General features: G+C 32.6%; 5 protein-coding genes and 1 non-coding gene across 12 annotated transcripts in view; 4 read left to right on the forward strand and 2 right to left on the reverse strand.

Annotated features, from left to right (window-relative positions):
* The first annotated feature begins 17241 nt into the window (after nt 1–17241).
* Nucleotides 17242–17313, forward strand: TRNAQ-UUG (transfer RNA glutamine (anticodon UUG)). The gene has a single exon. It is a non-coding gene; the product is annotated as a tRNA-Gln (tRNA).
* Nucleotides 17314–33169: 15856 nt separating this feature from the next.
* Nucleotides 33170–38708, forward strand: LOC110822986 (putative protein S-acyltransferase 7). Its single transcript, XM_022053232.2, has 5 exons — nt 33170–33388; nt 34209–34391; nt 35058–35354; nt 37396–37629; nt 37830–38708. The coding sequence occupies exons 1-5, from the start codon at nt 33281–33283 to the stop codon at nt 38346–38348; spliced, it is 1341 nt and encodes a 446-aa protein (XP_021908924.1). The 5' UTR covers nt 33170–33280; the 3' UTR covers nt 38349–38708.
* Nucleotides 38709–39968: 1260 nt separating this feature from the next.
* TIM8 (translocase inner membrane subunit 8) lies at nt 39969–42310 on the reverse strand. The gene is made up of 2 exons (XM_022053333.2): nt 42151–42310; nt 39969–40469 (listed from the first exon to the last, which is right to left on the reverse strand). The coding sequence occupies exons 1-2, from the start codon at nt 42196–42198 to the stop codon at nt 40281–40283; spliced, it is 237 nt and encodes a 78-aa protein (XP_021909025.1). The 5' UTR covers nt 42199–42310; the 3' UTR covers nt 39969–40280.
* A 1327-nt stretch (nt 42311–43637) lies between these two features.
* Nucleotides 43638–49509, forward strand: LOC110822981 (NAC domain-containing protein 83). 2 transcript variants are annotated; one of them, XM_022053226.2, is made up of 4 exons: nt 43661–44239; nt 48155–48376; nt 48628–48899; nt 49082–49509. In XM_022053226.2, the coding sequence occupies exons 2-4, from the start codon at nt 48196–48198 to the stop codon at nt 49370–49372; spliced, it is 744 nt and encodes a 247-aa protein (XP_021908918.1). In that variant the 5' UTR covers nt 43661–44239; nt 48155–48195; the 3' UTR covers nt 49373–49509. The 2 variants fall into 2 exon arrangements, 1 of the variants encoding a protein (XP_021908918.1); XR_002541312.2 differs by lacking the exons at nt 48155–48376; nt 48628–48899; nt 49082–49509 and adding an exon at nt 44906–45232 and having other exon boundaries at nt 43638–44239.
* A 12349-nt stretch (nt 49510–61858) lies between these two features.
* Nucleotides 61859–63406, forward strand: LOC110822980 (nuclear polyadenylated RNA-binding protein). Its single transcript, XM_022053225.2, has 3 exons — nt 61859–62476; nt 62587–62666; nt 62849–63406. Exons 1-3 carry the CDS (start codon nt 62038–62040, stop codon nt 63014–63016), a joined length of 687 nt encoding a protein of 228 aa, XP_021908917.1. The 5' UTR covers nt 61859–62037; the 3' UTR covers nt 63017–63406.
* Nucleotides 63407–63678: 272 nt separating this feature from the next.
* The window catches only part of LOC110822979 (ATP/DNA binding protein), an 8877-nt gene continuing 466 nt past the window's right edge, over nt 63679–72089 (reverse strand). Inside the window, exons 2-6 of one of the 6 annotated variants that reach the window (XM_022053223.2) lie at nt 71279–71489; nt 65731–70496; nt 64905–64942; nt 64580–64649; nt 63679–64120 (exon numbers count right to left, since the gene is read on the reverse strand). In XM_022053223.2, coding sequence (XP_021908915.1) covers nt 65731–70496; nt 71279–71489 — 4977 coding nt within the window. In that variant the 3' untranslated portion in view covers nt 63679–64120; nt 64580–64649; nt 64905–64942. Of the gene's footprint in view, nt 64414–64579; nt 64650–64904; nt 64943–65730; nt 70497–71278; nt 71490–72089 lie in introns of all 6 variants that reach the window. The other 5 variants (XM_022053224.2, XM_022053222.2, XM_022053220.2 and 2 more) reach the window with 5 other exon arrangements.

Raw genomic sequence — 72089 nt, forward strand, 5'->3', positions numbered from 1 at the left:
ATTTTTTTTTGTTTCTCCCAATATATTCCATAAAAATCTTCTAAACATACCCTCCAACTTCTTTGCCATTGAAATAAAAATTTTCATTATCTTGTTTATAACACCTTTTTGTCTCTTCACCAAAACTTTATAAGAATATTATATGAGCAACCCACTAACAAAATTGGCTTAAAATCATGAAGATCTATTATTCTATCAAACTTTTGGATTTGTGAAATTAGTGAGTTATTAAGTAGTTTGATAAAAACCTCAAACTCATGAAGTTCCCTCAAAAAATTCATAAACTCCTTTTTTTATAGTCAACTAGATGTTTCTACTAAATTCGTATTAAATTCATCTGATTCTGGAGTTTTATCCCAATCACAATCACAAATTGCTTACCACACCTCTTACTAAAAAAAAAAAGAGCTTATAATAATACAGCTTAAGCCTCATAAATGTGATAGAAGTCTAAAACCTCTAGCCAACATGAGATTATCAATCTTTTCCTAAAGTGGATTTCTAAAGAATCTCTCTATCTTTACCTTAATCTCTTGAGGATCCACAAAGCCATCATTTCCCTCCTTAAGAAAGTTATCGCATTTTTGCTCTTTCTTTTTAATGGCCTGATGGAAATTTTTCATATTCTTGTTATATTCTTTGAGCCACTAGAGTCTTGATTTTGTCTCCATACACTTTCTTGTTAACTTAACAATCTCTGTAATTCTATTTTCTCGGCTCTAATGTTTCTTTGGTCTACCAAAGCATCGATGTAATCTGCAATTGAATCATTAAATAATCAGAGCTTAAAGAAGCCTCATTTATCCTCTCACTCATGTTCTTAACCTTACCTTTTGCTACCTCTTTTTTTTTTTCAATTTTTTCATCTTTTACACTAACATAAAACTTGTATGCCTATGGGGATTGAAATTATCCCAATTATCTTTGACAACCATCGATAATCATTTCTCCTCTAAGGGAAGAACTTGGAGTTAATCATCCTTTCTCAACTAGCTAGTTCTTGATTTCTATCTAATCATCCTCTCTTTAACTCTGTCAAGATTATAGGTACTCGTCATTAAATAATAAAATGAATCAATTATCTAAAAAATTTACAATGATAAGGAAGAGCTCGATTAATTATTTATATTCAAAACACACTTCCTCACTCATAGATCCACCAAGCTAAAAGTGTGAATCATGTATAAGCCTCATAAACTTTATATAAAGTTAACTTTTGACAAAAATTTAGTTAGTAGGATTTGAACACTAAACCTTTATCTTTAATACGATATAAAATAATAGATTGAACTAACCAAATATAAAGTTGTCTAATCAATTATTTATATTCTCACACTCACTCCCTCTTGATTGTTACCAAGTTAGTAGTATATCTTCTTATGAAGAGAATTAATCCTCACCATGATAAGACTAGTGTTATCCTCTTACCAAAATTCCTAGCTCTCCTAAATCTATTTGTTAGATAAAAGTTGACATAGCATTCCCTTTTATGGATAATCCATGTCAACTTGATCAAGTCAACCGCACCATTCACTTAAAATAATATTAAATACCATAAATGGATTGGGTCCCAAATGTTCTTAAAAAATGGTAGCTAGACTAATGTATGTTCAGAAGTGCATCAGGTATAGTCAACTTTTTGGTATTGAGAAATCTATTAACTGCTCGAGGATCGAGAAAAAATCTATTTAACTTAATGTAAATAGGATTCTCTCTTCCATTACGCCTAATAAACCTACAACCTAATATTGGGGTTAGAGAATACCTTCCAAATATAATTAAATTAAGTTAGTTGAAAAGTAATGAACAAAAGCTTTTGGAACCCACTAATTCTATTTTGAGAATTTTCAGTTATATTGGCACTTTGAAGTTCCATAAAAGAAGAGAACCTCTAGTACAAGAAACTTATATAGGAATAGGTAAGTAAAATACAGTAGGACATAAATTTGCTATAGTCATTCCAACCACCAAGAGAGAATATCATACCCAAAGACGCATGCATGCACAAATTCAAGTTCCAATAGAAAAAAGATATTCTAAAATATTAAACTACTAAAACAAGGACTCCAACTTCCATCTCTTATACACGCATAGTCTTTGGGGTTTATATCCTCTATCCACACCAAAACTATTGAGATAGATCCTACTACTCCACTGAACAATTATTGGCTATACAGCTTTCCTCTAATTATTTATACTCTCAATTCCATTTCCTTGCCTTAGAATCTCTTTCTCTCTCTCACTTCCTTTTATTTGTTCCCAATTAATTTTTGTTTTAATTTTCGTAGTAGCTTTTACTTTTATGTTCGAGGTCATCACCATCTTAATTCAGGTTGAATTTCCAAATTGCAGTTTTCAAGGACAAAATTGTTGGAATCTAATCAAGCATAAAAATCATCTAGTACAAAGTATTGAAATTAGCTAGAAATTTCTATAATTGAGGTGCCAAATGTAAATAATAAAAAAAGATATAATAAAGTTTTAATTTTATATTTGGTAACTATCATATAAGTATAAAATTATTCTCTTTTTTTGCAAAGAAATAAATACAAATCATTATTTATTTTTACTTATTATATATAAATATTATACAAACTATATATAAATATTATATTATGTTCCTTACGATTTACTTTTACTTATTTATTTAATTTTATTATATACATATTAGGATATTTTTATATAAAAAAATTTATTATTTTAAAAGATAAATTATTTTTCAAATTTTCCACCTATAGTAATTAAATAAACATTATTTTAAGATTTTAAAATTTATATGCATAGGGAAAGGAGACGGAGGGGAGAGCATACCGCTTTGTGGTTCATTCCTCCCTCTTTCATTTCTTGGATGTGATAATATGCATATCAGGATAGCTGAAAATTAAATTAACCAATTATTTAGTTAACTGTTTTTACATAGTATTGCAAATATCAATGCATAGGTTTTTAATTTTAGGAAAACCAAGTTGGTAGTGGGTGATGCATGCATATGGGACAGGCTTACATAAGTTGATATACAAAGGCAGCTCCCCTGAAATACATCTGTTCTTCATATATTGAAGATAATATACTGACTCACCAAGCAAATATGTAAATTATTGGTTTTTATGATCCAAACTTTTTTTTCAATCATCCATATCACCAGAAAAAGAACCAAATTGCTTTTTTGGTTGTCAATTGCCTCATCTCTAAGACCCACAAATTCATCAGAATAAACTTTATAAATCTAACATTATGTATGAAGATAAGAAGCAATACGTTGTACTAATTAACTGTTACCTTGAGGAGATATATATGGCGATTAATCAATGTTTAAGACATTATCTTGGTTACCCTAGGTATATATATATATATATATATCTCTCTCTCTCTCTATATATATATATATATATATATATGTAAATAATGCGGCATCTTGGCCTATATAATTACAGCTAGAGGGATGACATAACTGGATAATCCAAACGTATATATGGGTTACTCAACAATATGATTATGTTGAAGTCCTGAGAACTTTATAATAGTTAATTAATTGCATACGCTAAATTTAACTATAGCTATTGATGTTTTACAATATTAAAATCATGTATCACGATTCTTCGAGTTACTTTCTTATTTTAAATTTATATTGGTAAAACATAAAAGCCTGAAAATTATTAATAAAACTGAGATAACCAACTATTATATCAGTTCAATGCATATGACAAAGAAAAATAACTCAAGCATATAATAATTCCAATAACAGAGAATCCAACTCTATAAAGAGAGTTCAAAACACAATTCAGTCAAATTGAATCTATAAATCTACTCCACTGCTCATATATGTGAAAAAGAAAAAGTGAAATGGTTGTTTCTGATTACCTCTTTCTTTATAGTGCAGATGATGTTATATTTTTCAGTTTTCGCTCATGTTTTTAATCCAACTGGAATCGAGATTGGTGGATTGGACTTTGTAGTTTTTTAATTGCTTTATCATTATCAGGCATCTAACTTTTATGCATGGAGTCTTAGCATGTATACAACCTTTCTTAGCACTTCTTCGAACCACTTAACAAAGTTTTTGATGGAAAAATTTATAAGTGCACGAAATCGTTGTGATAATTCAGTTATAAGTAGAATATCATTTTACAGGGATTGTGTATCAAGTACCAAAATTATAAGAAATTCTATTATTATCTAGAAATTAAAATTAAATTTTTATAAAAAATTAAAATAATTTAATCAAAACAAAATAATTAAAATTAGAAAAATTATCAGTAGAGAAGCACCAGAAAAATTAATTCCACCTGAATCTTGGATTTATTTGAGTTTTAATTTTGTAATCGATTTAATATAGTCTGCAATGGTCGAAGTATCCTAATGTATTTTAGGTTTTTTTCTCAGTATTCTATAGTTCTATCAATTAATAACTATTAATTTTTTATAGCAAATATGAATTTAATTCAATTAGATTTATGATAATTTATTTAATCCAGTTAATTCGACTACATTACTCTCATTCAAGTCTCTGTTAACATTTAACAGTATATGTCTAATTAATAAAATTTTACTTCTGCTATAACGACCTCGAAAATATCCAAAGAAAATAAAAGATAATTAAAGTACGGAAGTGTAATAAATGTTCAGGATTTACATTCCTTACATAAATAACTCAAAATATTAAAGAACATTACGGAATTAACTCTTTTGAAAGAAACATAAAAACAAGAAAATAAACAAAAAATAAAAAATCTAGCATCTACTCTCAATCTTCTTGCGGATCGGGCTCTGAAACCTGATCATTTTGATTTGAAATGGTGAAATAAGGGATGAGTTATACTAGTCCAGTAAGGATATCACACTATATCACCGATACAGAAGTAAAGATTGGTATAAAATCAAAACAGTAATGGAACACTTAATTTAAATAAATTCGTTTATCATAAATAAAATCATTTACCGTTCACTTACGGTAGTGAGATTCATAAAAATAACCTATGCAGACAATAATATCATACAAATCATAGTTTCATGCAAAATCAGCAATATAGTACAAATCACAAATCTATATATACATTGTCAATAAATCAAATAATAATTGCCACTTTTTCACCATCCTACTAGTATCCATAGGGGTTTATAGGGATGTTTCTGCTATAGGTGAACCCTTTCCTTTAACAATTTTAATTACAGGTTGTTCCTTTACCCCGTGTGGTATGAGTGTCAAATTATTAAATTTCAATATTTCATCCGGTATGAGAGTGAAGCGGGCCGTCTCCATACCCCGTTCGGTATGAACGCCAAATTATCATATCTCCATATCCCATTCGGTATGAGACAGTGTTCACGATAGGATTTTCTATGTACCCGGTCTGTCCACCATCTCTCAGAATATCCAGTAAGGTTGTTGTCTTCACCTATTCATCTTTCCACACAATTTTCTCATTTTTCATTAGTCTCCATTTTCCAAATCAACCATAATAATACAAACAAATAAATATGCATCAAGAAATACAAGCATATCTCAATTTTTTAACTAAACGATGATCACATAAGGCAGCAATACATGCATTCAAATTATACAATTGATAAATTAGATACTATCATGTCTTTAAACTGTACAATAAATCAACAGAAATCAATAGAGGATAATTTTCGATTTTGGCTCCATTAGCAATCCGTAATTAATTATACACATTTATTAAATTTGTATAAAATGCTATATTATTATTTATTTAAACTTCAATTCTATAATAAGAAATAGAGTGAGGGATCTTTATTCGATTTGATGTCCGAAAAGCTAAGCTGTTCGACTGCGCCTACGGGCGATTCTCGAATTTCTTGAATTTTTCTTCGGAAATTAAAACATGCTAATAATACCTACAAATGTCCAAAACAAACCCAAAATCAGTCCCAGAGCTCACTTGGTCAATTTTAAAATTCTGACACAGCGGCTTCGCCGTGCTCCGGCAACGGTGTCACCGCCTGCAGCGGCAATACGCCTTGGGTCGTTTGTTTCAGTCGATTCTGCATCAATCCCTACGAGAAAACATGTTAAAGGGTCTCGATTGGCCAAAAAAATACAAAAAACTGAAACTCACCAGCGGTGGGGCTCTCCAATGTGGCAGCTCCTCTAGCTCACGTTGTGGTCGGGTATTTTGCTCCAATCAACCTGTAGAGAAGGACATGGTGATCACAACGGTAAAAAAATTATACATAATGGGAACTGGGAATGGCCTCATCGGAGGCGTTTTGTGAAATTTTCTGCGGCTGTGCCGTCGGGCTTTGCTGGCATTTTTCGGCCAATTGGCCGATTTTTTTGCTCTGATTTGGCTATGAGTGTGCTTAAAATTAAATTTCGAGCAAAAAAAAATTTATCGTTTTTGACAGTCGAAAAAAAACTCTGGTGCGGCGGCGGGTGGCGGTGGTCTCCTTCTGGCTGCCTAGTCTTCTTCTCCGGCGAGGGGGTCTGGCAGTTAGGGTTAGGGTTTGGTATGGATGGAGGTTATTTATATCCCTCTATTTTTTATCTGGGCTTTCCATTGCGTTTGATCCGAACCGTTCGATCGTGATTAAATAAAGAGTGAATCTGAACCGTTCATCACGATCCAATCTGAACCGTCCATCACAATCCACTATAGGTCGTCTTATCGTGTTCAAATCTGACTGTCTAATCGCGTTTGGGGAGAAAACGCATCTGAACCGTCCGTGCACGCGAGAACGGATCTATGTCGTTCGATCGCGGGCACCCAGATCGCCCACGTGGCTTCCCGCGTGGCACCGCATCAGTGTCCACTGCCACGCAGCGCGTCCTGATTCACCAGGTCTGCTGACCGAGTGTTTGACATGGTGAAACTTCTTAAAATTGTATTTTGGTCCCTATTTTCTTATTTTCTTTTAAAAACACGCCCAGAACCCAAATTTTCATCCATTTTTTCTAAAATTATTTTCAATTTAATCCTTAATCAATTTTACTTCATTTTTACTCTAAATTAAATGAAAAATAAATTATAAAAATTATATTTATAAATTTTAAATTATATACAATTTATTTTGGGGTGTTGCAACTCTCCCTCTCTTAAAGAAAATTTGTTTTCTCAAATTTATCTCTCACTCTCAATCAAACAGTTGGGGATATTGGACTCTAAAATCTGATTCTAGCCCCCACGTAGCCTCCCTCGGTGTGTGGTTTTGCCATATGACCTTTACAAAGGACATTTCTCGATTGCGAAGTAATCTGCTCTTTCGATCCACAATGCCAACCAGTACTTTCTCATATGACAGATCCTCCTAGAGTGGAAGAGGATTGTGGGCCAAGACATGAGAGGAGTCTGATTTTTACTTGCGTAGCATAGACACATGAAACATATTATGGACCTTGGATCTAGAGGCAGTGCTAGTTTATAGGCGGCGGTACTAATTCTGTCTAAAATTTCAAATGGTCTAATAAATCGGGGGTTTAGTTTCCCCCTCTTGTCGAACCTACTGATTCTTTTGAAATGAGTGACCTTAAAGAACACCTAATTACCTTTCTCAAATTCTAAATCCCTCCTTTGGGTATCCGCATAACTCTTCTGCCAACTTTGAGTCATCTGGATGTTCTTCCTGATCTTAACTATTTTGGATGTAGTCTCCTCTACCAAATCTGGGCAGAACAGTTTTCTATCACCCACTTCTTCCCAACAGATCGGCAATTTGCATGGACACCCATATAACGCCTCATACGGAGCCATGCTAATACTCGCTTGGTAGCTATTGTTGTAGGCGAACTCTTTCAATGGTAGATGGTCATCCCAATGGCCCCTGAAGTCAAGGGCATAAAGTCAGAGCATATCCTCAAGTGTACAGATTGTACTTTCTGACTGTTCATCGCTCTGATGGTGGAATGCAGTACTAAGGGGTAGTTTCGTTTCTATGACTTGCTGAAAGCTATACCAAAACCGAGAAGTGAACCTGAGGTCCCTGTCGGACACTACTATCACTAGCACTCCATTTAATCTGACTAATTTTCGGATATACATTCTTACTAATTTGTCAAAGGGATTGATCATCCTGATGGCTAAGAAGTGGGAAGACTTGAAAACTGCTATTCTAAAACTATTAATCACAAATAAAGTTGTGAGTTAATAAATTTTCACAATCTAATTAAGATCAATACTGCTAATTGCATCTAGAAAAAAGCTAAAAATTAAACAACAAACTTACCTTCGATTCATGCTGCATCAATTACTCAAGCAAAGAAAAATTAACTAGACATGGTGAATTGAGCAACAAAAATTGTAATCAAGAAAAAGATAATCAGGTAATAACTTATATAAATTTTTGAAAAATTTCCAAACAACATTGGAATTTTTAACTAGAAAATCATAAAAAATTCTACTAAAAAATATGTAATTCCAAAATTAAATAAACGTTACGCAATTTCTCCTATCTACTTGTTATTCCTCTGTTTTTTTAGTTTTGCTCATCAACTTGTAAGTGCACTATTGTTTCATGCCTGTTCTCCTTCGTTTCTGTTAGCGCTTCAGCTCTCTACCAGTCCGTCTCTACTACCGCTCTACAATCAGACCTGCTTCAACTTTCTTTCTCTCTACATATCTAATTTTCTCCTCCAGTTCTATCACTCTACAAATCTCCTTTTCTCCTATTTTCTTCTGTCTAATCTCCCCTTCTTCTGTAATTAGATCTCCTTTTTATAGGTGGCAAGAGGTAGGGTTTATCCCACGTCTCCCCTGCTTTCCTTTTCCTGTGTGCTTTTTCATGTTCTGTGATTTTTTTTTTCAAAAAAATGTCATTTTAGTGTCGGGTTCCATACTCAAAATGACATCGTTTTGAGTATTGTTGGAATTGATTGTTGTTTCAGGTCTGGACTAGACTTCACGGTCTGTTGGACTTCTTTCTTTTTTCTTCTTCAGAATCACCTACATCAATTTACTTATTAATTTATTTTTAGCTCAAAATGATTTAAAAAAATTATTCTAAATTTAAGTAAAAAAGATATTAAAAATATTATTGAAATACAATATATTAGTCTTACTTTACCTTTTTTGAATTTTGATTAAAATACACTTATTGTACTTTACTTAAAATAAGTAATTGTAATCTAATAGTATTATATTATTAACCCTCGTATTTGCAATATTTGATAACCATGAAATAAATTGACATTCTTTAAATCATTATATTCAAAATATATAGATTATTTTAGCATAGTACCAAGCACCATTATAAAAATCAACGCCCCAACCTCCTATTTGTTATCGTCCTTAGTAAAATCTTCCATGTCCAACAAAATTAATTTATCTGCATAGGTTAATAAGAGTTATTTGAGTTTAGATTAAAAAAAATTAAATTGGGTCCAAGAAGAGAAAACTTTTAGAAGTTGTTTTTAATAGGCTTGTTTTAGCCTATATAATGAAGGACTTAGTCAATACAACCAATTTTCCCTTAAGTTGACAAAATCAAGTAAGAGTTTTATGTATATCTATTCATAAAGGTCACCATGAAGAACATTATATGTATCTAGCTTATTAAACTCCTAATTTTTAGTAACGGTAATGATTATCAAATAATGGATGGTAACGAGTTTGGCAAGTGATGCAAAAGTTTTATAAGATTTAGACTAAAGGTCACCATGAAGAACATTATATGTATCTAGCTTATTAAACTCCTAATTTTTAGTAACGGTAATGATTATCAAATAATGGATGGTAACGAGTTTGGCAAGTGGTGCAAAAGTTTTATAAGATTTAGACATTTGACATAATTTATAATCCTTCACTATGATCGGACATTATAGACTAAAATAGTTCCTTTAGTATTACACTTGATTTTAACCATCCATATTGACCTAATTGTTTGTTTTCTAAGGTGTAACTTTTTTATTGTTTAATCTCTATTGGACTTTAGGACAACAAGCTCATATTACAATACATTGACCTATTTAGAATTGTTCAAAACCTATAAATAAATGTGGATTCATCTTTGGAAGATATGGCTATTAAAAAGGCTTTATGAGAATGAGAAAAAAGCTCAAAGCACAAATCACAAAAAAGCGAGATAAGTGTTTACTTGGAATAATAAAAGACTTAAGATATAACCATGAAATCGCACCCTAACAAAGCTTTAAATGAGTCAGTGCTAGAAGGTTTAACTGAATAATCATCTATAAAATGATTTATTTATAACAGTTAGAGTGTTCATCATTAGTCTATGTAAGACAGTTAAATGGTATCGTTGACTAAATAAGAGACAAAAATGTTACATAAATTGTCATGAGTTAAGGTAATGAAGGAAAAATTTTCATCAAAAGAGAAAATAATATTAGCAAAAGAAGACATATAAGCTATCATTGATTTCTTTTACATACTTTAGTATCATAAAGAATTGGAATCAAGTTCTTGATTATTTCAATCAACGTGTGTGTATATACACATAAGAAAGACAAACACATGATGTTGCCTAGATAAACATAAGCATCAAAGATATAAATGAGACAATAGTTGCAAAACTAAATCATTTGAAGACTTTTTAGTATAGCTTTTGAGATTATTCACAATATGAAGAAAATGATCAAAGTATGGGGGCAATGTTGAAGTTCTATATGAGTAATATTCATGCTTAAATAGTGTAACGATAATTAAAATATTCTCATGGAATATGGATCTTGAAGAAGGTGTAAATGAATATGACAATAGTATGTATTTCATATATCAATTTCATATGCAGTATTAGTACTCAAGAGAAAACCAACAAAAGGATTTAGAGTATGTTTAGTAAAACAAAGAAAAGTGGAATAAAATGGAACATTTAGGGAGAGAAACATTTTCCTTGTATTGGAGACTTTTCATTAACATAATGAAATAGAAAAAAAGATGAATTATTTGCTCGATCCTTTTTTAAAGAATCAAAATTTTGATCTAAAAATATGAGAAAAATGGATAGATGTATAAATTTTCTTGTTACGTTATGAATATATCAGAGTCAAGATTTTGTTACTTGGCTACAAAAGAAAAAGAATACCTATAAAATCTTAGGATCGGGCCTATTTTATGAGCAATTTGTTGACACTTCTAAGGAAAAAATGTGTGATATGGAAAAAAGTTTCAAATCTTTTTTTTGGGTGTTTTCAATTAATCTTTTTTTTTTTATAATTGATTTGTTAGACTATCAAGAGGTGAAAGATTTATTTACCTATATTTTTGATAATTTTTGCTAATATATTTTTGGAGCCTTTATACTCAGGGTTTCTTCAATAAGGTGCTCATGTAATTGTAAGTGGAGCTGGTATCATGATCAATCGACCTACCATTCGTGCTTGATGGACCTGTAAATTATTTAAGTTTGTTCTATTTGTAGACTTTGGTCAATTTTGTTTCCTTTATGTTTAGAAATATTGATTGTTTCACCGGATTTCTATTTTTCTTTGTTGGTGTTCCTATTATCAATGACTTCTACTAAAGTTTTGATTTTTTCTATAATTCAATCTTCCTTAGTGTTTTATATTTTTGTTGAGGTACCATGATCAATTCGAAATTACTATTTTTTTAGTTATATTTTAGTTCAATTTCTTTTTTAATGTTAGTGAAGCTGACATTAGCTCTTTTTGCTTTATGTAGTTTCAGAATCTTATTATGTTACTAGATTTCGAGCTATTTTGCATTACTCTTTCTTGAGTCTCTTGAGGTATAGAAAGTGGATTTGCTAGTGTTTGTATGTATACCTTATAAAATAAATGGAATATATTTAATTCAATTCCTAAATTTCGATTAATGTTATAATTTAGTCATAAAAAGTATTTTCAAAAATTTGTCATTAAAAGTGTTGATGCTGTTAATTTCAGTTATGAAGGGAGGAAAAAATTTGAATCTTGGTTGAGAACAAAAAAGAATTTATAGCTTATGCCTTAAAGGTAAGATAATAAAATCCTTAATTATTCATCTTCTTCGATCCCTTTGACAATTCATCTTCTTCAATCTCTTTCACCATGCCAGCAGGGGAAAAAACAAAAACAAATAGATAAAAAGATCACCAAAATAATTAAAATTAGAATTAAGATAAATTAAAAAAAAAAAAACGAACAAACAAACAGACAAACCTGCACTAAAATTCTTAATTGCTAAAGAAAACAAGACAAAATAATAAATTACTTTACTTCAAAAAACATACCTGATCTTTTATTATTTTTGGAGATAATAGTCTTAATTTTTTACCCTTCTCAACTCTTATACAAACAAAAACATTAATATGTTTTATACATAATTCTCATTTACTATTTTATCCAAACAAAAGAATACATTTTTTAGTCTATACAATTTCATTAACTTTGATTCTACTTCATTCAATTCGATCGTTAGCCTTCTTAGAGAATAAAACAAGCTGAGACACTGTGAACTTATTTGTCCCTAAGTGACTTCCACCACCGATGTTCCCACGATAAAACAATAAGATTTATTCTTTGCTTCTTGTCACCAGAAATTTTTTTTGTTTGTACATAATAAAATTTATATATGTGTGTGTATATATATACACACAAGTTGAATGTCCTAATCATTAAATGGGGTACATATATATTTAACAATTCCCTACTTGTCTATTGTAATCATTGGCTAAGTAGTCAAAAAGAGGTGACCGGATCTCTATAACATACATTTTTCTCTCTTTAAAATTGAAGTTCACAGCATATGATTCACATGTATACTTCTTTTCTGACCTCTTTCATGGAGATGTATGAATGTAACTTTCCGTTGCAAAAAAAAAAAAAAAAAAAACCATTATTTATTTGTTTTTTGCTTTTCTTTTTCTTTCCTTTTGTCCTTTTCAAATGGGCTGAAAAATTATGATGAAACAAGTTTTTATGAACAATTAAAAGAAATATAAATGATGATTAAATATTAAATTTTTATATATATGTAAAGAACGGGATGGAGACTTTGCATGTAATGTAAGTTGAGTGAATGTTAGGAAGAGAAGAAACACATGAGACAGAGCACCCATGTAATGGAAGCTTGACATCTATACGTTTACTATTTATTGAACTTGTAGATTTTGACAGCTGCCTTTTCAACTTCCTGGTATTAATTTATTAATTTGTTTATGCTAGATTTTAATAATAGCCTAAATTTTGAAATAATATTTAACCAACTTCAATTTTAATATCATAATTTATGATCTTATTTATATAAAAAAAAAAAAAATGGAGAGACCCTGTTTTTATATCTTTAATCACAAGTAGGGCTAGAATTTTGGATATTATGTTGTTTGAAATTTTATTTTGTTGAAATGTTGTTGAAGTGTGACATCTTCGTGGAAAAAAAAAGATTTTTTTTACTTCAATTTTTTGTACATAAAAAGTACCATCATCTAGAAGTACGATAATTTTTCAAATTAAAATATATGTATATATATGTTCTGAATTTCCCCAAAAAAAATCAAGCCATCACGAGATTTTTAGGTGAAGAATGAGTTAGATCAAGAACCAAACATCACAACATTGCATTATAGCCACATAAACCATTTGCTGAAAAGATACTTAGTGCATCCCAACAATTATGTGCCCACCATATAATTTGCGCCTTGAGGGAAATTGATGATATATATATCTTGATAATTTCAAAGTATCTTTGTGACGTTCAGATTGCTATGACTTTAATAGAGTGCTGATCAAAGCCAATATGAAAGTTTATATATATATATATATATATATAAGCACCGTATCAAACCATGACCTTTGATATATATCCAAGTTTAGGAGCTTCTGCCATTGATTTTTAGCTTCATTATAAAGTCGTGTTGTCTACTTTATTATAATAAATTACTCTTATCCATAGATATACGTAAATTGGTGTTTATGTGGGGTGTGTGTATATATATATATATATAGTAATAATAAAAAAAGATTAATTATACGTTTTAGTGGTAGCATTTGTATATTCATGCACAATGGTTAGTGCGTTAGACGAAAAGACTGACAGCATTTATGGGTTATTGAGGAACAGATTGTGGATATATGTACTCCTCTCAAGCATTTTCAAAAAAATTTCAGTCATCCATAACTCGATAGATTAATTTACGTCTCTTTAAACCGTATATACATATACAGATACCTTATTCACATGCACATATACATACATATATGTGTGTGTGTGTGTGTATTTTCTTATATTTTTCTTGGGTGTGTAAATAGAACCCTTGTTTTTCACCCGTACTCTTACGTGCTGACAGAGATAGATGACACAAGGAGAAGTTATATACGCATGGCCTCCTGGCTGTAAAAATGACATGAATATATTATATCAATTCCTATAACACCAAATAATTAATTGATCTATGATTGATCTCCCAACTAGGAAAAGAAAATAATTATCATTACATAGTTGCTTTCAATAATTAAGCAATTGTTAATTATGTATTAATGATGATTATATGAAAGGATAAGGAAGAGGCATGATTGAAGAAAGGCCTTATCCCAGGTTACCAACATCTTGTAGTGCCATGATATCAGCTATATGTCTGGATAAAAAGCTACGTTCAACTCCGTCTCCTTCTTTCCATCTCCCCTAAATGTTGGTGAGGAAGGTATAGATCCAACGGTTGCGATCACTAGCTTCTATAAAGTTGTTGACTTTATAAAGATCAATATTAAACCAAATTTAGAGAAATATTATTTATTTAGATTTATTAGTTAGGGTTCCAGCTAGAGGAGCTCTTAATTATTTTATGAGGGAGAATGTTCATCTGGGCCAAAATAATTTTTGACAAAAAAAGTTTTCTTTTTGCAGATATACCAATTATTATTCTTCTTCTTTTTTTTTTTTTTTTTGTTTTAATTTGAAAAGTGCAGATATACTAATTATTGCTTGTTTGTGGTTGATTATGGATCTACTATCTTCAAAAAGATATGGATAAAATCAACTTGGAGGATCTAGTTTTCTGACTCATGCACACTTTGCCATGTCCATGCAATATTCTTGAGGTTTTATTTATTCATACAATTATATATATTTTTCCTTTTCATTGGCATATCCACTTCGGATTACATATATATATATATATATATACAGATCGATATTTGCACATATTCTTTTCAATTATTTTTATTTTTTTCTATTGGCTTTCTACACACCCTAACTAACCCATTTTGGAGAATTGAAATATATGTATAATTAATGGAGTACCAGTACTGTGTCCTTTATATACATCCATTAATTCATGCAACATTTTTGGAAATATTCTCATTGATTGCTGAAGAAAATACATATATATATATACATATTTCAATTTTTACAGAAGCTAAATCGCAAATGCAATAAAAGCACAAAAAAGAAAAAGTGATGGATCACTCAAGCAATACATCATCATAATAAAGAATTACATATTTTATATGTCTATATGTACATACGTAATCAACTCAATAACTCAAAAACAGGAGTAAACACTCGTTAAAAAAGCCTGAAAAAGCACACATAATAAGGACAGTGTTTTCTCAACTTTATGGCTCCACTGCTCTTAATTTCAATTATTTTTCATTGCTCCGTCAAAAAAAAAATTAAAAAAAAGAAAATTAATGTTGATCAATGTGGGTTTCATCATCCAAAATATCTTCATTTTTTAATTTATTATGTCATGTTATGTGTCATGCATGTAAGAAATTACTGGCTTATAAGTTAAAAAAGTAATCACCTAAGTAGAATATCCAAAATTCTAATAGCATTAATATACGATGAGATTTTAAACTAATCATGAATATCAAGTAAGATCGTAAATATATATATATATTCTTTTTTTTTTGTTACTAATTTTAATAACATTAATATCAACTAGAATAGATAGTGAAAAGATTGTATATATCAAAAAATTTATTTGTATTTATATGATCATTATCTGTAACAAAATATTTTGGTTGATCTTGTCAATTAATTAGGTATAGTACAATCTTATCAACCCAAAAATGATCCATATAATTGATAGAAGTTGTGAATTTGTTTACTTAGACAAAATAGGAGAGAGATTATGTTATTAAAAGAGAAAAAATATCTATTTACATATCAATATTTTTATTTTTTAATAAAAATTTATACAATTTAATAATTAAGTGACATTTATACACCAGTAATAATATGTCACACTCGAATATAAACACACACATGATACACAATTCAATCTGAATTTATAACTTTATAGTGAGGTGTAAAAGTATTAATCATGTAACTAATAAATGAATATTATTATATGTTCATTTATATTCTAAATACAAATGTAACTGTTAAATTTGGAGAAACTGGTAGTCAAATCATAAACTAACTATTTAATCGTCTAATTTAGTAAATAAAATAAACTATAAGAATAAATAGGTCCATTTTAAGTACCACATGAATAGTCGTGAACATGTTATTTAGGAGCTTTTTGCCCAGAAAAAGTTATCGCTCCATTCTTGTTTGTGCATTTATTCCTGGTATTTATATATGTTTTTTTATTTTTTTGACATGAAATTTTAATAATGAATATTGTATAAACATATGATTTAGGTATTTTATCTTTATGCAATCTATGTTTCTTGATGCTTGATTTGTTGATACATGAGATACGTGGTTAAGGTATAGTAATATATTTGAGAAAAAATCGAATAGTAACTAATCGTTAGATCAGGCACGTTATGGTATCTAATATCTTCATTAGACTTTATAAAATTGTAAATCTACCGTTAGAATATTTAATTGAATCCTTTATAAATATTTAAAATTACATAATTTGATTAATTTAAAACTTTATTTGAATGATGACTTTCTTATAAATTTTTGTGCTAATTTACTGCAGATTAACTAGATACTGTATAGAAATTCTAATTAAATAATTTTATGATTAGTAAAAGATACTTATAAGTAGTGACTCTACTAATGATGAAGACTTGATTTCAAATATGACCAATTTTTGCATCTTCTTTTAGTTATTCTTTAAGTGCTTTTTTATCCACCAAAATATGCAAATATTTATAGAAAACAAATATTAAGGATATGTCATATTTATATATCAAAATGGATAATTAAATCGACATACATTTTACTCTTTATCTAACTTAATTGATACATATACGGATGGCCACCCTTGGGATCAATGGGACAACCACCTGCTTTTTCTTTATGATTTCAAAAGCAGAAGAACCGCCCATTAGTTTCTCTTTTTTGTCTCTCTAATTTTTGGTCATCATTCTGGCTGGTGTTTGCAAACAAAATCATAAGTTGATATATACAAAACACATTAACAGGTTCTATGGTGTAGTGGTTAGCACTCTGGACTTTGAATCCAGCGACCTGGGTTCGACTCCCGGTAGGACCTTTCTTTTTTTTTTAAAGTCATTTTTTTCCTTCTTCATTTGGGCCGCAATGTAATGTCTTCTTCCTATCAAGGCCATCGCATGAAAATTAACCACTGCTTGGGCCTGCCAGCCTTATGTTCTTTCATCTAAAACATAATACTTCAATTAACATAAACCTTTAAGCTCATGTTTACCACTTTTATCCTGTTTGGGTTAAATTTATGTTCTACTTTCTTAAATTTTTTTGAAGTTAAAGGTTGAGAATTAGGATTTCTTCATAATTTTTTTTTAATATCAAAATACTAATTTGGTTATGTACTATTTTAAAATATTTAAATTGATGCATATACTATTTTATTTACTATTTTGGTTTTTGTACTTCAAAAACATTTCATCTCAATCCCTCTTTGTTAGTTTCCTATAAATGACGTTATGTACTACACACATGTCATCAAGTTGACACATGTGCACACTTCATTTGCTAGTTGGCTTCCTACAAAGCAAATTATATGAAAACAAAAATTTAGAGTTAAATAAACGTCGTTATTTACTTCTATACTTAATTTTGGTCCCTATACTTCAAAAATATTTCATCTCAATCCCTCTTCGTTAGTTTCCTGTAAACAGTGTTATATACTACATGCATGTCATCAAGTTGACACTTGCGCACACTTCGTTTGCTAGTTGGCTTCCTACAAAGTAAATTACATGAAAATAAAAACTCAGAGATAAATAAACGTCGTTATTTACTTCTATACTTCAAAAATATTTCATCTCAATCCCTTTTTGTTAGTTTCCTAAAAACGACATTATATACTACACACATGTCATCAAGTTGACATGTGCACACACTTCATTTGATAGTTGGTTTCTTACATAATGAATTACATGGAAACAAAAATCCAGAGCTAAATAGGCCTTCACAGTCTGAGTGAAATAAATCATTTTAGTTCATCATCTCTTTTCTCTCTTTCTCTCTCTTCATTTTCTTCTTTCTCCTTATAACCTCAAACCAAGATATTATATCTATAAGGACTCTTGTCTATGTTTGTGTAAATCTCTTGAAGAATATGTAGTATCTCCTTTATAGCTCTCACCCCAAAGTCATATAGATCTTCTCATGATACTTAGTTGGGCTCTACCTTTAGAGGTTCTAAACCAGTTGCTACTTTTTGGACCAGATCCTAATAAAAAAAAACTCAAATAAGGAAAAAAAAAATAGTGAGCCACCCACCATCGTGAATCGGAAAAATGCTACCATAACCCTTTTCTTCCCTAGATAAAGATTGTAGAGTGTTAAAAAATTCCCCAAGGTCCCTCTGCCACTCCATCCTTTTTTAGTTATGTTGTTTTCTAGGTTAGCATCTGATGATCTTATAGTTGGGTGATCAACCCTATTATGCCTTTTTAAGTCACCGTCTGAATTGTATGTCTTAAGGTACAGCTTCTTAACTACTATGAAATTGCATTATCATTGCATCTTCGTTAAGAGACTCCATAAATATATACAAGATCCCCATAGATTTAGTGTTCTAGTTTTGCAGTAATTATTTTGGTGAGTAATCACGAAGTAAATTTGGGTAGTTTTAGAGAACAATCACTCAATCAATTTAGAAGATTTGGGAATTTACAATTTTAATCGGTGGAAGTGTTTGTTATCTTTTTACTTTATCATCGTTTATGTTTCAAGAATTCAAAAAGACCATGTCAAATTCACGTTATTAGACACTTGGCATTTTATGCAGACTATTAACTCAACTTGAATGTGCCACATGGTCAACCCGCATCCACATGGCATCTCCACTAACACAATTAACAGTCGAGACTTAAGTAAAATTTTTATGAAAGTACATGGACCAAAATAAAAAAAAAAAATGTATTATGATCAATTTGAATATTTTAAAATAGTGTAATGACTTTGTTTCTTTCTTTTATAATGAAAATGGGGAATAACATTTGGACTCGAGTCTTAATAAAATCGTTATCATGTATGATTTTGTTCATATTTTTTATATTTAGTCAAACTGAATAAAATTTATGTAATATCTACCTAAAAGAAAAGAAATGTAAATAAAATTTGGAATTGGGTGTAAATGAAAGAAATTTTCAAAAATTGGGGCTTTTAATTAATTCAGAGACTTAAATGAAAGTAAGTAAGAAAAAAAAGAGTAAAAACATAAATAAGTAGAAGTGGAAGGAGGCAAAGAAAATTAAGAAAATGGACAACCCAGATCAGACTGCTTGAGAAAATCAGATGGTTGAGATTTAAAAAGGGAATGGACGATCCAGATCGAGTCATGAAGATCCAACGGTTGAGGAAACATGTATAAAAGGGGAAGAGATTAGGGTTTCCTTCATTTGGGAGAGAAGTCGAAAAAAAGAAAGGGAGAAAGGGAGAGAGCGGCGATCGGGGAGAGGAGGAGAAGACGATTGCGCAAGGAAGTTGAGAGAGAAAAAAAATAAAGAAAAGAAAAGAGAGGCTGGAAAGAAAGAGAGGAAGGAAAAAAGAAAGGAGAGAAAAGGGAAGAGAAAGTGGGTGGCCGAGCAGGAAGAAGGGAAGCCGAGAACGGCCGCGCAAGGGGAGAGGAGAGAGAGAGAGAGAGAATCGCGAAGGAGGAAGAAGAAGAAAGGGAATCGCAGCTGAGGAGCACCATATGATGGTGAAATCCAAAGCCGAGCTATAAACGACGTTGGTGTCCGAAAAATTGATAAGTTTCATTCCTTTTCTTATTCGTTAGATTCTTTTATTTCCTTTACTAATCGGTTTGTAGATTTGAAAAATCATATCCAAGTCTCAACCGAGCTAGGGAGCCGCGAGGTGGCCAAAAGGAGACCACCAAGATCAAAACCAAGGCCGATTCGCTCCATGCTAGAAAGGTAAAGCATTTCTGTGTGTTTTAGATGGTTGTTGAGTGTCAAGGAATGGGGCCGGTGTCAAGCTGGCCGCGCGAGCTCAGCCGAGCCACCCACCCGTACGGGAACCGAGGAGGCTTCCTCGGGAATACAGAAACTCGACCCATTTGGGAAGCTAAAGGGTCTCCCCGAGCATGGGAACTCGATCCGCCATTTTGGGTTCCGATTCAGCATTCGAGAAGCTGAAAAGTCTTCATCGAAAAACGAAAATCTGATTTGTCGTCTGAGAAATTGAAAAATCTTTTTCGAAAAACGTGAATATGATTCGCCAAACGGGGAGCCGAAAGATTTTTCGGATACGGATTCTGATAATTTCTGGTATTCTGTTGGATGGCCGTTGGAACCTGTAATTTGATTAAATTAATTTTTAATATTTCAAAGTATTTTAATTAATTATGTCGTGTGTATAGAAAAATTTAGACATTCAAGTTGATTCAGGAAGACATGTAAGAGAGTAAGTATTTCTAAATCTCAACCGGGTGCAAATTTTGAAAAGTGCATTCATTTTATTAAATTATGAATTTTGAAATATGAACAGACATTGACCCAATTTTTCGTGAAAAATAGAATTCAAATTATGATCAGTAAATCTAAGCAATTGGAACCTTATGAAGAGACGAAACCATAAAATAGATCCAATGGACTGAGTGTTATTTGAACTGAATTATCTGGACTGATGAAATATAAATTGAAAAGGAAAATTTCCAATTAAGGAAAATTTGAAAATAAAATAAATATATAAAAATAAAAAGGAAAAGAAATAATCATTTAAACAAATTGAGAATTTTGGAATGAGAGGGTAGGAGTGAATAGGGTAGGGAACTTAAATACATTCTCGTTTAGTCTGAATCGAGGAGATGAATGTGTGTGTGTGGCTGAAGTTCAGCGGGCATGGTGAATCTGTACATGAATAGAGTCTGAAACACAATCCAGACATGGATAGACATTCGTGTGAGTGTGGGCCACCTAACAAACGTACCTGTTGTGCCCATTGTGTGATTTGTGTGTGTGTTATCCATGCGATGGGGGGATCCATTTCGCTTTTCCTCGATGATTAAATTGAGTAGACAGCAGCAGGTCCTACCCCAGACACATTAGCCTTAAGTAAAGCTAAGGGTCGCGCACAACAGCTGACTTAAATAAAATGTATGTTTTTTAAATATGAAAATTATCTCATTCCAGTCAAGATATGGGGGCGAAAATCAAGGAGAGATTATTTTAGAAAGTTAAGAATAAGCCAAAAACCAATAAAAATGATCTTAATCAATAAAAGAAAAAAAAATCCTAGCCTCCTTGGGTTATAAAATAATAGGTACCAAGTAGTTTTCATCATTTTCCTTCTTTCGGAGGCCCCACACAACAATAATTGTAGATCCCACATCCTCTTTTCATCCTCCTCATCTCTTTAATCTTCAAGAAGCTCTTTTGTATTTAAGTCCAGAATGAGTAGCTAACTTGCTTTTTTTTCTTAGTTGAGTTTTGGTGAACTCTAGTGATGCATTTGTGAGACCAAATTGATTTAATTTATGTTTTATTTAAGTTTGTATATTTATTTACTTTCTGCACTTATACATATTTGTGGTTTTGAATATGTTTAAACAAGACTCGTTGAACGTTGGAGAAACAGCAAATAGCTAGCCAAACCCTTCAAATCCATAATAATTTAGGTGGTTCCAGCACCCAACAGCGATCAGTGTTGCACTGAGGAGGTAAGTAATCTGGTTGACCGGTTCATGCGGAGTAACCCATCAACTTGAATTAGGTTCTTCTAGTTCTCAAGGTCGTTGACAAGTTAACTCCTGTGGACATTCCCATAACTGTTTGGCAGCAAAGAACCAACTAATGAATGTTTCTTGGTTGGTTTAGAAATAAGGAATAATTAGTTATTAGAACATTTCTGACAACTATAACTAGTTTATTATAGTTTAAATAAAATAAATCTTTGCATCCATGATTAATTGCGTTACTGGAGCTAGCTATTTTATCAATTATGAATTCTTCTTATAATTCTTTTAGTTCTAACTTGTAACCAAGAGTTTGTTTAATATTATTTCGCTTATTGTTTATTTTATATTTTGTGTATTAGATTCTACAAAACCCCTCTCCTTTTGTTTACTGTTCATTCATTGATCAAGAAAGAAAATTAGTTATCAGTTCTATGTGGATTTGACCATTCTTACTACTACTACAATCTTATTTTATTGGTTAAATAGAAATTTATTTTTGGTGGATTTGAATCCCATTAAATTTTGGCAGTGTTGCCGGAGAATTGAGATTAACTGATTGTTTTTCTTTTTTATGACTAGGATCGATTCTGGATGACCATTTCCTTATGATCCAGAGATTGAGAAGACCGCCAAAAGTCTAAGAAAACATAATAGAGAAAGAAAGCAAACACATTAAGACAACACTTCATCTGCTGCATCCGAAATAAAAAACATGGAACAAGAACGCACATTGAGGAAGCTGGCAGCCCCACTCACAAACCAGCAGTTCCTCTGCATCACTTGACCAGACTTAGACATTCTTTTTAAGCTAAAATCTAGTTTGATCCATCTATTACCAAGTTTTAAGTTATGGAAAATAAGAACCCACACAAACATCTCAAGGAATTCTATGTGGTCTGCTCCAAAATGAAACCTCAAAGCGTATGAAGAACAAATATAGTTGCAAGCATTCTCATTCTCCTCAGATGAAGCAGCCAAAGAGTGGCTATTTTATCTATTTCCCAAATCAATCACAACTTGGGTAGATATGGTAAAAGTCTTTCTAGATCGCTTCTTCTCTACTTCTACTGTTGTCGGGATAAGGAGGGAGATATGTGGGATTAAACAAAGATATTCAGAAAGTCTCTATGATTATTGGGAAAGATTGAAGCAGTTGTGCGTAAGTTACCCACAACATGATATCTTAGAATAATCTCTCATTCACTATCTTTATGAATGATTACTGCCTACAGAAAGAAGAATGTTAGATGTAGCAAGTGGTGGTGCCATAGTGAACAAAATACCTCGAGAAGCTAAAAAATTAATAGCGATTATGGCCGCCATTTTGCAGCAGTTTGGGAACACACGAAACACCTCGAGAAAGGTGAACGAGGTAAATATTTCTTCTTGAATCTCAAATTTCACAACTAACTATTTTGGTGCCAAATATGATTGCATGTAATACACAACAGGTTAGAGTTTGTGGAATTTGTGTGCAATCTGGACATCCTACGAACATGTATCTTAGACTTCAAGAAGACAACCAACAGTATGCCTATACCATAAGAGAATTTTTCAGTCAAACACAAAGGAGATATGACTAATTTTTCAACACTTATAACCCGATTTAGAGGGATCATCCTAACTTTAGTTATGAAGTAAGATACCAATATTTTTAATAATATCAGCCAAGACCACCTCCACGACAACAACCAGTACCTCCACAATAAGGTATGTCTCTTGAAGAAATTGTTAAATTACTTACTACTAATACCCAATAATTTCAACAGAAAAAAAGAGCTAGCATTTGAAATTTTGATATTTAAGTAAGCCAATTAGCAACATCTATGAGTAGGCTGGAATCCCAAGGAAAATTATCATCCCAAACTGAGGTCAATCCAAGGTAAAATATAAGTGGTATCACATTGAGAAGTTGTAAAGCGTTGTTGGAAAATTGTAGTCGGGTAAGACTTTGGCAAGGCTTACGGAAAAGCACGGAATCAGAAGCTCCAGTTGATGGTAAGACAGATGGAACAAAGCCAGACTCTGACCATCCAACATCGTTCATAATCCCCTCCACCATTTTCATAAATATTTTCACAATTAAGGGGCAAAAAAAAGATAAGGAGATTTTAGAAATTTTTTATAAAATTGAGTTAAACATTCATTTACTCAATACAATTAAGCAGGTACTTCAATATGCCAAGTTTTTAAAGGAGTTATTCATCAACAAGAAAAGACTAAGCTGCAATGAAAGGGTAAGTATAAGAAAAAAATATTTCGGCCATAATTCAGAGAAAACTACCCCCCTAATGCAATGATCAGGGTATGTTTGCTATTTCTTATAAGATAGGTACTTCAAAAATAAAGAAAACCATGTGTGATTTAGGAGCATCGATAAATATCATGTATTTGTCCCTTAAGTCAAGGTTAAATATTAGTCTATTAAAAGAAATAAGTGTTATAATTCAGTTATCTAATAAATTCATTGTTTATTCTAAAGGAGTTCTAGAGGATGTGATTGTCAAAATTGATGATCTCATTTCTCTATTGATTTTTGTGTTAAATATGGAAGATGATAAATCATCTAACCCCTCCGATATTTTCTTTGGAAGACCTTTCCTTAGTGCAAGCAAGTTGAAGATAGATGTGCAAGATGATACACTCACTATGAAATTTGATGGAGAAATGATAAAATTTATTGTTTATGATGATATAAAGTATCCTACCGATCTGTCTTATGTGTACGAAGTGGAAACTATACATCCTTTAAGTCAAAAATATTTTAATTCAGGCTATGATGATAAGCTAAACATTGTGTTTTTTAATGATTTTGATGTTGATAACTTAAAAATTTTAGAAGAAGATCTTGTTGCTGAAAAGAATCCACAAGATATGGTGTTCGAATTGGAGATGCTAAAACTTCAAATGAGGAATGTATCGTATGTTGATCTTCCTATTTTTAACATAAAATGTTTACCTCCCAAGATATGTATGTTCTTAGGATGATAGGAGGCCCTTCCGATAATAAGTTCTAACGAGCTAAATAGGATATAAGAAGACAAACTGATTTGAGTGCTTAAAAAATTGACAATGTCTAGCCTATGACATTAAACAAGGGTGCTTGATGGGAGGCAACCCATCTAATTTTTTTATTCTTTTTTAATTTTCATTATTTATAGTATTGATTTCCATTCATTTACAATATTTTTCTTTGAGTTAACATGAGTTCTATGGTGATTAGAGTGCAATAATAGGGAATTCAAGTGCTGGAGTAAAAAAAAAAAGTGAAGCTCTGGACAATCGAATAAGCCTTGCTCAAGGCTTGTGTCAAGCCCACAAGACATGATCGTGAGTTATCAAAAAATTACTTCTGTGAAGGAGGCACGAGCGCGTGCCTAGAGGACATGGCTGTGTAACAATCGACAATGCAAGTCTTGCTTAAGGCTTGTATAAGGAGCATAAAATTCTAAACAAATGGTCGAGGAACATACTTTAAGAGAGCTCGCAACACCATCTATCAACAGACAACCCCTTTGCATCACTTGTGCAGCCTTATAAGCTTCATTTAAGGTAAAATCTAGGTTGATTCATTTACTGCCAAAGTTTCAAGGATTGAAAAATGAAAGCTCACACAAATATCTCAAGGAATTCCATATTATATGCTTAAGCATGAAGCCGCAAGGAGTCTCCAAGGAATAAATAAAATTTGATAGCATTCTCCTTTTCTTTAAATGATATAGCTAAATATTGGTTGTTTTATTTAACTCCTGATTCGACTACAACTTGAACTGATATGGTAAAAACGTTTCTAGATAGATTTTTTTCCCACCTCCAATGCTGCTGTAATAAGGAGGAAAATATGTGGGATAAAACAAAAAGATTCAAAGAGTCTCCATAATTATTAGGAAAGGTTCAAATAGTTGTATGAAAGTTGTCCACAACATGACATATCAAAACAATCCCTCATTCATTATTTTTATAAAGGAATGTTGCCTACAGAGAGGAGAATGTTGGATGCAACTAGTGGCAACCATCTCGATAAGTCAGAGAACTGATAGCAATCGTGGCTACCACTTCACAACAGTTTGGTGCCTTACGTGGCATCCCAAGAATGGTGAATGAGGTAAGTATTTCTTCTCTTGAATCTCAAATTTCACAACTATAACTATTTAAGTCCAAAATATGATTGTAGGTAATACACAACAAGTTAGGGTTTGTAGAATTTATGCACATCTTGGATATCCTACAAATATGTGTTTTACACTTCAAGATGATGACCAATAATAAGTTAATATGATTGGAGGATCTCCCAACCAACCACAAGGGAGATGTGACCAATTTTTCAATATTTATAACTTGTGATAGAAGGATGATTCTAACTTTAGTTATGGAGTAAGACAACAAAATTTTCAATAATACCAGTCAAGACCACACCCACAACAACAACCAGCACCTCTAATACAAGGAATGTCTCTTGAATTTTTTTTTTAAATTACTTACTACAACACCCAACAATTTCAACAAAAAATAAGAACCAACATTCGAAGTTTGGAGACTTAAGTAAGCCAACTAGTAACATTTATAAGTAATCTGGAATCCTAAAGCAAACTGTCATCTCAACTTGATGTCAGTCTAAGATAAAATTTATGTGCTATCATATTGAGAAGTGGTAAAAAATTGCTAAAAATTTCCAGTTAAGTAAGCCTTGGGCAAGGCTTACGAAAGACAAAAAATTAAAAGTTTTAATTGATGGCAAGACAGATGGAACAAAACAAGACTCTAACCAGGCAACATCATTCATAATCCCTCCACCATTTCCACAAAAATTTACACAATTAAGGAAAGAAAAAGAAAATAATGAGATTTTAAAAACTTTTTGCAAAGTCAAGGTAAATATTCCTTTACTCAATGTAATTAAGCAGATACCTCAATATGCCAAGTTTTTAAAGGAGTTGTGCACTAATAAGAAAAGGTTGAGCTACAATGAAAGGATAAGTATGAAAGAAAATGTTTCAACTATAATTTAGAGGAAACTACTCTCAAAATATAAGGACCAAGGTATGTTTGTTATTTAGAAATAAATAAAGTCATATGTGATTTAGGAGCATCAATAAATATCATGCCTTTGTCCATTTATTCAATGTTAAATGCTGGTTCATTAAAAGAAATAGGTTTTATAATTCAGTTAGCTGATAGATCCATTGTTTATCCTAAAGGAGTTCTAAAGGATGTGCTTGTCAAAGTTGTTAATTTTATTTTTTCTGCTGATTTTTATGTGTTAGATATGGAAGATGATAAATCATTTAACCCCTATAATATTTTGCTTGGAAGATCTTTCTTTAGTACCACCAAGACGAAGATAGATGTGCAGGATGGTAAACTCACTATGAAATTTAATAGAGAATGACAAAATTTAATGTTTGTGATGATATAAAGTATCCTAATGATATGCCTTGTATGTATAGAGTGAATAATGCAGATCCTCTAACTCAAAAATATTTTAATTAAAGTCATGATGATAAGTTGAATATTGTGTTTTCTAATGATTTTGATGTTGACAACTTAAAAATTTTAGAAGATCTTATTGCTGAAGAGAATTCGCAAGATATGGTGTTTAAATTGGAGGTACTTAAACTTCAAAGGAGTAATGCATCGTGTGTTGGCCTTCCTATTTCTGACATAAAACGTCTACCTTCTGTTTTGCATGCACCCAAACTGGAGCTCAAACTGCTACCTGAACATTTAGAATATGTGTTCTTTAGAGGATAAGAGACCCTTCTGGTGATAAGTTCTAATGAAGTAAGTAGAGGAGAAGAAGATAGATTGATTAGAGTGCTTAAATATTAACAATATCTAGCCTATGACGTTTAAACAAGGGCACTCAACGGGAAACAACCCATTTATTTTTCTCTTTCTTTCTTTTCTTTTAAATTTATTAGCATTAGTGATTTATGTTTATTTTTAACATTTTTTTCTGAGTTAACATGTGTTATATGGTGATTAAGTACAAGAATAGGGAATTCAAGTGATATAATCAAAAAAGAAGCCATCTCTAAAACAGTCGAACAAGATTTTCCCAAAACTAGTGTCAATCTCATAAAGCATGGTCGTGTGCGATAAATCAACCACTTCTATACAGGAGGCACGTCTGTATGCTCTCCTGACACAGTCGAGTGACATCAGCACCCATGCCTTGCCCATAAGGCACGACTGTGCAGTATCATCATGATGCTTCTATATGGGAGGTACAATCATGTGCTCTCTTAACATGACTGTTTGACATCAACACACATGCCTTACCCATAAGGCACAACTGTGCAGTATCATCACGACATTTCTACAAGGGAAGCACAACCATGTGTTATTCTCTATATAAGCCTTAGGCAAAGCTTATATCACCTAACACCCATTTTAACCTTTTAAGACTAAAACCCAAAACCCTAACATCCCCACTCATCACTTTCAACAGTGCCAACCCCTCTTTCTTTAACATAGCTGCTCACCTAAACGGGGCGTACATCAGCACACCCATGTAAAAGATGACCACCAGGGAGTCTTCTTTCCCTTCTCTTTTTATTTTCATTTTCCTTTCTTTTTATTGTTGTTCTCTTATTTATTTCTTTTTATGTTTTTTGTACTGTATACTATTTATCTTGCATCATATGGGGGACAACGTGTAGTTTAAGTGTGGGAGAGAGGTATTTTGCATCTTAGGTTGCTACTTTTTCTTTTTAGCATTTCATCCTTAATAATTTTTGTCACACCACACTTGCACTTCTAAAAAATTTTTTACTCAAAACTTTACGACTTTCCTTATTATTTTTAAAAACTTAAATTGGGAATTTCAAAAATTGATTTGTACTTATAACAATCTATTAGGAACTGTAGTTTATTTTTATTTTTATTTTTATTTTTTTTACACTAGAAATAGTTATCTTTGGTTATGTATTTTAAGCATGACGTGCTTGAGGATTGCTTATTCAAAATTGAATTATCCATATTGTTTAGTGAATACCAATGTTTAGAAAAGAACTCTACTGCAACTTATTTGGATTTGCATGTTTAGAATTGTATGTTTCATGCCTAATACTTAAACACAAGCCTTGGGCAAGACTTGTGTGGTTGATTATCACAAGATTAGGTAAAACTTAACAAGTGATTCTATGGTGTAGTAGTTAATAAGTGATTCTAGCAACCTGGGTTCTACTATCGGTAGGACCTCTTTTTTAAAGTTATTTTTCCTTCTTCATTTAGGCAGCAATGTGATGTCTTCTTTCTATCAAGGCCATCGCATAAAAATTAACAGCTGTTTAGGCCTAGTATCATTATGTTCTTTCATCTAAGACATAATACTTCAATTAACATAAACCTTTAAGATCATTTTAGCACTTTTATCATATTTGGGTTAAATTTTTGTTTTATTTCCTTAAATTTTTTGAAGTTAAAGTTGAGAATTAGGATTTCTTCATAATTTTTTTTTAATATCAAAATACTAATTTGGTCCATGGACGATTTTAAAATATTTATATTGGTGCATATACTATTTTGTTTACTATTTTGCTCTTTGTACTTCAAAAAATTTCATCTCAATCCCTCTTTATTAGTTTCCTATAAATGATGTTATGTACTATACACATATCATCAAGTTGACATGTGCGCACACTTCATTTGTTAGTTGGCTTCCTACAAAACAAATTACATGAAAACAAACACACAAAGATAAATAAATGTCATTATTTACTTCTATACTTCAAAAAAATTTGGTCTCTATACTTCAAAAATATTTCGTCTCAATCCCTCTTTGTTAATTTCTCATAAACGGCGTTATATACTACACACATGTCATCAAGTTGACACGTGCGCACAATTTATTTGATAGTTGACTTCTTACATAGTGAATTACATGGAAATAAAAACCTAAAGTTAAATAGGCCTTCACAGTCTGAGTGAAATAAATTATTTTAGTTCACCATCTCTCTTTTCACTTTCTCTTTCTTCGTTTTTTTCTTTCTCTTTACAACCTTAAACCAAGATACCAGATCGATAAGGACTCTTGTATATGTTTGTGTAAGTCTTTTGAAGAAGATGTAATATTTCCTTCATAGCTCTCACCCAAAAGTTGTATAGATCTTCTCATGATACTCAGTTGGGCTCTATCTCTGGAGGTTCCAGACTAGTTGCTACTCCTTGGACTAGATCCTAATCAAAAAATTCAAATAAGGAAAAAAATAATGAACCAGCCACCATTGTGAATGAGAAAAATGTTACCATAACCCTTTTCTTCCCCAAATAAAGATTGTAAAGTGTTAAAGAAATCCCCAAAGTCCCTTTATCACTCCCTCATTCAATTATGTTGCTTTTTCAGGTTAGCCACTGATGGTCTTATAGTTGGGTGTTCAACCCTAAAATGCCTTTCTAGGTCACCGTCTGAATTACATGTCTCGCAGGAACAACTTTTTGACGATGATGATGAAGCATGTTAAGGTTTTTAAAGCAATAGCTCATCCATCTCTAATTATCGTCCATCCTTATACTAATATAAAATTGCATTGTCATTGCATCTTCATCAAGAGATTCCACAAACATATACAATAGCCTCCAAAGATCTAGTGTTATAGTTTTGGAGTAATTATTTTGGTAAGCAATCACGAAGCAAATTTGGGTGGTTTTGGAGAATAATCACCCATTGAAGTTAAAAAATTTGTGAATTTTCAATTTTAATTGGTGGAAGTGTCTGATTTTTTTTTTACTTTGTCTTAGTTTATGTTTTAAGAATTAAAAAAGACTATGTCAAATTCACATGATTAGACACTTGGCATTTGATGCAGGCAATAACTCAACTCAAATATGCGACATGGTCAACTCGAATCCATGTGGCACCTCCACTAACAAAGTTAACAGTCGAGACTTAAGTAAAATTTTTATGGAAGTATAGGGATAAAAATAGAAAAAAAAAATATCATGATCAATTTGAATATTTTAAAATAGTACAATGACCAAATTAATATTTTGTTTCTTCCTTTTATAACGAGAGTGGGGAATAATATTTGAACTCGAGTCATCATAAAATCATTATCATATACGAAAGAACACTATGTGTGCATGAAAGAACAAAAAATTGGGAGAGAAAAAAAAAGTTGAAGATATATATTGTAAGTTATATATATACACTTAGCTTTCTTTTAGGTTATTTAACTGAGCTTATTACTTGGTCAATAGAAGTGTGTAAACTAGTAATCATATTTTAAATTTTTACGAATTTATAAATCACCTTAAAACTTATACATCATGCAACTTTTGATATCAAAATTTTAAAAGATATTTGACTTAATTTATTTTATAGAAGCTTTTAAGTTATACAAATTATAAGTTCTCCAAACATTTCTCTATGTGTTCACCTAATGAATTACATAATCACTAGGTTGTTTTCCACTATTAGTCTAGCATTTGTTAGTTTCTTCTTGCGCTTAAAGGTCGTTGATCCTCTCTCCCACGTCAACCTCACATTTCTTGATGAGGAGTTGTAGCTACCTCCTTATACCTACCAACTAGGGCTTAAAAGAGTTGATGTTTCTTTCCTTCATTTCTTAGCAAAATCATCACTTTTATTGGGAAATGAAATTTTGTTGAGGTGAACCCGTCACTCTTAAGGTTCCTTACACTTTGAGAATTTTCTCCTTATTCTATATATTTTATTCTTCTAATCATCATGATCATTCACTCATTCCTAGAATATGCTAATTAGTGATGCTAAAAACGACAAGAAATTGATTAACAAGGTTATGGTAGCCTAAAAATTAACAGAACTTATTGGTATTTGACCTCGTCTTGATTGAGATTTAGTTAGAGAAGGTCCTACTAGTGCTACGCATAAGCTAGAATTGCATGATTCTCATAAATGTTAGATTTCGGATTTAGACATATGTCGGGATTATTCCTTACTTTTTTTTCCATAAAAAATATGTTGATGGTCAAATAACATATATGTATAACAAGTAAAATATAGTTGTTGTTGAGAATATATGGTTTTTTTTTTTTTTTTTCACTTGTAATGCATTTATGAAAACAGTTTCATAATATTAGAGTTGTGACTAAATTATAATTAGTTACGAAAAATAATGGTTTAATATTTAATAATAAAGAGAAATAATAACAAAAGGCTTTATGATTGATTTGATGGTAGAAGAAATGTCATGGTAGGTTTTTAATTGTCATAAGGTAAGTTTCATGCCACATATTCATGCTAATTATACCATACACTTAGCACTTGATTATGTCATGTATCTTGATATATCAAATAATGTATTTGACGTGTAAATCTCTCAATTGATAAATGTAATAGAGAACAACAATTTTTTTCTTTTTAATGGATGAATAAGTCTTATTTTATTTCCTCACTCTTTGAGTGAAACATGTTATGCCATTTGTCAGCAAGTGAGTGACCTTATAGTTGTTGTGAATACTTGAACTACATCATGAACTCTTGATCATGTCCGTCATCTCCCTTTAAATAACTTTTAGATTATTTAAATTTGAAATTAACTAAGTACTTAATGCATATACTCTTATAATACTTTTATGGCATGAAGGGAACCAAATATTTGTTATATAATTCTTATACAAAGAGAATAAATATATATAGTTGAAAGAAAAGAAAATAAAATAAAATAAACATGCAATTTAATAGAAAAATGCAGGAGTTATAAAAAAAATAATAGAAAAATCTAAACATTTTCATACTTTTGTTCTAGAATTTGAAGAAAAAAGAGCATCATAAATACAATCAAGCATTAATACATTTGACCAGATTGGAACATCACGGAGTTTCAATGACAAAGACAACGAAATTATGTTTTTATTTTCTTAATTACTTCCCCGAAAACTCATTTTAAACCAAACCTCCAAACAGGGAGCAACATTTTTTCCTGAGCAGCAAAATGAGACCCGATAAGGCACCTGTAACTGAAAATTAAGAGAATCAAGACTGAAATTCCCACGTTAATGGAATTCGTCAAGCCCCTGGTAACTGACTTTTCAGGACACAAGAATATATGTAATGTTCGTAACACGTACATATATATAAGTCTAAATATATACATACACATATATATTCTACGGAGTATACGTAAGTGGTTGACCAGCTCTCGAGAGTGACCGTGGCCAACTGGCGGGCAAAGTGGGTCGTATATGAAAAGAAGAGAAAAGTCAAATCTTCGTCTTAAAAAAATACTGAAAGGAGCCGCCTTTCTTTTTCAGTTTACTTTTTTTTTATTGCCCCTCTTTTTTGCTCTCTCTTGAATTTTCTCTGCAATTTTTGTTTGGGGAATTTTCTAGTTGGACAGAAAACAGAGGGCTTTGGAGACAGATGTACTCCGGCCAACCTCTTCCTCTTGAGACTCCGGATGCGGCTGCCGGAGCCGCCGCGAGCGGGGTGGCTCTGATTAGAACCTATAAGGCCTGGAAAGGCAGCAATGTAAGCTAATATTATTTCTCTCAATTTTGTATTTTATACTAATCCTACTTTATTTTGGTAAATGATTTCTAAGGTTGGGAAAAGGGTTTGTTTGAGATTTAAAATTAAGGGTATATTTTATGGAATTAGAGTTTTGTTTGGTCAATTTACTAAAGTCTCTTATGGACTAGCTTTTGATATATCTTATGTCATGCTATTTTTCGCCTTATCTTTTTTCACCAAGTCTTAAGGGTTTTGTTTTGTTGGTGATTTAAGGTTTGTCTGGGACTGTTGAACTCAACTTCTGGGTTTCCTTTGAAATCCCAATTATTAGGAAATTGATTTGAAGCTTAATCTATTAATTTGAATTAGAAAAATGACATTATTGAGGATTTGGAAATTTTATGAGCAAAATCCCGCTTTTATGTTAGCTTCATTTCATGAAATCTATGCGCAGTACTTTTGAAGCCAGTTACCCACCTTCAAATACAGCATATTGATTCAAAACTTGAGTTGGTATCTGCAATTATTGCAAAATCTGTATTTTCCTTTGCTAGACAAACTTTTGGATTCACCACTGTGAGATTTCCAGTCGCAGAAATATTATTACCGCATGACATTAGATCATATATGTCGCGTGTTATCAATTCGACAAATCTTGACTTTTCTAAGCATTAAAATCAAAATTAGTACTTTGTAAATGGGCGGTAGCCTGACTATGAAAACGCTAGTTGAAGGAATCTAGGGCATTTTTTTGGACTGAAGTTATGGTCTGAGGAATGCATGTGTGCATTTCATGCTCATGCTAATATTTTTTTGGATCCTGTGTTCCCTTTTGCAGATATTTTTACTCGGAGGAAGATTAATATTTGGACCTGATGTCAGATCCCTCTTCCTTACTGTATTCTTAATTGCAGCTCCTGTTGCTATTTTCTGTATCTTTGTTGCAAGAAAGTTGATGGATGATTTTCCTCATCACTCGGGAATATCAATAATGGTCATTGTTGTTGCTCTCACATTATTTGTGAGTTCTTTTCCTTCCTCAACCAGTCTTGTTTAAGTACTTACACTTTTCTTGCTTTAGTTCTTTACTTTAATACAGTCCTTTGTATATTGGTTGTATTGGCATCTTTTTATGAGCTCCTGCAGAAATATATTTTAAAAATTAAGATAATAGTTAAAAGATTAATCAAGTCAGAGGGTGGGTGAACATGTGGCATCCTCAGGTCCTCAGAAGATGGCATGCTATAGCATACAACTAATTTGGCTTGAGATATGAAATTTTGATATCTGATGTGATCTTTTCTTTCCCATTAATCCTTGAACACCAAGATTAGTTTGGTCTCCTTTGTGATACTTCTTGCCAATCTTCCTTGATCACTAACTAATTAAAGAAAATGAACTACTGTTTATTGTAAGCTTGCTTGCCCCTGTTTATTTCTTCTTAGGATTATCTTTTCTCTTTCTTCTTGGTTACACTGATATTGTATTATAATATATTCTTCTAATTAGTAAGCTGGGAACTGTTAATTTGGAAGAAAGGTCGCCTGTCTGACGGGGATTATACTTTTGGTCTTGAGAATCTCTGGCTTAATAATTGCTCATATATATTATGCTAAGTATTAATTATCTCATTGTTTATTGTCTGATAAACACTTCTGTTTTTAGGATCTAATTCTTTTTTTTTTAGGATTTAATTCTTCTTATGGTAACATCTGGAAGAGATCCTGGTATAATACCCCGTAATACTCACCCTCCAGAGCCAGAGGGGTATGACGGCAATACCGAAGTTCAGCCCGGCCAAACTCCACCACTACGCTTACCACGTACGAAAGATGTTGTTGTTAATGGAATAGTTGTGAGGACCAAATACTGTGATACCTGCATGCTTTACAGACCTCCACGCTGTTCTCACTGTTCGATATGCAATAACTGTGTGGAAAAATTTGACCACCACTGCCCTTGGGTTGGTCAATGCATTGGTTTGGTAAGGAACATTTTTTAAAATTGTATGTTTTAAATCAAATTACTGAGGGGCATTGCAAGAATTCTGCCACAGAAAACTGACTTTGACTGCTATTTTCCTTTTAGTTTTATTTATTGCTTTGCTCCATTTGGTTAGTAGGATAGTATATTTATGTCCAGTTTTTGGAGCCATGCTTATTAGAACACATGGATAAAAACCTCTGAATGATATAGGTTTCATTTCTAGATAACTAGACATGAGGGATCATTTAGCCAGCTTGTCTATTTGAGATTAAGGCTTGATTGAATTCAGTTTATCTCGCCTCTGACTACATATGGAATATCTATTTTGTATAAAATGCAAAAGTATAAATGGGGAAAGGCATGGCTTGTGAGAATGGCGAGGCTTAATAAGCACCAAAGGGGTTCCAACCCTCTAAAAGTATTTACAAATCAGTCAGCTTATCAGAAAGGTTCCTATAATTCTCCATAGGCTGTGGAAATTGACCCATTAACAAAAACAAATGGTCTAAAACCATCTATTTTTAATTACATCAAAACTGTCCACGTCATCCACCACATAAAAAATCCTCCTATTTCTTTCATTCCAAATCGTCGATATAAGGTAAACAGAATCATATCAACGAACCTACATGTACTTCTTATACTGTTCCAAGCCCACAACTCTTCTCTCACTGATCCAGCCATTACCCAACTAATTCCTTTCACCCGAAGAACTATCATCTTTAGCTTTATACACCACAGGACACCACAACAGCACATGATTACAACTCTCCTCACCCCTCTTACATAAATAGCACTCATCGGCAGAACCTTATCCTTTCTCCTTAGCTTATCTATAGTTAAAATACACTTCTACTAGCCTCCCATGCAAAAAGGACACCCTTGGAGGAATTTTAACTTTCCAAATCTGTCTGAAAGGGATTCTAACATCCCTGTTGTCGCACTTGAACAACCTCTTATAGAAAGACTTTACCGTAAAGGCTTCATTCTTCGTAAGGGTCCACCAAGGACTATCATTGTCGCCATTCAGTGGTAAAAGTGAGAGGAGGCTTAACAATTTCTCATATTCACCAATTTCCCAATCATTCTGATTTCTAGAAACCAAAATCTGCCATTCCCTCCCCCCTCCAAATCCCCCAGTGTAACAATCAAATATCCTCGCCCTTTTTTGTTGAGCAATACTATGTATCTGTGGGAATTTTTCCCTGAGAGTACCACCATCAAGGCACTGATCTTCCAAAAATCTCACTCTGTCAACATACCCACCCCTCCAAGTAAGACATTGCTGAAAGCTCTTTCTTCCAGCCCCAATCTTTTTTCACAAACTTTTCCCATGGGATCTCAAAGCCATGCTGGTAAAAGATCCCCTTTCCTCAGTCCCAAACTTCCCTGCAATGACCCATCTTGCCCCTTCCTCCTTCATAAACCTCAAAAGCCATTTACCCTGCAGTGCTGCATTCATTTCAACCAAAGACCGAATACTCAGGCCACCGAGGTGCAAAGGACCCTTAAGTTCATTCCATGCTATCAAGTGATGTTTAATATTGTATTAGTGTCTACATGAGTTCATAAATGGCATTAAATGACAGTTTATATGTGAAACTGTATCTTTAAAAAAATTGTGAACGTTTATGCAAGATGCTTCAGAAATTTTCAAGGAATCCACATAATTAGGATTGGCTGTTAGAAAATTGCAGGAACAAAGAGAACATAGAAAAAAGAAAAGGGGAAAGAAGCAGCTATAAATCTTTCTTCATCTTCACTTTGGCAAGGAGATATTCTTCAGTTATAATTGAACTATGTCTTTCTGGAAGTTCTGAATTTGAATTCATTTTGTAATTAATGAATTCGTGTGTAACATGTGACGCTAAATGACTCAAGATTCTTTGCTGATATACTAACACTTTTCTGCCTTAATCTTATAGTCACCCCTACATTCTTTTACTGGAAAATGAAACACTCCTCTGACTACCCAAGTCAGTGCATATATGATGGTAATATCCCTAAACCAAAACTTTCTTTTTTCAATTTCTATGCAGCGGAATTACAGGTTCTTCTTCATGTTTGTGTTCTCTACAACACTTCTTTGCTTATATGTTCATGGGTTTTGTTGGGTCTACATTGTGAGGATCATGAATGGTGAACGGACATCAATCTGGAAAGCAATGGCTAAAACTCCTGCCTCCATTGCACTAGTGATCTACACTTTTATATCAGTCTGGTTTGTTGGTGGGCTTACCGTATTCCATTTGTACCTAATTAGTACAAACCAGGTAAGAAATTCTTCCTAGTTCATTATGTGTTAGAGGAAAGTTTTGATTCAATCTAGCTTCGGAATCTCCCTGACAGCTAGTCCAAACCTCCAAATGCATTATGTAGTTCATTATATATGATGATTAATTAATTTTAGGAACATCATCTATCCACTTAATTAAGCTTCTAACATCTGGTTCTTGTTTTTGTGCCTTGGCAGTCTACCTATGAAAACTTTAGATACCGATATGATCGACGTACAAACCCATTTGACAAGGGGGTAATTAAGAACTTCATGGAAGTTCTCTGCACGGGTATTTCTCCATCCAAGAACAATTTCAGGGCAAAAGTCCAAAAGGAGCCTACAATTCTACCTAGAACAGTAGTTGGTGGTTTTGCCAGTCCAATGGGGAAAGAACTCAATTACATGGGGATGGCAGTCCATAGCGGGAGGAAACCAATTTGGGATGGGTCTGTTCGAGAGGCAGATGATTCGGATGGATCCTTAGCAAATAATGACCGGCAGGACAAGGATGGAGTATCAGCTGATATTTCACCAGATTTGAGTAGAATCATTCCCCCAGAAGACACTGAAGGACGTAGCATAATGAATCCTAGGCATTCTAGTTGGGAAAGGAGAAGTGGAGATTGGGATATATCACCTGAAGTTGCTCGTGAGTCAAAGCAGTTCTCTGGTCGCAACGGAACTCAACAATCTTGGACAGATTCTAAAGTGTAAAATAAACAGGAAGAAGAAAATAGTACAAATTGTTAAAGAAAAGAAAAAGGGTGAAAAATTTTATGATCTGGGTACGAATTTGGGTTGATTGCATTGCATATTAGTCCTCATTGAGATGGTAAATATTTCATATTGCCCCACTGTACCGTAGAATGCAAGATTTGTTTGTATCAAGGTCTATTTCAAATCTCGGAAAACTTGGCTTGTGCCTGCCATCGTGACTTTTCTTCTCCCTTGTTCCTAGTTGGTAATTGATCTGGTGAAGGATATGGAATTGTTGAATTCAATTGTCAATTCTCTGACTTTGGCTAGAGGATGATGATGGTCACAATCAAATATAAAATATCTTTGTAGATCTCATTTTGCATCCTCAATTTGTGGCAGATCGATCTAATATTAAGATTAGAATAGAAAGTAGAAGATTAAGGTGGCTTTATATATTTATTTAAATATTTATTAAGGAAAGAGAAGGTGCCTAGGTGAAAATAAGACAAGAAGAAGAAGAATAAACAAAACGCATTGTTCAAATTTTCTTCAGCCCATATATGAAAAATTCCAATCCTGAGAGTCCCGAAGATGTAGTTGGTTCGAGAAACTATATATATAAAAGTTGAGGTATTGTTTTTTGTTTCTGAAATATTATGTTTACATGTTGGGTAAGAGTACGGTGTTTCTATTAATAATTTACAAAAAAAAATTATTTCATAAATTTTTATAGTTAAACTCAATTCTCTGTCTTGCTACTGTGACAAATAGTATAATATAATGAGTGTATATTATTAATCACATTTCTATCAATAGCTTACTAAAAGTTTAACCTTCATAAATTCTACAAACTATTTTTATATGCTTTTTGAAGAAAAAAATAATTCCATGTATGAAATAATTTGATGACACAAATGGGAGTAATGCATATTTTGTGTAACAACCTCTTGCTTTAATTAAGGTTATACTCTCTTGTTAAATCAAGTTAACAAGTGCCCATAGATAGGTACTGGCTAAGAAACTTTTAACAGTCTCTACAATTAGCTTCTGAAAAGAATCTAGGTTACAAAATAAATAACTAAGGGTGGTTTTGTGAATATATATATATTATTGTATGATGGGTACACCAATATTATTTCAACTTCTATTAGTATTCAAAGTAGTAACCAGTAAAATCTATTGAGATTTATAAATCTACAAGTAACAATAAAATGTGATACAAACATCAACATTTGCCTGTTGAAAAAAATTTAATTTTTGGGGATGCAACTAATTATTCTTTTTTTATCATCAATTATAATTTATAAGTGTATACTTGATAATCAAATTGAAAAGTGATAGAACTGCGTGCATCACCCATGATTTCATCACCTATGACCAGCCACTCCATTACCTATTTGCATACGATATAGTATTTGTATCGTAGCCAAATGATTGATAAACAAATTATCAAATGAATAGCCAGTGGGTGAGCATAAATTTCTTCATCGTTGGCGAATATTTAGTTCTCATAAGTTGTCTCATTACTGAACTATCAATCAGTAGTGTTGAACCAACTGGGACAATTATTATAAATTCATTATCTCATTACTGTCAAAAATGTGTGATATTTTTTATCTAAGAATTCTATTCATCTTGCTGCTAATTCACCAAGAATTACTATAAATTCAACAGTATAAATGAAGCGCAATTGACAGATACTTACTCCCATACAAGTAAAAAAAAAAAAAAATTGAAACACCAGGAGGTTCCAAAACTATGTTGTTTATGCAGCATGAAATTAATACGTTTGCCTTCTCAAGTACCCGAAATTTCTAAATAATCTTAAGATGGCCGCCCAAATGAAAATTGACCAAGGATTCAGTCTTCACAATACAAAGAATGTAACTGATAACCAAGCTGGGGACCGATTGGTGTCCCGAAGACACCATGTCTAGGCACTGAACTTCACTGCATTGATTGAAACCGTTTCATGATGATAAGGCTCATATCCATGTATCGATGAGCACAGTGGGAAAGACAAGCTGATTCGCTAGAGCTGAACTTGCTCCCAGGTGTGCCAGTGACACATTTATCCCAGCATACACTTGTAAGCTTTGCCACCATCTCGTTAACCATAGCTTTTTCCTTTTCTTGCTGCATATGCCACCATAAAAGTTACCCAGGATCAAGTATCAAGGCAGTAGAGCCCAAGTTATAGGCAAACAACGTATAATAACAGTATCATAAAAGTAATGAGGATAAAATAGATACAGAATGTTGCCAAAATAATAAGCACAGACTCTAAAAAAAGAGAAAAAATACAACACCACATACACGTAGAAGGAAAGCAACGATGCAAACATATATACACGAGTTTGATGATGCAAAACAACAGGCACAAATAATACATCTAACAAACCACAGAGAACACACTTTCTCAATCCTCAAACAAGTACAGAGAGTTGAAGTTAAACCTAACCAACTTCTGAGCTTAGTTATTGAAAATTAATACCCTCGAACAGTCTCTGGGATCAATTTTCATGTATTTGCAGACTTGGTATAAAGGGATAGGAGATTGGGAGAGATGTGGACATAATATAGATTAGAAAAAAGTAACTGCTGAAGGATTAAGCAACTGTCTTTCTTTGAACTTCATCTGATAGTAAACTTAAGCCAAATAACATAAAACTTCATTTTATACCTACAGTATTGGCCATGCAATGATTTATCCTTCAATTTGTAGTCTAACAAAATCTATACTGTTGTACAAGAATTTCCATTGTCTTGATTGAATGGTAGACTTTATGTGGCTGCGAATCAAACTCTTAATGCTTGAACAGCATCAGATATTTAGTGAAGAAAATGTATGAAGGCTACCAGAAACACTAGGGCACATTTGAGATAAGGGAGGAAATGGAATGGAGAGGAAATGGAATGGAAGTGAAACACTTTTAACTTTGTTCGGTACATCATCATTAATGGAACGGATATAAATGGGACGGAAGTATTTACTCGTTCCCCCTCAAAAGCCCAAAATTTTCTCCCCAATTAGAGGAGAGTTGATGGAATGGAAATGTGCGTAAAATTTAATTTGGTTGATTGACTAATTCGCTCTCTTTTTCTTTAAGGTTATAGAAATTAAGGCTATATTACTGTCTCTAGGGGAATAATTAATTTAACATTACTGACTTTTTCACCCCCAATTCATCAAGATAAGATACATTAACATCATTTACATTACTATCTTATCCAAACAAAAACTATTTTTGGTCCTGCTCAGTTCCATTTCATTCTGTTTCATTCCATTCGTTATTCCTTTCTCTCTCTCTCTCTCTCTCTCTCTCTCTCTCGCCCCCACGTACACAAAGCCTGCAGGAAAAAAGAAACTTCATAAAAGGATTCATAGTGCTTCTCGGTTTATCTAAGGTTTAGCTAGAGATTAATTTCCGACAAACGATGCAACTTTTCAGCTAGAAACGGCCATAGGGAGCTCAAAACTAAGGAACCCAATATACTTTCCAGTAACCAGTTATACTTTTGGCAGGAGAAGATCATCAACCAATAAGCCAGACCCACTTCAAATTCTTTGCATTTCAAATATACTCAAATAAATCATCACAGCAGGAAAGAAGAAAGATCCACAAATTAGCTGAAAGTGAATAACATGATTATACTTGAAATTTCCAATTAACATATGCAAACGAAACATAAGATACGCAGAAAAGTTAGATAAATATAAACATCAACTGACCTGCTCAAATAGATATTGTTATCATTAGAAACTGAATAAGAAAAGAAATTGAGACAGAAGGACAAAAAAAAAAAGGAAGCTTACATTGAGGAAACGCTGCATTTCAGCCGAATTGAGACCCGAGCTATCCATCTGTGTTAAGAGAGTTTTCTTTTTCAATTACTTAAGTTTTCGTCTTCAAAACCCTTCGTTGTCAACTCTCCAAAAGCCCTAAAGAATAAAAGCCGCCCAGTGAAACGATTAAGCACCTGCCAACAGACCAACAAGAAGGGCTCGGGTCGGATCCGCGAACCGATTCTAGGACTTTGATCCGTTTCTGGGCCGCGAGCCCAGTATTCTCCTTGACACGTTATGTTGTGGTGGTGACAATTGTGTTTTGTATTAACCAATTTTGCATTATATCAAAATTTAATTTATCATATATAAATTTTTTTACATTTAAAAAATATAAACTTACTTTTCATGTAAAACAAATATTACACTTATATTATTTTCATATTTAAATAAACTATTTACTTCTTAAAATTATTTAATAATTTTAAGAGTATCTGACCATTCATTTATTTATTACGTAATTGTTATTATTATTTTTTCCTTAATAAGAAAATAAGAAAAAAATGATGTATAAAGTTAAAATTTAAATTTTATTTAATTAAAAATATTTGAACATCTCAAATATGAGTTTAATTTTTTATGGATGACGGAGAAATTAATTAATAATTTTATTTTATAATATTATTACAAATTCAATTTTAAGGATTTATCTTTCTCAATTACTTTTGACAATTTTCTACTAATAATACCAATACCATTATCATTAAAATTTTAAGAATCCAGTAACCATTTTGTTTAAACGAAAACATTATTTCAATTATTTTGTATACATCACTTTTTTTTAATTTATAATTCTTTTAATTATCCAAAAATTGTAAAAAAAAAAATAGAAAATGAAACCACGTGTATAAGAAAAATGAAACCACGTGTATAAGATCAAGTGTTCATAACAGAAATTAATTAGAACTTTTTATTTATTGTGTTTATAGCAACACATATATGTATGTGTCTTCCCCGCAAATAAAAATATTTTAAAACTTTTCTTGAGTAATAACCATAATATTTTAACAAATTTTATAATATTTTACATATTTTTTATACAGCTAAAAATCTTTTCCTAATATTGTTGAAATATGTTGGTCCAAAGAACAATTTAAGATGGGATGAATTGGGTAATCAAAATTTGAGAGTTTTAAGCACATTTTCCAACTTTTTTTTTTTTTTTTTTAGTATGATTAATGTTTTCCTCATTGTTTATTGTGCAATTTCAAAAAAAAAAATTATAATGAATTTTTAGACATGGAAAATGGAGGGCTTTGGTGCAAAATTTCACCTAATTAAATTATAGGATTGACCCATTAGGCTTTAGTAGGCCTGATCCGTGTCAGGCTAGCCACAACTTAGGGCAGTGGATTTGACTGGACTAAAAAGTCTGGCAATAATCTGTGAGTCAATTTAGCCTGGTCCAATCAAACTAGGTCAGGGTAGCATGGGTCCATCAATGTAACAAACCAAAACAGTGTCGTTTTAGGTAAAGAAAAAAAAAATCAAAGGCATGTTTGACTTTGGTCGGGGAAGGTGAAGAGGCCGAGGCGTGTACGCCTCTTCCATCGGCCGAAAAAGGAGGAGATGAGACCAGTACGATAGGGAAGAAGGGTCGTGCAGGACTTTTCCCACCCCTCCCTATAAAACACAAAGGTAGGGAAGGAGATCGGTGCAGGAAAAGAGAGAGAGAGAGAGAGAGAGAGAGAGAGAGGAAAATAGAGAGACAAGGATTGCAGCTAGCGTCAGTCGGCAGCCGAGAGAGGATAGGAGGAAGAAGATGAGGAAAAAAGAGGAAGAAAGGCCGTTGCTACGCGCGGCGGTGCGCAGGAGAAGAAGACGTTTTGCGCGACAGCTCGACATGTGTTTGGCTGTTCCGCAGCTCCCTTCGGCATGATTCCACCAGATCTGTGCTGGATTTGAGGGCGTGAAGCACTCTGCGGTGAATTTCGGCTAATCCGCAGCGACGATCGGTGGCGAGCGGTAACGACCGGTGGTGGGCAGCGGCAGTGCGTGTGGAGGCGCATGGACTTCTGATGGTTGTGCGCAGTGAGTCCTAAAGACCTGCTTCCAGTAGGTGAGTTCAAAAATTTCTGATGGTTTACTATTTTATATTTAAAATTTATTAATTCTATTTAATTTTAATACAATAAATGATTTATTTAGTTTAAAATTAGGAATAAGTTTAGACACGGATATTTGAAATTAATGAATAACCAATTCATTACTAACTTGATACGGATATCACTGTAACAAATTGATCTTGTACATTTGAAATAATTTTACGAACAAAATTTAGACGAAAATCAAGTAAGTGCGTAAGTGCTTAAAAATATAGTTTGATATGTTTAAGCAAATTACTAACAGTACTCGGTAGGTGATCTCTAGTTAATTAGTTTAATAATTAAAAATTAGGTGCAAAATTTCGATAAAATTTTACTATATTATTGTGTTTTTATTTATGTTTATTATTGAAATTACTGATGAATTATTCTATTATATTTTGTAATTAAATTTGTAAATGTACTAATTGCTATGTAATTGTGAATATATTAAAGATACCTAAAAAAGTTTAGGGTAATGAATATTTACAATATGTGTGTTATAGATATAAAAAATATTAAATGATAAACTTAGGGAGTTTATTAGCGAGTTGAAATAAATAGATAATTATTAGAAGGTTTGGAAAATCCATTTAACCAGTGTCAAAGAGGGGTGTGCGCGTGTGTGGCTAATTTGGCAGGTAATCTCGGTAAACCCTACCTGTAGATACGGTCTCAGTCAGACCTGACTGGGAATTCTCGTACCAGACATCGTGGTTGGGAATCAGTTATCTATTATCTAGTACCTATAGCTCGAAGGGATTCGTTCTACCCTTGATGATACCAGCGAAAATGGCATTGAGCGATGAAGCGATAAAAATAATCAACAACGGTGATATTATTAAATAAGATGAAACCATTTTCAATATGATATAAACTATTATGAATAGATAGAAATTTATGTATAAAACTTGTGATACTGAAATACTGAATTATGATATTTATTGAACTGTTTATCAGACATTGAATTCTGATGTTTATTGAGCTATTTATACTGAATCCTGATATTTATCGAACAAATTGATTTATAGGGTTTAGTGAATGAATTAGAGTGTAAATATTACGTTTTTCTGAACTAAAGAAAAAAGTATTTTAAACTGTCTATATCAGTAGTTTTATATTTTATACCAACTTAAATGAGTTACTTTATTGTTTATGGTACTTACATACTTACTGAGCATATTAAATTCATTCTATTTATTAATCATTTTTTTCAAATCAGAATATTCAAAACTCTGGTCATGAACAATGAAAGATTTGTTAGGAGATCGTTTAATTTTTATTTTAAACAGTACTTAATGTTAATCATTTTATTTTTAGTGAGTATTTATTTTAGAGTTTAGATATGTCTTATGAATATTTGATATTTTGAACTAAGTATGCAAATGATGTACTTTTTATTATTTTAAAATTTGTTACTTGAAATATTTTTATAAATTATTTTATCATGATATGATGTGCGTACGGTCAGAACTGTAAATGAGAGTTTGGACTGTCGCAACTTATCATTACATTAAAAGTTTAACTAAACTTGATATTTTATTACTATGTCAAATATTAATCTCTATATTACATAATTATATTTTTCTCAATCTTTATGTAAAAATATTATAAACAGAATATTATGTTAAATTTTACAATAGCAACTCCAGATATTACATGTACATATAATAATTATTATAATTAATTTTGTTGATGTTGTTTCAAGCAAATTAATGAAGACTTTGAAACATGTATATACAAATTGTGTATGCATCTATATCTATATATATATCTTTTGAGGCTGAAGATCTTGATCAACATTACACATGAAATAAAAGAAGAAAAAAAAAAAAAAAACAGAAAAACAAAAGTAAGATCTTCGTAGTGAAGGAAAGTACCAATCCAAATTCCTACTCAAGAAATTTGTCTCCTTCGTTCAAAATTTCACTTTTCTATGTGGGTATCATAAAAGCATATCTTTTTAATGTGCGTATTTTTATTTTTTTTTGATTTCTTACATAACTCAACTACCAAAATTTGCGCACAAAATTAAGAAACTAAAAATATTGTGGCATAAAAACTTTTTTCTCTTTTGGAGAAAAAGAAAATAGTAGCGGCTGTATAAACACATATACACATATGTTGATTATAATTCTAATATGTACACGTTGGAAAGGTTAAAAGCTCCATGTCCTTTAGCAACCAAGTTCTTATTTTTCTCAAAAGAGAAAGGCTTTAAAGCCAGAATCACTAAAGATAAAATAGAACCATAAATGGGTGAATTCACCATCTATAAGTCAATCAGAAGACTAGATTAGACCATGCATTGATCTTCTGAAACTTACTCACTAAGTCACTTTAATTAAAGCTTTATATATATATATATATATATCAATGAAACAAATAATCATATATAAAAATCTCATACAAAAGGGTCAACGTAATTATTACCAAATTAATGTGATATTTTTGTTTGTTTCTTTAATTAGTAGCTTAATTTTATATTTATAATATATATATATATATATATTCAAGTATACTTAAATGAAATAGGAACCCTAATTCTATATTTATTTGTTGTATTATTCACTCTGGTTACCAGGGTCATTATTATAGCCACAGAATAGTGTAGCATGTACAAAATTAGTTCTATAAATTAAGATAGTAACCAGAGAAACAACCTAAATAATTTTGAAAATGTGTTGAACCAATTTTATTTCTACCAACTTCAACTGTCCAACATATATTGTTGTTTTAAGTTAACTGTGATAGTTGAGTCATTAGAATCTTTAACCTTACAACATTCTTATGAAGAAAATTTTGATCCTAAAATTATAACTAAACTAAGATTTGTATATATGCTACTCACATAATTTTATAATTATATTAAATAATATAAATAAATATTATTTAAATGAAAAAAATTATATAAAAAACTTGTAAATGAAAATATAAAAAATATTATTACATTTAAATATTATAAAATCATCTCAATATGCTCTATTTGAAGTTGATTAACAAAAATTAGTTATATAATACAATCAAATAACTCAAGCAGATAAATTAACTATTTCCTTAACAATATATTAAAATTATCAGTTTAAAAATATAAACAATATCTGTGTAGTACATATATTGTATATTATTATACTTTAATTTTTATGAAAAATCTACAAAATGAATGATGTATTCATAAAAAAATAAGTTATTAAGAATTTATATATATATATATATATAATACATAAATTTTAAAGGTTGTACTGAACTAAAAACTAACAACATAATAATACTATCGCCTTAATTTTATTTTTATCATTTAGTACATAATTTAGAGGAAATTAAAATATATTTTAGCATTTATTAAATAGATAATGTATATAATATAATATAGAGATCAAAATGGAAAAAGAGCCCAATTATTTTCAAAATTTCACTTTTTAATATATATACACATTATATATATGTATATAATGTTTCCTTTTAGTGTGTGTGTATATATGTACGTATATATATAATCTGAAGCTTTCTTTAAATGCTATGGTCTACGTTGGATACCATTTTTAAAGGCAATCTAATCACTTTATAATTTAATTTATGGTTATATTTATTTCTTTGTCAAACAAGTAATAAACGCGCTACTAATTGAATTTCTACTAAAATTATTATTGTCCCTCCCCAAACCCAACGTATCGTCCACCACATCACCCTTGCTATATATATATATATATTTATCATATATCCACTTACTCTCTGACCAAACTCATCGTCTTCTCTTTCTCTCTCAATTTTTTCTATATCAATCTTAATTAATTAATTATTCTACAGCCTGGTAGTAAACAGGTCGCCATTCAAAGGGCAGAATTACCTCATTATAAATACTTACTCAATCAAAGGGCTAGCCATTTCAGGTACGCAGACCAGAATTACATCATTCTCAAGGATTCTGAAAATGGCGAAATTCAATTTTGTCAGAGATGGAGCCATGAGACTACCTCCTGGTTTCAGATTCCAGCCAACAGATGAAGAGCTTGTTTTTCGGTACCTCAAATGCAAGGTCTTCTCTTTTCCCTTGCCGGCTTCCATCATTCCTGATGTCAATCTTTGCAAGTACGATCCTTGGGATCTGCCAGGTTGGTCTTTGCTCTATGAATATAGGCGTGCACATATACATATATATATACATACCAAACGACACTTAGCTAAAGGACTAATACATCTTGAGACTGTAAGTTTGAGTCGTAGCATATTCTTGTGTGCTTTCAATAGCATGCTGTTTTCTCTTATATTATGATTGGTATGTATATATTCTCTATTTGATGAATTTGTAAAATTCTACTAAAATACATATGGTTTCCACGTTAATGCATTTGCCTTTGATTAGGTGAATTGGAGCAAGAGAGGTACTTCTTCAGCAGTAAGGAAGCCAAATATCGAAATGGGAATCGGATCAATAGAGCAACTGTTTCGGGTTATTGGAAGGCAACTGGATCAGACAGGCAGATTTCATCTCCAAGAAAGAATCAGATGGTTGGGATGAAGAAGACCTTGGTTTTCTATAAAGGCAAACCTCCTCATGGTTTTAGAACCAGCTGGGTCATGCATGAATATCGCCTTGTTAACACATATCCATATCATAACCATAATTTAACCCAGGCAAGTAATCATTACAGTATATTATCAAATTAAGATTATTGCACTGTACTCATATGTATACACATTACTTAATTGTAAATTCTATGTTGTTAATTAGTTAACTTGATCATGCATATATATACATACATATATATATATATATGTATAATTAATACTTTGGCTCAATGTAAATCTATGTGCAGAATGTGCTGAGCGAAATGGAGAAGTGGGTTATTTGTCATGTGTACATGAGGAAAAGATCAAGCAGTGATCAAAATGATGATGGGGATCACGTTGGTGCTAATCAAGGTTACAAAAATTATAATGCTGAGATGGGTCAGCTTAAATTCTTTGATTTTGTAGTGAGAGATGGCGAGAAGATTGGTACTAGTTCAGGTCCTAATTGTTCCTCTTCGTCATCGTCGAATTCCAGTGGCATCACTGCAGCCTCTTCGAGTGAATCAGATGATCTTGAAGAAAGCAGTGCCTTCTGATCAACTAATTATTATTAATGTTAATTATTGTCTATGATTATCATGCGCCATAGCTATATTCATTGAAGGACTAATATGGGTGCCTTTCAAAGACGAATCATTGATCAATACCAATTAAAATTGATTGGTTTAAGCAATTGATTTGTGTATTAATTATGGTATGCTTTATTATGATATATCTATAACTTGTAATGTAAGCTTGCAGCAGATTTTGTTTGGTTAATTCTTACAATCACTTCGACTTGAAGCAAAATGATAATTTAAGCAAATTGAGAGATGATCAGAATCAGTAGCTAGTTGGCAAAGATTCTTCAACTTTTCATATCAAAAGACAAGGAAGAGAATATGGGGATATCGCTAAGAGAGAAGAATATTAAAAGGCAGAAAAGCTTTATATATATCCATCGACTTTGCATAAAGACTTCTTGGTGCCAAAGCACACACACACACAAAGACATCAAATTTCCAATTTGCAAGAATATATATCAAGGCACGGGAGATTTGAAAGGTGAAATCATTCTTCTTTTCTTATAATTACGTGTAAAATATGGATCTCTTTTTTTAATTACAATAAATAATTGGCAAAATTAACGTTCAATTTTCTTCTGTTTAAATAATAAATATATTTGCTTAATTATGTCTGATCTTGCTATACTTAGCTTTATCCTTCCGATCATTTTCAAAATGTCACATTAATCCTTCAACTCTTATCAGCTAAATCTCATAAATTTGCTGCTGTGTTCTGAGATAAGCACACCAAATTTTTAAGAAATTACATTTCTTGTTCATATATAGATGCCCTATTGAGTTATATATATATATATATATATATAATGTGGCAATGGACTAGTAATAGTAGAAGACCCTTTAATAATACTTTAAATAAAATAGTGATAAATTAATATTGCTAATTTCCTTCCAATTTTTATTGGCATTTCTCGACCTATACATAATACTTCATGCATCAATTTGGTATGGCTTTGTTCCAAAAAGAACAAAAAAAAATATTTTTCTAAATTATCTTAAAATTTTATTTCTAACACTCACGAGAAGATTATTCACTTAAAGTGAAACTATTAAGATCATTTTTCTCTTCCCCACATAAGTTAACTTAACTCGACTTTTTCTCAAAGCTCAATTGCAGAAAATGGTCATCTATTCTTCCATAATAGGCTCTTGAAATTTGTTTTTCATTCATATAAAGCTTTTTATGGTAAACGTATAAAGTTTCCTACTTAATCTACACTAAATCTTTGCAAGAATAACTTATAAATACTCAAAACAAAACAAAAATTTTACCAGGTATTAAGATTTAACGAAGATTGAAGGGGATAAACCCTAAACGCCTTCTTATTTTAAAAATGAAAGAATGAGTGTGTATATATATGTATTTATGTAGGTTAAGTAAGGCATACCAACACCACACATGAATGGAGTTAATTCCTTTTAATATCTTAACATTGAATGATACCATTTAATGTCAACATTGTACATACTTACAACATATACATATACATGCAACCAGTTTAGCCTATGACCGTTCCTAGTTCTCCATGTATTTGTTCCTTTTACACCCCTCGTAAGATGGAGAGTATATATTCTTCACTCCCATGTTGGACAATTGCAACAATCCTATAGAAATACATTTGTTCATCGCATCATCTATCTGTTCTAAACTTTTAATATGGCTTGTTGTCAGTATCCCTTCTCGTATCCTAGATTAAGTGATAATCCAGGTCGATATGTTTAGTTCTCTCATGATATACTGGATTTATTGTAATGTGTAATGCAGCCTTGTTGTTAAGTATAGGATTGTTGTCTCAGAACAATCAATTCTCATATTTGCCAACAAATACCTTAACTAGATAATTTAACATGTTGCCATAACCCAGTAGTTAGGTTCAGCTGATGATCTTAATATAGTCATTTACGTCCATTGACCTCTAAGAAATTAATGACTTTCTAATAAAGATACAATATCCGATCACTAATTTACGTGTATCAGGACAAGATGTCTAGTCATTATCACAATAAACTTCAATTTTCAAGGTTGAGACTAATAGGTATAATAGATCTTGCCCAGAAATACTCTTAATATACCTGAGTACTTTACAGGCAATATATAGATGCTAATCATGTGATTTCTCCATAAACTAACTTAAAATTCCAATAGAATATGATAAGTCAGGCCTTGTGAGGATTAAATACATTAACTCCCCTTTATGTTCTCTAAAAATCGTGGGATTTGCAAATGATGCACTTCCATCTTAGACAATTTTAAATTCTAGTCCAAAGGGAGCTTGGTGGTCATGCTCCTAACATCCCCGCTTCATTCAAGAGATTTAGTACATACTTTCTCTAACATATGTATATAATACCACTACTTTTTGCAACTTTTATTCCTAAAAAGTATTTAAGATCTCTTAAGTCTTTTATTTTAAAATTTTTATCTAAAGCTAATTTTAAAGTCTCAACTGTTTTTAAGTCATTCTCAATCACAATAATATCATCAACATAAATTAATACAACAGTAAAGTTTTTGTTACCTCCCTTCACGAACAAACTGTAATCCGCCTTGGATTGCTTGAAACTTTGTTACAAAATGGATTTTGAAAACATGCCATACAACTATCGTGAGGTTTACTTTAATCCAACAATCTTTTCTTCAATCTGCACACCTTTGATCTCTTGTTTGGATAGCCAGGCAACAATTTTATATAAACATCTTTATTTAAATCTTCGTGTAAAAAGGTATCATTTACATCGAGCTATTTGAGGCTCTACCCTCATGTGATTGCAAGTGCAAAAAGTAATCTCATTATAGTAATCTTTGCTATAGGAGAAAAATCTTGGTGACAATCTAATCCCTTTTTTTGTATGAATCCTCTGGCAACCAATTGAGCCTTATACCTTTGTGTTGTGTCATTTACATTATATTTGATCTTGTATACCAACTTATGTCCTATTGCCCTCTTTTTTTGTGAAAGATTGATGATGATCCATGTCCCATTCTTCTCTAATGTATTTATCTCACGTCTCATGGAATTTGTCCAAGTTATATTGTTGCATGTTTCTTGATAACTATTAAGTTCCCATTGAGAACTAACAGCCAAAAGATTGGTATTCATTATTGATCTTATAATAATTTACGACTGATGAAATGAGGACTGCTCTTTTCACGGTTTTGTAGTTATTTGGTGTCATCAATTGACGACTTACAGCTATCATTTATTCACAGACACAATCCTTTAAATAGGCAGGAAGTCTTCTTGATTTGGTTTATTTTCTTACTTCTTCAAGGATTTCACTTTTTGTTCTACCTGATTTGAAGTATCCTTAGTTCTATCCTTGTCTAAAATAGAGGTTGAAGGTTGCATTAATTTATGTTCTTCATTTTTTCCATCTTTCTCATTCTCATACTTCTCCCTTTGATTTCAAAATTCATTTCATTTGTTTAATTCTTTTGTTGATATTTTTGTGCTTCTTAAGCTAGACAATTAAAATTCTCATAATCTTTTTTTCCAAACATTTTTTTATATGGCATAATGTGTGCATAGAATATCACATTTTTGGACATAAATACTCTTTCATCTTCTATACTAGAAAGATTATACCCTTTCATCCCATATGGAAACCCAAGGAACACATGTCCTCTAGTTTTTGGATTAAATTTATGTTTACTGTAAGTGTTGAAGCATAGGCTAAGCATCCAAAAACTTTTATAAGATCATATGTTACTTCCTTCCAAAATAGCATCTTGAAATGGGTGTTCTGTTTTAAATTGCTAAATAGGGCATCTTATTCATTATATACAATATAATTAAGATAAAGTCACTTTAATACCTTAGGTTCAGTCCACTCACAAATTTCAGTGTTTTGACTATATTCATATTATGTTGATGTTTTCCTTCAATTATGTCATTCTTCAAAAGAATTCTTGTATATAAGATTCATTTCTATTGTCAACATAATATTACCCTGATTTTAATGCCAAACTAAGTTATTACCTAGGCATGGAAACCCTGAAGCACTGGTATCGCCTCGTACTTGATCTTGAATAAGAACACCCTAGTGCATCTACTATAATTATCAACAATAGATAAATGAATATATATATATATGTATGGATATATATCATAAGACATCTCATTGTAAGGTCCCCAAATGTAACAATGTATAAGATCAAAACATGGTGCAGAAATGTGTTCACTAATAGGAAAATGTAATATATTCTATTTAGCAATAGGACAAATGTCACACTGTTTATGTTCGACATCATTCATCAATTTTGAGAATAAATCTAATCTAGGCAGCCTTGAGTATCCAAGGCGACAATGCCACAACCAAAAATCTTTCATTATATTATCATGATATGTCAAACTAGTAGCTAAAATTCTCTTATCTTTATTAAAAAAATGTTTTCCTACAACAAATATAGTTAACACGCTAACTTACTCAGTTCAATCATTTTCTCTGTTAAAAGATCTTATATTAGGCAGATTTTAGAGGAAAATATTGAGCAATAGTTTGAATATTTGGCAATTTCCTAGCTCATATCAAATTGAAACTAAAACTAGATACACATAGAACATTCTTAATAATTAGATTCTTTGATAATTTAATCGTCCCTGCATAAATAACATTAATTATTTCTCCATTGAGTAACTCAACTTATAAGTAACATTGATCACAATCTGTCTATAAATGTGATGTATAGACTATATGATCTGAGGCACCTTTATCTATTACCTAAAGAACTTTTCCTAACATTTTTGAATTAACTGCAAGTGTGCTAAAACATATATGCACCCCAGAAAAGCCAAGAATTTTGTTGTTTGTGTTTGTTGAAGTAGTTGATTGAATCATCTGGGCTAACAATTTGTTTTGCTGCAATAGAACTAACAGCTATACATATTGCTTCTGTGTAATAAGACCTTGACTTTATATTGTACCTTCCCCAATAAAAAGAAAAGTTGAAACTTGATTTGTATTTGTGTCATTTATGAAGTTATAACAGAAAAAATAGAGATAACTTTTAAGGAGAAATTAGTTCTTCACTCAAAACTTACATTGTATAAACTTAAAAAGTAACTAACCATTAAGTTCATGATCCTAAAAATAGGTCATGATTACCCATGATAAATTCAGAAAATAATAAACTCCTAAATTAGGCAAGCCTTTGCCTTTAACTTCTTTGTTTTTTTTTCTTTGTGATTTTTGATCTGCGCCATTGTAGGAGTTTTTAGTAATAAAGGATCTCGTAGTCATCTTCTACTACTTTTCGGAGGTCTAGTGCTTTTAGGTAAGTCTCCATCTTCACAGCCCAGATATGATAATTTTCCCTGTCAAAAATTGGAGGAGTGATCCATGAGAAATTGGTTTCTACATCCATGACAGCCATTTGAAAATTGATCTAAAACACTTACAAGTCCTTTAAAAAGAGACACTCATATACCAAATGTTATTATTTGTGAAGTTATAATAGAAAAAACAGAAATAACTTTCAAAAAGAAGTTAGTTCTTCATTGAATTCAAAACTTACACTATATAAACTTGAAAAGTAATTAACCATTAAGTTTATGATCCTAAAAATAGGCCATGATTACACATGATAATTTAAAAAATAATAAACTTCTAAAACACAGGAAGCACTACTTTAAAATTTTTAAATTTAAACACAAATAGTTTTACTAACTTGGCAGCCATCCTAAACACCACTTCTAACACTCCTTTTTGTTTAGATGTTGCAAACTCTTAGTTTCTTTCTAATTATTTTCAACTTACTAACTAACAAAAGTTTGGTAAATACATCTGCTACTTGATCATTAGTTCTGCAATAAACTAAAGTGACAAAGCCATTCTTTTGCACTTCCTTCAAGAAAAATAACTTGATACTGAAATGTTTAATTTTACCGTGGAAAATTGGATTATGAGAGATAGATATTGCAACTTAATCATCAATCAAGATCTATGTATCTTCTTTCTGCTTTAGATGAAGATCACTCAATATTTTCCTTAACCACAAAGCTTGATTTACAGCAGCAATTGCAACAATAAATTATTCTTCAACAATAGATTGAGCTACTATTTCTTATTTTTTCGAATTCCATGAAAAAACTCATGATCCAAAACTGACACAATACCCAAAGGTATTTTTCATATCATCAATAGATCATGTCCAATCACTATTAGAAAAAACAAACAACTTGAACTCATTGGTTTTCTTGAACTTGATGCTAAAGTTTATTGTACCTTCGATGTATCTAACCAACCTCTTAGTAGCCTTCAAGTGCATTTCACTTGTATAATGCATGAACCGAGATAAAACACTCACAACAATCAAGATGTTAGGCATTATTGCTGTAAGATACATCAGACACCTAATCAGACTTCTAAAGTGTACCTCATCCACTTTTTTAGTTCCATCTTCCTTTTTTGTCTTTCTTTTTTATTTATAGGAGTGTTCATTGACTTGCAATCTTCTATATGACATTTCTTAAAAATTTTCTTTGCATACTTCTTTTAACAAATGAAAATTTCATCTTGAGTTTGATTAATCTTCATTCCCAAAAAATAAGTCATCAATCCAAAATCAGTCATCTCAAACACTTTAATCATTTCCATATTAAATTCATCAATTAGAGCTGCATTGTTTTTAGCCACTAAAAAATCATCTATGTAAAGAGAAATAATTAGAATATCAAACTCAGATTGCTTGACATAAAGAGTAGACTCATATAGACTTTTTACAAAGCCTAAACATAGCATATTGTCATCAATTTTGTTGCACTAGGCTCTTGGAGCTTGTTTTAAGCCATAGAGAGCCTTCTTGAGGAGATAAACTTTTTTCCTTCACTTTTCTTTACAACACCTTTTGGTTGATCAACATAGATTTCTTCTTGCAAGAAACCATTTAGAAATGCTGATTTAACATCCAAGTGGTATACTTTCCTATCCTTTTATGCTGCAATAGTAAGTAGCAATCTGATGGTCTATAGCTTGGCCACTAGTGCAAATGTGTATGAGTAATTCACTCCAAAAATCTGAGCGTAACTTTTGACCACAAGCCTCACCTTGTGCTTGTTGATGGAGCCATCAGCATTGAGCTTGGTTTTGAAAACCCATTTGACCCCAATTATTTTTCTATTTTGAGGTCTGTCAACAAACTGCCATGTATTATTTTTCCGATTATGTACAACTCCTCCTTCATTATAACCAACCATTTTTTATCCAGTTTTGCTTCATCAACACTTGCTAACTCACACACAGCTATATTATAACTCTGATAAATATTAGAGAGTAAACGAGTGTCTCTCATTGGAACATTATTGACATCTTCATCCACCCATTCATTTATGCCTTGTTTCTTTCTTTCTTAGATAGGATAATTGTTCTTCATCTCAGTTGAGAGTGGATAAGAGTTCTTGTCTTTAAACCAATTTCCCTTTTCATTTTCCATAAAGTATACTTCTCGACTTATGGTCGCCTTTTTTGTTTGAGGATGAAAGATTTTATAAATTTTTAAAATGGTACTATAACCAATAAAAATTCCAGGTATTGATATTATATCTAGCTTGTTGCGCTTCACTTGAGGAATGTAAGTAAAACAAAGACTTCCAAATACTTTTTAAAAGCTCATTATGGGTTTATAATCGAATCATGTTTTAAATAATGTCATGTCTTTTACTATTGTGGTTGAAAGTCTATTTTAGAGAAAAACTACTATAGTTGTAGCTTCTGCCTAAAAAAACTTTGGTAAATCGTTTGTCATGCAACATGGATCTTGGCATTTACATGATGAATCGGTTCCTTCTTTCACTAATACTATTTTGCTGTGGAGTGTACAGTAATGTCAACTAATGTTGTATTCCTACTTTATCGCAAAAAATATTAAATTGATCTAATGTATACTCAGTGCGATTGTTTGACCTTAGACTTTGGATTGTGCAGCCACTTTTATTTTCTACTCTTGCTTTAAACTTCCAAAATATGTGAGCAACTTCAAATTTGAATTTTTTAAAAAAAATCCAACACATTCTTGTTAGATCATCAATAAATATAATGTAATATAAGCTACCGTTGAGAGAGGGAGTCTTCATTGGGCCTGGAAGATCTATGTGTATCAGCTACAATTTTTTTGTTGCTTTGCAAGTTGATTTTGGAAATGAATGTTTGTGATATTTTGCAAATTGGCACGCTTTGCAGTAGGAAAAATCACTATCAAGAATAGGTAAATCCCTTACCATTTGCTTCAAATTTAGCCTAAGCATTCCCTAACGGTGGTAATGAACAAGTCTCTTGTGCTAAATTTCAGTCACACTTTCCTTTACCGGATAAGTTAATTCTTCTTTTTTCATAGGATCCAACATGAAGCTTTTCTTTATCATTTCGATCTTGAACATGTCCTGATTTGTTACTTCTTTAAGCAAGTAGTGATTGTCTTCAAAATATACTTTGAAGCCTCTCTCCATTAACTACCCGACATTAAGCAAATTCTGGTTAATGTTAGGAACATAGAGCACATCAGAAGTCAGTTTCATACATGCACACCCTGTGATTGACATTGTTCATTTTCCTTTGACTAGGATGTAATCTTTATTTCAAATCCTAACCTTTGTGGCTTATGTACTTCTCAATTCTCTAAAAAGATTTTTGTCATAGGTCATGTGGTTTGTGCAACCACTATCAACAAGCCAACTTTCACTTGATTCACAACTTGAAACATGTTGCAACAAAAAGATAGCTCTTTTCCTCCTGATCAGCAGTTTGTACTTCTATATTTTGTTGTTGAGTCTTAATTTTACAAATTATAGCCTCATGACTAGTTTGATTGCATTTGTAGCATTTTGCATCAGGTTTTCTCCAACACCAAAAAAGAGGGTGGCACTTTTTGCCACAATGATGGCATATTGATTGATTTCTACTAGCATGTCCACATTTTCCTTTACTGTTATTAGCATTTGCTTCACTATCAGTACTTGTTTTCTTCTTCTTCTTCTTCTTTTTATTTTTCACATTGTCTTGATACTTCATAGGTAAGGCTCCCTCAAATGTTCCTTCATGCCTCATGACCCTTCTCTGTTCTTGTGCTTGTAAAACATTTAAGAGCTCTGCACGAGAGATTTTTGATAGTTCCTTGTGTTTTCTAAGTTTGTAATGATAGCCTCAAATTTTTCCAACACTGTTACTAGTAGTTTTTTAACAATCCTCGAGTCAAATAGATCAAAACCAAGTAATTTTACTTTATTGTTGATGCTTAGAAGTTTGTCAGAATACTCTTTGATCGTTTCTGACTCCTTCATTTTCTGTAGTTTAAAATATCTAATCAAATTCAGCACTTGCATTCCTTTGATTCTCTCATCACCTTCATACTCTGATTTGAGATAATTGCAAATTACTTTTGCTAATTTGAACGAGATGACTTGGGTAAAATTGTTGATGATATTACTACAAATAGGCAAGTCTTTGCTTTCGACTTCTTTGTCTTTTTTTCTTTGTGATTTTTTATCTGCGCCATTGTGGGATATTTGGTAGTAGAGGAATCTCGTAGTAGTCTTCTACTACTTTTCGAAGATCTAGTGCATCTAGATAGGCCTCCATCTTCATAGCCCAAATTGGATAATTTTTTCTATAAAAAATAGGAGTGATCCATGATAAGCTAGTTTATGCATCCACGATAGCCATTTAAAAATCAATCTAAAACACTTACAAGTCCCTTAAGAAGAGACACTCTGATACCAATTGTTGTTATTTGTAAAGTTACAGTAGAAAAAACAGAGACAACTTTTAAGAAGAAGTTAGTTCTTCATTGAATTCAAAACTTACATTATATAAACTTGAAAAGTAACTAACCATTAAATTCATGATCCTAAAAATAGGCATGATTACCATGATAAATTTAGAAAATAATAAACTCCTAAAACATAAGAAGCACTATTTTGAAAATTTTAAATTTAAACACAAATAGTTTTACTAACAATATTATACATTTTCATCCCTTCATGTGACCTGTCGTCCTTAGGATATGCATGTAATTTGTAACACTCTTCCATATTATGCCCAGTGATTCCACAATGAGAACAAAAAAGTTTATTAATGCTTATTCTAAAGCATTTCTCAATAGAATGACCCCTTATTTTGTAGTTTGTACAGTATTATTTCTCATAATTAGGTCTAGTGCTTCTAGAATTTTTATTTGACTCCTTAATATTGAAAGTTGATGCCTTATTAAATAATGTATTTGATATTATCTACTTATGCTTCTCCTTTTGTTGGATGATAGAACAAACTTTATTTAAATCGAGAAATGGTTTTATCAACATCTATGCTTTGATGTCCTTATAGGACTCATTCAGCCCTATTAAGAACTTCATCACCTAATCACGTTATTGATGTTCAACCACATATTTCAAACCTCCATAAATACAATTGGGAATTGACTCGTAATTCAATAATTCATCAAACAGAGCCTTAAGCTTAGAAAAGTAAGTGCTCACATTGTCCTGACCTTATACTAGGCTCATTATATATTGCCTATAAATTCTTAGAGCATTGTACTGTGAAAGTGGTTGCTCCAAATCACTCTAGAAGATAGGTTATTTTGGCATAAAATGTATTACTTTTGATATCTAAAGACAACACATTCTATATCCAAGTTATCACCATGTCATTATAACAAAACTAGTGCTTTATGAGTGGGCTAGCTAGATCTAAGGGATCCTTAATGCTACCATCAACAAAACCTAATTTATTCTTGATCTTAAGTGCACGCATCATAGATCGAGCTCACAAATGGTAATTAATTGAGTCTAGGAGCTGTATAACCAGTATGGCTCCAAAGCTTTCGTTCACTCTAATTTAAAACAAGTTATTAGGATGTGTAAGGCCGTAGATAAACCCATTTGAAGAATTTATGTTCTGTGTAACATCTAAATTAGGATTCTCATTTTCCATGACCTAGCTCTAATACCATATAAAGTTTTCTATTGAATCTAATCTAAACCTATGTAAGAATAACTTGTAACTCTTACCAGGCACTGAGATTCAACAAAGACCAGAGGATGTAAATGCTAAATATCATTTGGAAGCTTTTACCTTTTCTTATTATTTTAAAAATGAAAGAATGAAAGTATATATATGTGGGTTAAGGCACACCAGTATGATACATGTACAGAGTTAATCTCTTTTTAAAACCCTACACTGAACGACACCATTTGATGCAACATTGTATATAAAGACAACATATACATACACGTGCAACCAATGTAGCATGTGTCCATTCTTGGTGCTCCACGTGTCTGTTCCTTTAACAAAACGAATCACTTCCTTATGCCTTTTTAAATTGAAATGAGAAGCAACTTCAACATAAATATTCTCCTTCGAGAGTCTTCAAGAAGGCTCATTTGACTTCAAATTGGCAAATATCTGTTTCTTTAAGTTGTTAAGCTGATGATCAATCTCACTATGTCCTTCCTCATTGTTGGTGGAAAAGTATCAGCTGAATTATTCTTATATTATTGAGAGGATCTCTTAAATAAAAAATTAGTATTCAATCTATTAATTGAACAATTAGGATTCAACTTACTTCAATGCACTTAGTAAGTTATATAACTTTCTTGTTGGTAGATTTTATAATATGCATTGAAGTCTTGTTCTTCAAAATCAAAGTTTCTTTTGACATCAATTAACCAATAAGGCAATATTCCACCTATCGTAAAAGTCTTTTAAAATTCTTTCAACCCGGTTATTCGTACAACCAAATTATACTTTCAATGCTTTTTTAATTTACCCAAAATTTTAACTCTTTACTTAGGAGTCAAAAGGTCTTTTTAAAAGATTTCTAGATATTTATTTTCATATTTATTTTTTAATAAAAAAATTTTTAGACTTAGTTTATTCCAAATCATTACATCATTCACCACTATATTAACGCAGCTATATTAAGGTAATAAGTTAATTTTATTTAAAATGGCTAATAAAGACATAGAATTTAACTATGGGTTACAAATAAAAGCAATCCACAGTAAATTATTAAAAGATAACAAAAAGGAAGAAATTATTACCGTAACTGATTCGAAAAAATAAACATGAAAACGATAAGAACGAAGGGGCAGAAACTAAAAAACTAAAATCTGTTATGTAGTAAAACTGCGAGAAATTGAAGTGCGCTGTGTCCCTGTCAAAAAGAAATTGGTACAGCTACTGTGACAAAAGAAAAGTGCTGTCAAAAGCAGAGACCTCTGCTCTAGGCTAAAAACAACAAGCCATTAACATGTCTGCTCTGTGTCAAGGCTGTAATCTATGACAACCAATTGACACATATTGACTATTTCAATTGACTCCTACAGAGGTATATATGTTTTTGGTACGACATATGATAATACCATATACCTCTAGGTGATTTTAGCAAGTCAAGAACCCAAAAAAAAAAAAAAACAAAAAGAAAACCAATGTCAATCAGATTGCATTGGCCTATAAATCACAAGCACCCGTTTTAGGGAAAAAAGAAAAGAAAAGAAAAGAAAATCCCACGTTAATATTTTTCTCTCTGCTTCCTATTCTCCCTTCCACATATCTAACCACCTTTACCAACACCATCCATTAATTCTTGCATCTTCTTTCTCTTTCGTTCCACCGGATCTTCCTGCTTGTAATCTCTCTCTGCAATGGGGTGCGGTGGATCAAAGCTTGACCCCGAAGATGAGGCAGTGCCTCCGAGGCTACGTCCCCTTCTCCGCCGGAGGTTAGAGGAGATCAAGAAACGTAGACAGGCCACCGCCTTAAAAGGCGATGCACTTTCCAGGAAAGAGCTTCTCAAAAACGAAGTAGAAGACGACGATCATTCCGCCGTGCAATCTCTTCCTGATAATAATGAGACGAAGAGCTCGTCTTCCCGAGACGGTAGCATCAGGTCTGCTAAGGTGGCACCCGCCCCGGAGGAATGCCAAGAGGAGGCCGTGAATTGGGTGGATGTGGAAGGAGAGGATGAGGAAGGTAATGGCGAAGATGGGAGACTCAGCAATGTCGACGGTCGGCGAATTGCTCCTGGGTCACCGAGTTTCAGGGTATACTGCGTTGAAATGTCCGAAAGTGATAAGGAGGATTGTGAGTCTTCTTTACGTACAATATAATATAAAACTAATGAATTCTCAATTTTTTGCCCATTATCAATTATGGGGGTCATATATAAATGATTCTTGGATTAATTTTTGCAGTCAAGGATGACGACAGCTCGAACAAAAAATCACAGACAGATGATGGAAGCGTGAGCGATAAATCAGTGAGTTCTGCGGAGGTACGTGCCTTCTCAAACTCTTTATATTTTATAATCCAAATGTTGATAAAGATGAGATATTTCATGTTCTTTTGGGTGTGTACGTAGCTTGTTTATAAATTTAAATTTGGTCTTGAAATAATTTTAAACATTTTGGTATATAACAGTTGAATAATCTTGGTTTGTTTTATGTGTTACTCCAGCGATCAATTGCAAAGACAGAGAAGAAAGGAAGCAAGAGGAGAAGATTCAAAGGAGTATTACCAAAAGGAGGATCTGTGAAGCAACTATTCAAAGTTAAATCTTGCTACAACCCAGGTTGCGCTAGCAACCATGACGCACGTCTTCTTTCAGGAAAATCAGCTGCTTGATTACATATAAGCTAGGAAGAAAGAAGATAGAATTCCTAGCTATACATTTTCTTCAGCTTTCTCTTTTTGGGTTTCTTCTTTTCCCAATCTTGATTAGTACTTTATGTGTGCTTTTCCAAGCATAGGAATTAATTATCCTAAAGACTCATGTGCCCTTTTATATAGTCTCTAATCTCCTTTTATATTTTCCTGAGACAGAAGAAGACATGAGCTGCTCGGTAACCATTCCTTCCAGGTTCATGCTATGTACTCTGTTGTGAAAATATGTCAATTCTATCTCCTTCCGTGAGCAATGCATATCCTTGCTGCTTATGCAAGATTAATGCATGTCTGTTGTATAAAACAACAATATCCCAATCTTTACAATAGGATGATTACTTATATCCCTCACCTCATGCAGATTACTTATAATGTCCTCAAAGAATGTAAATAACCACAACATTACTTGCAAATTTATGCATCTAATCTCAACTTTTATCAACTATGAATGGAGTGGAGTCATTTCGCTGACCACATCAAAGTCTCCAAATTATAATATTGAGAAACATATACAAGATATAAGAGGATTACAATCAGATCCTTGTAATATAACATTTTTCTGTTACTATAGGTTCTTTTTCCATTGGTATATAACTTTCTAAGAAGTAAACTAACAATACCTATTTCGTCACATCAATCAGATTAAAGGAATTTAACTTAGTATAGTGCAAAATACATTCAAATAATCGAGGGATAAAATTCGCATCCTTCTACAACTTCGATAAAATATATATATATATATATATATATATTAACTTCATAAGGTTCACCCAAATCCAACTTGCTTACATCAATTAGAAAATTAACCAAAATATATAAAATCACTGTTTTATTCAGAATGTACTACTAAACTTCCTCCGTAAGAAATGCTGAAGGCTGCAACAACTAGCAAGCTCTCAGGTTTCTAAATTATGAGAACCGAACTGTAGTTTTCACACACCTTGGTCTCTCAAGTAATAATCAGCAGTACAAGGCTTCTTCAACCACTCTTCTGCCTCAATGTATTCAGCATTGTGGAGTGAAGCTGGAACCTCTGGGATGCTAGCTTGCACACTGTAGCTAGACCTGAATTAAGCAACTGCCATCAAGATCTTGCTTGACTTCTGCATGAAACACGGGAAGTTTTTCGGAAATAATCCCTCTTTTTTCATGACTCCCACGTCTGGAGGTCTCCCAAGCAAAGGAAATTCTGGAGTACCTCTTAGCCGTTGTATTTTCATTATTAGGACTTAAGAAATGTGTTGAATAAGCTCTTATTAAGCATAGTGATGCAGGAAATTGGGAGCTCCGCATTGCACTACTTTTTCCATTTCCATCTCCATATGAAAAGGGTAATTTCTCTTTGGAGAATTAGTACTCTGAAGTTGAAATTATAGATGTGTATATAACTATGTCATTTCAGAATTATAGTCTGCTTTCCTAACAAATTTATGTTCATTTTTCAAAAAATAAATAATAAAAAAGATCTTAGATTTAAATAAACATCTGAATGATCAATTACAGAAGAGGAAAAGAGGTTGTTACCTGCTGAGATTGTGCTAGATTGAAGATGATAGATGAAGTTTTGAAGATTTTTCCTCGTCGATTATCAATTCTACACCAGAGAGAAAGTAATAAGACTTTGTCATTTAGGAAATTTTCTTTCAAGAAATAAAGAATAATAAAAGAGTTTTTATATGAAAATACAAACAAAAGTTGGCTGCAACAACCAACCAATTCTTTTAATCTTCTCCCTCAAAATAAATATCATTCAAATTTCAAGCCTTGATCCTACACTTATTCAGCTACACTTATTCAGCTACACTTATTCAGCTTTTGGCTTACTGCACCTCTATGGATAACCTCATACCTTCATTTCTTTTGTTGGAAAATGCAATGTGCATGTCCCTGAAGTGGAAACATGGAAATTACACAGAAAAGGATACGACAGAAAAAAGGTTGAAGAGCAGTAAACAGGAACTGAACCAATTTTATTGCTATATAAAATGTATTAAGACTAGAACCCCAACCAATCTCTAAAACTGATAGCTGCCTCTCACTCTAAACAAGACTAGAAAAGAAAACTTCCAGCACCAAAAGCAGGCAAGGATAAAATAACAAATCATGTCAGTTGCTCACAAAAACCAAACCCATCTCAAACACACTTCTTTTTTTGCCATACCACAAAATCATACATGCAACAGATTGTTTTGGGGCTAAAATTTCAGAATCAAGCCATCTTAAAGAAAATTCTCACGCATATCAAGGTGCAACATAAATTTCACAACAGAAACCAAAGTTTCCAATCATCTCATCCTACATGCATCTAGGCAGAGTTCTGTTCAGAACAATCAAAAATAGATTTGTCCCCTTGCACTGCACGATTTTCATTTGTCCAGGTTGACTTTAACAACAGACAAGCTTCATCACTGATAGTGACATCCACCAACGAGAGCAACCTAGACCGGTGGAAACTATTTGTGTAGGTTTAACTTTAGTAACGGAAGAATTCATTACTAGAAATGACTCTTATTATGATGCTATCTTCTTGTAGGGTATATAAGAATAATGCTTGCACATATTAAGATCACCCAAACCAGCTTCGTCCTTTAATGTTTACACTGGTAGCATGCTCCCAACTATTTCAGAAGACACCAATAAACAAAGAAATGGGACTGGAGGACAGAAACCCTTACCTATTCAGAAGGGAAAGCAGCAGATAAAAATTCTTCATCCTCAACGAATAATTGCAAATTCTTGGACTTCATTAAGAACCCAACTGCTTCCTCATTGAACTCCAGGAGAAAGCCTAACTTGATCAACTCAGCTAGTGAACCTATTTGATCTTCTTTCTCCCAGAGCACTCCCTCTGATATAACTTCAGAAAAGTAAGTAGCATATTCAAGAAGAAACTTGTGTCCACCAGATTTGTCCATCTTCTGCGTGAAAAACTTTGAACTCTCTCTATCCCAACGCACCATCCGGCTTGCTTTCACTTTTAAGATTTGCCCGCAAGATAATGATAGACTATAGCACACAGTAATGGGCTCCGGACTCTCAAAGACCTCAACATTGAGGAGGCACTGAACAGCTTCATGCCTTTCCTTGAATTCCATTTCAAAACAAGGATCAGCTAGAAATCCAAGCATGAGCCTAACAAGTCCTTTGCCAAACACAGTATCTTTTGAATTGATCTGCTTGAAATCACTGCCAGCTGATAAGGATAATTCTTCCATTTGAACAGACTCAGAGATTTTGCGAACCCCGATGCTTCTGTACGCATCCAGCAACTTTGTCCGAGGAAGAGATGGCAAGCTTGGCTGAGAATACCAGACAAATATCTGGTGAGTAGATAATTGTTCAAAAAGATCCTTCAGAAGAAGATCATCACCAATGAACACATCCTGCTTTTTAGATAACAAAATCTCGCCTGAGCCAGATCCAATAGGTAGCTTCTCTATATTATCTGAAAGACTTCGTATTATTGTTGGGCTCCTATGCCTTACAACAAACTCCCAAAATGCACTACATTCAGTATGAGACAACCTGTGTCCTGTGCTTTCCCAGAGTTTCCAGAGCTTGCAATAATCGTCAAGGGAAGGAGCAGCTCTAACATTTAATACACTAGAGAAGAATGTCAGTAGATCTGACTCGTAGTATTTTTCCAAAACACACAATTGCGAACCAAAGAGACCATTTTTGTCATGCAGAACACATTTCATAGAGTCTACCCATTCTCCACTCTTGTTGCCATCTGGGATCCAAATCCTGCTTACATCATCTGTTTCAGGCTTCCATTTAAAGGCTTTCAGGAATTTATACATTCGAACTATGGTGTTAATTTCAGAATGGAAGCCAAGGTAGCTGGCAAGCAAAGCACATGCCTTCTCTGCATCAACAATAACTCCGATTGCATTAAGCTCTTTTCTGTATGATTGAATTTGAGGACCATAAAACTCTTCATCAATGAATGGCCCATCTGTTGGCTTCAAAAACAAGCTCCAATTAGAATCAAACAGCAAGCACTGATTTGGACTCATGTACCCAGCATAGGTCTTTAACCATCTTTGTGAAACTTTCTTCAAAAATGTCCCAGTTAATGAATAATTTGCCCTTTCCAATGAAATTCCAATGAATTTCAGCAATGCAAGTGCATTTTCTGAGGTGACATAACAGGGGTCCGGGGGAAAACAAAGACCATTATCATCAACTACATACTTTGCACCACCTTTAAGTTCAAGAATAACTCCCATACTCTTTAGCTCCTTTCGATATTCATGAATTCCCTTGCCATAGTAATTGTCACTATCATCAATAAAGGGGAGGAGAGCAATTGGAGAGATAGATTCCCATTCTGGACCAAACAAAATGCACTCTCTGGGATATCTAAAGTCACCAAGTCGAGTCCGCAACCACTTCACATCATGTAAGCAGCTCTTCAAATCTATAGGAAATTTAAGGGACGTACCTTTCAGTTGCCTGTAACATGACAAAAATGCCATGACAGTGTCTTTTGTAATAAAAGACAATGAAGCCAGCTTCTTAAAATTAACAGCAAATGCTTTGGCAGCATCGTCAAATTCCACAACAACTCCAATCTTCTTCAACTCTGTTCGGTAAGAGAATATACTGCTTCCATAGAAGTCATGATCTAACACAGCAAAACCACCAAAAATGTTTAGAAGGCAACCCCATTCAGGATCAAACAGAAAACATTCAGAAGAAGTTCTGTAGCCCGAATTTGTTTTCAAGAATTTCCCGCTTTTAAGTGTGTTAACCAATTTTTCAGAAGATCTTAAATGTCGAATGCACTTCAGGATCAAAAGAAGTGCATCAGACGTTAAGGGAGTTAAGGATGATGCTGATTTCAGGTTGCAAGCGACGAGCTGATAACTTTCACTAAATCCAACTGTGACACCAAGCAGCTGGAGCTCTGTTTTAAAACACATGATCTCCTCACCATAGTACTCTTGATCAATGAAGGGAATGTTACTGATAAGTGATGCAGCTTTCCATTCCTGATCAAACAAAACAGATTCGGCCGGAGACCTTTCACCACAACGTGTCCTCAGCCATCTCCCCTCTCTAATACTCTGGATGAATTCATTTGGTGAAAGAAGTTGTGCTCGCAAATATCTGATGAAATTAAGAATTGAAAGAACGTTACTTTTAGTTAAGGTAGAGGATTTAGCGAGAGACATGAGACGCTTCCCAATGAAGTTACATGCATCTCCATATCCAAACATGACACCCATTATTTTTAACTCTTCCTTGTATTCTGCTAGCTTATCACCATAAAAACTCTGATCAACTAGTGGAATATCGACAAGCACAGATCCGTTCTGCAGAATGTTTCCCCACTTTGAGGTGTAGAAAAAAGACTCTGATGGTGGTCTGTAACCAGAAGAACCATTCATTGTAATCCTCAGCCAGCTACCCTCCTTTATGCTTGTCAAGAACTTCTCCGGAATGCGAGCTCCCCTATGCCTAAGACAACGAATCCAATCCAACAGCAAGAACACATTTTCCTTAGTTAAGGGCCCATACACGGCAGAAATCCCGGCATTCGCAGGATGCAAAGAAGGTATATCAGAAACACCAAGATTCTTTTCTAGGAACTGTATGAGTTGCTCCCCAGATATGCTTTCACCAGCAAAATTGCCAGGAAGCAAATAATCTTCCCCTAACTCAACATAACCTTCTTGTCTCCATGGATTAGAAACAAGCAAACATGTCCATCTACTGTCATTAGCAGGAACAAGAACACCATTTCTTCTTGTTGTCACATTTCCATAATTATCAACAAGTGGCACATTACCATACAAACTATCAAATTTCCCTACTGATAGAAAATTTTTGGTAGATGAGTGATACAGGAAGTGTGCATAGGCAACAACAAGTTTCCTGTCACCAATGATATATTTACGAACAAGATCTGCATAATCAGATACATCCAGTGCAACAACATTCACCCTATCTTGCAACCATTCTAAGATTGATTCTTTTCTAGAACATGATTGGATTGCCACTTGAGTTGTACTTGGAAGGAAAAAATAATTTGCCACACATCTGAATTCTTTGTTGCAATTAATCAACCAATCGGCATGATGAAGGTGAGTGGACATGCACAACACCCTTCGATTATTTCGACCAAAGGCATCATCAATGCTGCTCAACGAGATACTTCCATCCATACTAACATATTTTATCAGTGGTACTGATGTTATGCTGGTAGAGTGAAATTTGGACTGCCAATTATCAATGAGAAAAAGAAGAAGCTTCATATAAACATATTCAGGCACTCCAAGTATGAGATTGGAACTCTTAATGCATTTAACATACCACTCACAGTTGACAGGCATTACTCCCAAGAAGTTCAGTATGTGATCATAAGCTGGTTTATCAAATGAGGAATGCAAGATATATCTTCCATGTGATGATAGGTTATGTAAACTTACTCCATTCTCCCTTGCCTTTTTTAAAATATTCCAGAAAGTATGAACTAGTCTGCCAACTTCACTGGGTTTATGAAAGAACTTTTGCTGCTTGTATGACTCACTTGGAACAATATTTTCTTCAACCAACTTTACCCTGATTGATTCCCTTACAGCATTCAATTTCTCATAAGAAGAACTGTTGACTGGCAAGAAGTCAAACATCCGAGGCAAACTAGAGACAGGGGCATCTTCTGCTGTTTTCACCAGTGAGATGAAGGCATTAATAAAAGCAGAAGGGAGACAGTCTAGAATCCCTTGGTTCCATTTGTCATCCAACAGTATTGTTTCTCTTGATGATTGTAACACAAAATCTGCTTGAATTATGAAGGGAAAGCCTGTCACCATCTCTGTTGGAAGAAATGCATAGACCCCAGGTAAGTTTGACCCTCTATGAAGTCGCTCTCCAATAGGAAAAGCCAAATTGATCACCCATTCCTCAATCTCCATTCTCCTATCAACTTTGTTCTCTGGCCTGACCGGAAATTTCTGCTTCCACATGTAATAGCCACATTCTCTTTTCAAATTGACATTATTTTCATCAGCAGAGAGGTGCAGAGTGTAGGACTCAGCATCAATATTCTTCCTCATGAGAAAATTAGTCTCACTTGTTATAGATATTGCACTTACAGTATTCAACTTGGGATCCTCGTTATCTTCCTTAACTGAAAGGCACTTAATCTTGGAGAGGAATAAAAGAACTTCCGGATGAACACTAGAGAGCTGCTGCTTAACAGGTTTGACCTTATCAGGTTTCAAGGGCAAGATTATTGTTGTAGTTGGAAGGGCTGGACCAGATCCATATATTTGTTTAATGTCTGAAATTGTGGGGCTTTCTTCCACCCACTCAGGAACAATGTACCCAAGATTGCAACGTGGGCAAGGTCCTTCATTAAATCTTATCTGATAGCCATTGCTGAAGACATAAGGCTGAGCGGTTATCAGAAAGACACTCTTAAACCCAATCCCTGCCAATCATATAGTATACATATTATCACTCACATAAGGATTTAGAGAGTAGTTTTCTTATTCAGAAGGGAAACTTGGTGAGGGGGGACAGGAGAGATATAGTTGAGCTATTATTAGAAAAAGGAAATTACTAAAATAAAAGGTTAAGCAATATTCAAATAATACTAAGCCTAAAGGAAAATTATTATTAAAGGTGAGTGAGAGTGAGAGAGAGAGAGAGAGAGAGAGAGAGACTATATAAGAAAAACTTGATATAGAAAATTACTATTCTAATATGGTAACCTTCTAAAATTCCCTCAAACTTAAGATGGTGACCATACAAAAAGTTGATGATGTACAGATGTTTTAAATTTATTTCTTAAAATATGATAGACTTAACTACATCGACTAGCATATCAACAACGGACTGACAATGTTTAGCGTCAATCTGCTGTTCAACAATGATTGTCACACATAGACAACATTAAATGTTCTTGCAGATTAACACTGATGTTGCCATTATCCAGCAGTCAGAAAGACCTGCAGTAATTGCAAGGTTAAGTGCCTCGAACACACCCTTAGAAGATGAATACTTCCATATTCTAATTTCATGAATAGGAATATGAATACAATATAAAGAAGATAGAAATTTAAATTATGCATCTTTAAAGATCTAGAAAAGGATAAGTAATATTTAGGAATATAATAAAACTAAAATAGATTTTAACCAAATACAACGTAATAAGAATACTGAATCATCTTGCGATCTTGGCTTATAAAGTGAAGAAAATGGTTACCACACCTTTTTCCCCAATGTACCCACGTTTTCTGTTGCCTCTCTTAGTGGATCGTCCAACACTGCAAATGGACTCTATGTTCTTGGGGGAAAAACCTTTCTCGTTGTTAAATATCAGTAATGTGGCCGGAGCTCCAGTGGCAGTTATATCGCGAGAGGTAATGACAAACTCAAGTGAAGGATCCACTCCCTCGGGATATTCGTTGTCTTCAGCATTCTGCAATAAGGATCAGGTTCAGATTCTTTTCCTCAATTAAATTTGTAAATTATTTTACATAGAAATTAGAGAAAGCAAAAGGAAAACTAGAACTCTAGCTAACAGGCCTGTCTTTGACATTAATTAACATGAGATGGAAGTAATTATCCGCTTCAGAATCTTTATTTTGTTAAGAATTCAGAGTTTAAAATTACAATTTCGTAATCAATCTTAATGAAATGTTATCATTGACAATCAGACAAATACTTATATGCTATCATGGTATCATTGGGTACTCGAGAAATGGAACGAGAAGATAAGAAGCTCACTTATTCTAAAGTACGGAAAGGAACTTGGCAACGCTGCATTTGGTAAACGGAGAATATTTTGCTCGCTCTGTGGTTTTTACTTAGTAATTAAAAAAGAAAATTAAGATTTCCGATTATAATTTTTACACGACTTTATTTCATGGCAGATCTCGACAGCTCCTAAAAACAATCATGGCTAAAAAAATGTGAACTAAAAAGAAATTCACATGAACGAAGGTCAAAAAGGACAAGTACATCTCAGTAAGATTGTCACGGTATTATTTCCTTCATTTTTCTTTCTTGAGAAACAAAC

The sequence above is a fragment of the Carica papaya genome, chromosome 9 (genome assembly GCF_054855325.1).
Source record: "Carica papaya isolate Zhongbai chromosome 9, ASM5485532v1, whole genome shotgun sequence".
NCBI classification, from domain to species: Eukaryota; Viridiplantae; Streptophyta; class Magnoliopsida; order Brassicales; family Caricaceae; genus Carica; species Carica papaya.

What these genes read in the sequence shown, in the direction of transcription:
- TIM8 (XM_022053333.2), bottom strand. Translation starts at nt 42,198, where the DNA reads ATGGATAGCTCGGGTCTCAATTCGGCTGAAATGCAGCGTTTCCTCAAT. An exon ending in AAATGCAGCGTTTCCTCAAT is followed by an intron (nt 40,470 to 42,150) that starts GTAAGCTTCCTT and finishes TGGCATATGCAG; the next exon opens with CAAGAAAAGGAAAAAGCTAT.
- LOC110822980 (XM_022053225.2), top strand. Translation starts at nt 62,038, where the DNA reads ATGGGGTGCGGTGGATCAAAGCTTGACCCCGAAGATGAGGCAGTGCCT. An exon ending in CGAAAGTGATAAGGAGGATT is followed by an intron (nt 62,477 to 62,586) that starts GTGAGTCTTCTT and finishes TAATTTTTGCAG; the next exon opens with TCAAGGATGACGACAGCTCG. An exon ending in AATCAGTGAGTTCTGCGGAG is followed by an intron (nt 62,667 to 62,848) that starts GTACGTGCCTTC and finishes GTGTTACTCCAG; the next exon opens with CGATCAATTGCAAAGACAGA.
- LOC110822981 (XM_022053226.2), top strand. Translation starts at nt 48,196, where the DNA reads ATGGCGAAATTCAATTTTGTCAGAGATGGAGCCATGAGACTACCTCCT. An exon ending in CGATCCTTGGGATCTGCCAG is followed by an intron (nt 48,377 to 48,627) that starts GTTGGTCTTTGC and finishes GCCTTTGATTAG; the next exon opens with GTGAATTGGAGCAAGAGAGG. An exon ending in ATAACCATAATTTAACCCAG is followed by an intron (nt 48,900 to 49,081) that starts GCAAGTAATCAT and finishes ATCTATGTGCAG; the next exon opens with AATGTGCTGAGCGAAATGGA.
- LOC110822986 (XM_022053232.2), top strand. Translation starts at nt 33,281, where the DNA reads ATGTACTCCGGCCAACCTCTTCCTCTTGAGACTCCGGATGCGGCTGCC. An exon ending in AGGCCTGGAAAGGCAGCAAT is followed by an intron (nt 33,389 to 34,208) that starts GTAAGCTAATAT and finishes TCCCTTTTGCAG; the next exon opens with ATATTTTTACTCGGAGGAAG. An exon ending in ACCTAATTAGTACAAACCAG is followed by an intron (nt 37,630 to 37,829) that starts GTAAGAAATTCT and finishes GTGCCTTGGCAG; the next exon opens with TCTACCTATGAAAACTTTAG.